Source organism: Ostrinia nubilalis, chromosome 28 (assembly GCF_963855985.1).
Source record: "Ostrinia nubilalis chromosome 28, ilOstNubi1.1, whole genome shotgun sequence".
Classification (NCBI taxonomy): domain Eukaryota; kingdom Metazoa; phylum Arthropoda; class Insecta; order Lepidoptera; family Crambidae; genus Ostrinia; species Ostrinia nubilalis.
In genome coordinates this window covers 1,307,807-1,364,540 of record NC_087115.1, presented here as the reverse complement: position 1 = coordinate 1,364,540, position 56,734 = coordinate 1,307,807, and the positions used below count along the sequence as shown (strand labels likewise).

Below are 56,734 nucleotides of genomic sequence, written 5' to 3'. Positions count from 1 at the left end.
ATTTTATATTAAAAGGAGCCAATATTTTTTCATTTAGGTTTGAATTCAGTAAATTAACAACTTACACAATAAACACTTCATGTATCATCTGTCTGAGTCATATTGTTTTTAATCTTATCCACAGTCGTATCGTAAGCTTCTGATTGTGAATTCATTGAATGTTTTACGTATAGGTACCTACTTATTCGTACTACTATAGATCGTTTCATCCACGAAGACGCGCCCCACCATTCTTCCGCGAATGTTTGAGTGTTATCGGTACACGCTAAATGATCCATGGGTGCCCACGCACTCTACAATAATGCCGCTCGGATTGCTCGGATCAAATTCCCCGCACCCGCGATTCCCTTTTACTTACTGCTTGCTCCAGAAGTAGGGGTGTCTTTACCCGACTGCGCCAGAAGGAGGGTTATGTTTTTTAAAAGCTTAGTTAACTATTGCAAAAACTTTCATGACCTTATTACTTTTTATACAGGCAAATCAGTGATTTGGCTGGAAGGAGGAACGAACGAACGAAACTGGTCCTCGTATGACATTTATTTTGTTGGTAGCGGCCTGCATCCAGCACCTTCCTGCTACCTTTATGAGGTCCACCTTGTATTGTAATGCTGCTTTTACACTATGCGGAAATTAGCCGAGTCAAGTCAACAAAACAGAGGAGTGGGGATGAAAAATGAATGAATTTCATCCCCACTCCTCTGTTTTTTTGACTTGGCTAATTTCCGCGCAGTGTAAACGCAGCATAAGATTGGTTGATAGGATAGATGAAATTAATCGAAAGTACGAAAGTAGGTTTTAATTTATTCTCTAGGTAAAAGAAAAACAGAAGTAGGTACCTACCGAGTAAAAATATGGTTGAAAATATAATAATATTAATAAATTAAATATCAAGATGCTAAATATGTTTTATTCTTGTTTGTTCAACACAACTGTGCCGTTTTGAATTGCGTTTCAGCTAATGACTGACGTCACTCGGTAATGTTGATTTAATACATTTGCCATTAGCACTGTAGGCTATTAACATTTTGGACTAAGAAGAAAGAGGTACGCCTAGGGTTTCCAGGTGTCCGGCTTTAGCCGGACATGTTTGGATTTTTACGGTCTTGTCCGGCCAAATATTGTCTTGTCCGGCTTGTGCGGCTGTTGTTAGGCTTTTTATGTGACTGCCGCGCCAGGTGAAAGTCGAGTATACTATAGAATAATATCAAGCGCACGCATCAATATGTTGGGCAACCGATGATGATAAGTAGTACTCACTAGTGAGCTATGATACTTGATACTAATTGCATGTCCAATCGGTGACATGTCCGGCTTTTAGGGTAAAATGTCCGACCAAATGAAGCACAAAGTCCGGCTTTTGTGTCTTTTGACCTGGCAACCTCGAATCGCACCCACTTTGAGGCGCACTTACGCCCGTATTCACAAACATTACTGAGGTGTCACAGTGCGCGTGTACGCACAGGGTCACACATGAACCAATCACAGAGCTCTATTCAACGCTGTGCGTTCGATTCGCTGCTTCACTTAAGCAAGCATCGTTTGTGAATACGGGTGATAAACTACTCCCCGAACGTCCACTGCTGCACATAGGCCTCCCCCAATGATTTCTACAATGACCGGTTGGTAGCCTGCATCCAGCGCCTTCCTGCTGCCTTTATGAGGTCGTCGGTTCACCTTGTACTACTGTACAACCAGCCTTTTCTCGCAGCTTTTAATTAAAACTGTAAACGCAGCCTTAGTTAAATAAAATCGACTAATTGTATTTCACTATAAACGATTAAATGCGTAAATTGGCTATCACACAATGGAGGTATTTTAACTATATATAAATCTACGTCAACGCTGTGCAAACATAATTTCACAATATTTATCAGTTAGTCCGTAAGTATGACGATAACGAAATTTATTCTAGGTGATTCCACGAGCGAAAACAAGACAGAAGGACGACGTTCGCCTAACCTTGAAACCTTCGTTCGTTTCAGACAAATGACTTCACTGCTATGGGACTATCGCCTCTCGTTCCCACCGCTGCTGGCCTGTAACTTCGAAAGCTTAAGGAATAAATTGTGGATAATAAAATAAAACGCTTTTCTTCAATTACTTAGGTACATCTTTTTGAAAAAAAAAACTACGTTTTATTTAAATTAAACTGATGGTTTAAAAATTTAACCAAAATTCCAAAAATTCAGATAATCCGGATTTGTTCGTTCGTTCGTTTCAGCCAAATGACGTCCACTGCTGGACAAAGGCCTCCCCCAAGGTTTTCCACAATGAACGGTCCTGCGCTGCCCGCATCCAGGCTCTTCCCGCGAATCCGGATTTGTACGTAACGCAAATCCTGAAAACCGGATTTAAGAAAAATCCGGATTTTGCAATCTCTAGTAGGTAACTCCTGTGCAGTCAGGATCTACAGCTTGACCGCCAATAACCCAACCAGTGAAGGTCAAGTTTGTCCCGGGGGAAAGTTAATCTATCATTGGACCCGCAACGAAATTAATCAGAAGAACATAGGAGGAGTTCGAAGTTAAGGTTCGACTTCACTCCAGTGTAAAGCGGATGACAGATGATAACAAACAACGGTTTAAGTAACCTGATCTGACTCCACTGCTGGACAAAGGCCTCCCCCAAAGATTTCCACAAAGAACGGTCCTGCGCTGCTGGGGCAGTAAGATTCTGGAATGGAGATAAGAGGCATCCAAGCGCAGCGTGTCGTCTACCCACTAGGTGGACAGATGACCTAAAACAATCTGGAAATAGGAAGGCCTATGTTTTAATTTTTATTAGCAGTTCAGCACTCCTTGTTTTATTCGCCTACTACTTGTAGAATTCACCATTATTTTAGCCAGAATACTCGTACGAACACCCCTGGACAAAGGCCTCCCCCAAGGACTTTCACAACCCTCAAGGATGCCCGCGTCCCACGACCTTCAACAGATCGTCAGTCCCCCTCGGCACAGTAGATACTGTGCCCTCGGTATTAATTTGTAACGTACAAATTAATATTAGTCCCGTTAACCCCTCGTAGTAAGCTAAATATGCTTATGTTACGAGTGGGTTCACAAATGCTCAGCGGCGGGGTTCGAACCCGAAACTTTTCTTCCCCAACAACTATTAATTAATGGGTGAATATCCCAAACACGTTTTTTACGCGGCGGAGCTGAGAATCGATGGGAGAAATGTAACTAGAGCGATGAATTTTTTTCTGTATATACTGTGCCCTCGGTATTAATTTGTAACGTACAAATTACTATTAGTCCCGTTAACCCGTCGTGGTAAGCTAAATATGCGTGTGTTACGAGTGGGTTCACAATGCTCAGCGGCGGGATTCGAACCCGAAACTTTTCTTCCCCAGTTTAGTGAGCTTATCAGCACTGGCCCATTTATTGTCCTGAAGCAGTGGTAGGGTTAATACTGGGACGTGTAAGTGTTTTTAAAGCCTATTTGCAGAAATAAATGAGTTTTATGAGTTTGTAGTTTGTAGTAACGTCGCGTTAAGAACCGTGTCTTACTATTTGTAGTTATTAATCCGCTCTTCATAAAATTCTATTAATTAACTTTGTGTATTCTAGAACAGTAGAAATTAATTGGCAACAAGACACCTGTACAAACATTAGTTTAGTGCCCAGTATAGCTACTTGCTAGCTACTAAACTAATGATACGAGTACAATACTTCGTTCGTTTCAGCCGAAAGTCGTCCACTGCTGGACAAAGGCCTCCCCCAAGGATTTTTCTCCATGGGGAGCTTTTGCCTTGATCGCCACGCAGGCCACGCTTGGCAGGCGGGTTGGCGATCGAAGTTTTTTGTAAGGTTTTCGTACGCAGACGCTGCAGGTCCGGTGCTGCAGGGATTTTGTCGCCTCTTACGACGTCGCTTGCCTCTCTAACTGACGTAACTGACATTTTGCAAAATTTTCAGGCGATTAAACAGATCGATTCGTCTTGCGAAATTGATTAAGATGATGTAGATAACTCAGTTTCGAAGAAAATGTCAGATACGTCAGTTAGAGAGGCAAGCGACGACGACACGCCTCCCGTTGGCGATGGGGTAGAGAATTCTTTATGGCCGTCCCCACACGGCACAATACTTATTTGTTACTTCTTGTAGTTTTTTTGTTTCATCATCATTTCAGCCACAGAACGTCCACTGCTAGACATAGGCCTCACCAATGATTTACACATCGCCCAGTTGGTAGCGGCCTGCATCCAAATAACAACGAATACTATCTAAAGTCCAGTCAAGTTACTATAGGTTTAGAGCTTTACTGAGTCAGTGCCTGAGGTATGGGAGGGTGTTATTGTGACGTCAAACGTCAGCGAGATTTTAAATGTATGCTTGTATAGACCGACGACATCATAAAGGTAGCAGGAAGGCGCTGGACGCAGGCCGCTACCTACCGGGCAACATGGAAAGCATTGGGGGAGGTCTATGTTCAGCAGTAGACGTCCTATGGTTGAGATGATGATGATGATGATGATCTAAAGTCCAGCAACGACGGGGTTCGAACTCGCGTTCCTCGGATCTCGAGTCGGCCAGTCCGACAACTTCGCCGTTGGGCTATTGTGGTTTGGTGTCAGACTTAATTAATCCGTGAAGTCTAGAATAACCTTACTTTCGTCACCTGTCATCCGCTTTGCACTGGAGGGAAGTCTAATTTTAACTAATTTCCTTGCGCCTTGGCCTTCACTGGTTGGGTTTTGATTGGCGGTCAAGCTGTAGATCCTGGCTACACAGGAGTTGCAGCGGTGGGAACGAGGCGAGAATAGTCGAGTGTGCTTATACCTACGAGTATGTCCTTGGTTGGAAATCGAATCTATACTAATATTATAAATGCGAAAGTAACTATGTCTGTCTGTCTTGCTTTCACGCCTAAACCACTAAAACGAAATAATGAAATTTGGCATAGAGATAGTTTGAGTCCCGGGAAAGGACATAGGATAGTTTTTATCCCGGTTTTTGAAACAGGGACGCGCGCGATAAAGTTTTTCTGTTACAGGCAAAATCCCACGCGGGCGAAGCCGCGGGCGGAAAGCTAGTCTTTTGTAAATGGACCATGGCGTAAGCGTAAGTACGACTGACTTGCAAATTTTAAAAGGAAGACTTTTTTAAAAGTTGCAACACCAAAAGCAGTGATTCCCCGTTACTTTACAATCTAAAAGTAGCTAAAAATAAGATAACGTTTCGCAGTAACGTGGAATTTTCTAGATACTTACACAATACTTACTGTGTAGGTAGGTTACCTTCTCGTATTGCCTACTGCTTATTATTAGAAATGATGATGATACTAGCTTTTGCCCACGGCTTCGCCCGCGAGAAATTAAGCTTGTCATAGATCGTTTTAAATTATAGCTTATAATAACTATGTTATTCTGAGTTATAAATAATACTGTAAAGTTTCATCAAAATCCGTTTAGTAGTTTTTACATGAAAGAGTAACATCCATACATCATTAAAACTTTCGCATGTATAATATAAGTAGGATGTAGCCCCCAACTTATTTGTCTATAAAATTCTTCACGAATTTCAATTCAACACGAAAAGTGTTTTATTTAGTCAGCTGGCAAATTGAATTGAATTTTATTAGCAATTTTGAATAACATCGTCATAGTTTATGCTCATCATCATTTAGGAGCGTGATCATTTTTGTGATAAGTGGTTAGACCCTGCTTTAGACCCAGAGATCCCGGATTCGATTCCCAGGTACAGTGATGCGGCAAAATGTTTGCGATGCGGCGCCGCACCGCACCGTGTGGCATCTCCCTTACGTAAAGTACGGCCAACTAACAAAAGGTCGATTCGACTGTCGAATTGACAATTATAGCCTCTTCCCATCTTGTGTATTTGTCGTAATGTCTCGTTCTCCCGCCAAAATATGTCAAAGCTAGGCGGGTTCGTCAACATTCGGACATCCATTTTAGTATACATAGTTGTTGCAATTCACGAGGGCGAATCTCTTACTTGTCGGTTCTTATTTTATTATTCCGATATATTTAAGTCTCTATGAAAAAGGGGTAGGCCTGTTGCTATACACCGGGCACACTGTGAGGCAGAAATGTTATTTAATTTAAATCTACATTATACAATAACTCAAATTATAACAAAAACAAAATTCGATAAAACATCTATTTTTATGGTTTGACAGATATTTTTAGACAAAGTGTACAAAAATATGTAATCTAACTATTAAAAAGTTATGCACCCCTGCTATTCCAAATGACCATAACATTGGGTTTGTTTACATTTGGTATCGTTCTCGTTGGCCGTACTTTAGGTCTGTCGCCACCAAAAATGTTAACAACAATATGGTATTTTAGGTGTATTTTTCCGAGAAATAAAAATCATTCAAAACTTTAAAATAAGTATTTATTTTTATTTGTGTAATAAATGCTTTGGTACAATATCTATACGTACTCCCTAGGAATATAGATTCAACATTAATTAACCCCTTAGCAGACGTAGTAAGATAAAATTATATTATCTAGCGCTTAACTAAGTTAATGCGTGAGGTATGGGAGCGGCAAGGGAAGGTATTTGTGACGTCAAACTTCAGAATTTAGGGCCCCGATTGCGCTAAATATTTTCAACTACAATAAAATAAAATTAAAAATTCATTAAATTCATTTATTTTTGCAAATAGGCTTTTAAAAAGCACTTTTACACGTCCCTATATTAACCCTACCACTGCTTCGGGACAATAAATAGGCCAGTGCTGAGAAGAAGCAGCGCATGAAACTCAGTCACTATTGTCAGCCTCCTTTTCAAGGGTTTACAGTCTTTAAAATATACAAATTATAGTCATAAGTATTGCTGCGAGCTAGGTAGTTAAACATTCCAAACAGTGACTGCGTGACAAATGCGACTAGACGACGAACGAAAATCACAAATCCGTATCGCGGTGTCGCTTTGACAGCTAGTTCAAACGAAAACAAAACGCAACTGCTTCTTTGTGTAAAAGCTGAAAGAAAGCTACTTTTTTTCAAACGCCAAACAAACATTTGCTGTTTTAGTGAAAAAATAAGTAAGTTTTCGGACGTTTATTGGAAAGTGATTAAATCCGTTGTTTTGTCTTTGAACTGAACTTTACCGCGATACCGAATTTGCACCTCAGCTGAAATGAAAACGGAGCGCAACTGGAGAAGCGCCAATAATTGAAGACGTTAAAAATTAGCGCAATCGGGGCCCAGTAGGCCTAAGATGCGCGCCGTGATAACTTTTATCGACGTCAAAATGTATGGACAAAATCGATTAAATGGCGTGATAACCGCTTATCGCGGCGCGCATCTTAGAGTAGGCGCACACCGTTGATTTTTCGTCGGCCGATAGTTTAGTCGGGCAGTTGATCAGTATGGGCATGTATGTGAGTGCGCACACTACGCCGATTCGATTTGGCCGATTCTTGATACAAATTAAAACCGGGCACAACTATCGGCCAACTAAAAATCAACGGTGTGCGCCTACTCTTAGGCCTACTGATATGCTTCTGACTTGTATGGTCAGTCACGTCATATGTCACCGTTCTCATACCTCAGGCACTCAGTTAATGTGCTAGACTTTTAAGTAAAGGACTTAGAACATGTTTCAATGGAAGCTGGCATCCACATGTCGCCATTTTGATTTTTTCTTAGTTTCCGCGCACAATTAAAGTAGTATACAGGGTGTCGCTATAAATAAAAAATATTGATTCCACTACATAATATGAAGGTCGGACTGGCCGACTCGAGATCCGAGGAACGCGGGTTCGAATCCCACCGCCGCTCGGCTATTGTGGTGAGCCCACTCGTAACACAAGCTTATTTAGCTTAACACGAGGGGCTAATGGGACTATTAGTAATTTGGGCAATACAAATTGCTAATAATCTTTTGAAAAAAAATTAAAAAACATATGAGGACGTAATTTTTTTTGAGAAATTGGACATCGATTTTGTAGGAAAGCTGTCGCATATTGGTTTTGTAGGAAAATTGTTGCAGTAGATTTAGTTTTTTCTTTGTTTGATCACTCGACTGGGCCACCCTGTGAACCACTATTCGAATGAACTTCTCAGTACCAGCCCATATGTTGTCCCGAAGTGGTGGTAGGGCAAGCTATATTATTTTATATTTGGGACGTGTATAAGCGCCCTGGAAAAGAGCCTAAGTACTGAATAAAAGTTTATTGTGCGCGGAAGTTAAAAAAACAAAATGGCGGCATATTGATATGCCAAAAGGGTTCACCCTTTTTTGGTCTAAATGCAAAATAAGTTGCGAATAAGGTGGGTTGATTTTAATTTAATACCTAATAAAGGGTTAATAAAACGCATTTTTTAATTAAACGCAATGGTATAAGTAGTAAAGCCTGGTCCGTGAGCACGTAGAATCCCGTCCATTGACCCCAAGCTGCCCATCCTTGTCGCTCGCGCGTAATTATATTGCTGTCACGCTCGCACACTCACTGCGGGCGCGCGTCGCACAGTCGCGGTCATTGGACAAAATTCTACGTGCTCACGGACCAGGCTTTAGTAGTCTACACTACAGTATTAGACTATACAGGGTGTCCAAAAAAGTAGTATCAAGCCGAAACCCAGAGGTAAAGCATCACTAGGGCTATCCGAATCACCCCCATGTGTTTTCTGCGATTTTTGATAGTTTTCGAGTTATGATTGTTTTAAATTTCTGTTCTTAAGCACTTTTTTGGTCACTGGCGCGAATAGTCAAGTTACATGCCTGATTGTTTTATTATTACTAGATGAAAACTAGGCCTAGCTGATTCAGAAGTATTTACATCCATAACACGAATGTTTACTAAAATTCTGTATGTTGTAAAAAAAAACATAACTCGAAAACTATCAAAAGTACTCAATACTCAACAATAATACGTTTATTGCTTCCATAATAGTAATATAGGTGTTACAATGTCAAAGTCACGGTGATTTGAGTAGCCCTAGTGATGCTCTACCTCTGGGACTACCTACTTTTTGGGACACCCTGTATATTTTTGACAAAATCAGATCTATTAGAACTAGATATAGCGCATAACGAGTCGGTTCCTGCGATAATGGAGCGTTGGAGGTTTTTTTTTGTACTTTTTGTAGCGTTTAAAGTCAGAGTGCTTTAGACTCTAACGGCCGAATACTGAAACGCCATTTAAATATTTGACGGCTTCTCAAATAGTTAAGCAGCTCCTAAACTTACATTTCGCATACTCAAAACAATATCTGAGCAGTTCTCAATTTGTAAGCACCTCTCAAATTAAGTTGCACTTAAACGCCACTCAAATGAATTTTCGCATACTGAAACGCCATTCAACGCTAAGCATTACTCAAACAACTGTCAAATCGTCTTAAGCAGCTGTTAAATTTGAGTGCTTGCCCGGTATCTTAAATCTTATTCTTATACCTGAATCGACCTAAATAGTGGTAAATAATGTGTGTCATCGTTATCATTTCTTTCGAGCCTTGAGGAAATACCTAGATCTAATCGCAGGAACGCAATAAGGCTGAACGCTATTGAAAAATATTATTATAATGACATGCAATTCCGAGCGAGGTTCCGCGTCTCTAAAGAAACGGTGTTGTTTCTGGATTCATAATTTGGAAACTCTTTGAAACCCCTCACCAAACGCCATACAACCAGTGGACCAAATACTTATTATAACCCTACTGTTCTACGCAACGGGAAGTTATGAACGTGTACTAGGTGATATCTTCCACATCTAACAACCAACTGTGCATCGTATAGTGCACGAAGTAACAACCAAAATAGCTGCTATGAAACCGCAATACATAAGTAAACATGCCTATTTCTGAGGAATAAGGGGACATCGCATAAGTAGCAGCATTTCCAAGAGTTGTTGATTTGTCAATTTGATGCTCTGTCAACAATGATAAATGTCAATTGTGGTTACGTTTCGGTCCACGATAGCCACTTAATAGATTTCAACAATAAAAAGTATCACCTTTAAAATTATTTTTTTAATTAAATAAAAATTAAAAAAATAATTATTTTATATGACAAACATTAATTTTTTTATATGACAAAACGAGATTTATATATAATAGAAACTAAAAATAAACTGTTCTATGTTAAGTTGATTGAGTATATTTCCTTAAAAGACAATACATAAACAAACGATGCTGCGTGTAATGGATAAAAAACGCAAAGTTATCATTTGTGTAAATGAAAACATACTTTTTTTGGTAAATGTTGCCATTATGTAAACATTTGAGAGCTGCTTAGCTGATCACGGCTTCAAATCCGTTGAGTGGCGTTTGAGAATACCATTTAAAATTGAAGGATACTTAAATTTAGGAGCCCGTCAGCTGAGTGAAAGATTTGAGTAGCGTTTCAGTATTCGGCCGTAAATCTAACTAACCGCCTCTGTGGTCTAGTGGTAAGACCACCTGCTTCAGACGCAGAGGTCCCGGGTTCGATTCCCGAGGGGGCAGATTTTCTGTTCGGTTTGGTTGGTGGTAGGGCTTGTTCTAAGTCCGCCTGGCTAGCTACCACCATCTTACTCAAGTCTATCGCCATAACAACAATGTTAACAGCATTGTTGTGTTCCGGCAGTTAGAGGTAAGATAGCCAGTTCCTCCGTGGTTGAGGATTCCGGGTGAAGCTCGCTTCCACCTTCGGCCTGATCGTCACTTACCATCAGGTGAGATACAGGCCAAGAGCTTCCTCGTTGTGGATAAAAAAGACTAGTACGCTCTGTCACGTCTTATATCACCCCTCCCATAACTCAGGCACTGAGTTATGCGCTAAACCTAAAGTCGTCACTCCGTCGTCTGGAGGTCGTGGGTTCAATTCCCAGAGGGACACATTTGCGTTACCACTACACGTCTACAATACAAATGATAAAATAGAACGACAGTGTAATTTTCAGCAACAATAAACTATAAACACACCAATGATTGCATCATCAAAAACGGTCCAGCCGTTTTCACAAAGTATACAAAAAAATTTGACACATTACCGCGATATGGCGCTCACAATTTATTGAAATCAGCAAAGCCTATTTTACCGCACGCTGATAAAGTTCCTGATAGGCTATCAGGGACTTATCTGTCAGATAAGTGGCAGATAGGCTATCAGGAACTAATCTGACAGATAAACTATAACCTTTAGTTCTAGTCTTAAAAATATCTGACAGTTAAGGTAATTATTTTTTTAAGATAGCGTTACCGGCAGATAGAGCTATCAGACACTTTATCAGCGGGAGGTAAAACAGGCTCTAAATCTTATGTATAATCAATCTAAATAATAAATTTTTACGCACTGTACAAAGATCTAATTCCTTTTAAAGTAAACGCTAACTATTAAACAGAATGAGTTTATTTTTATAATCGACAGCACATGAAACTATAAAAAAGAAATAGGGCAGTTTCACTTCTTGCTAGTAAAGTCTCTGATAGCTTATTCGGAACTTATCAGAGAGAAAGAGAGAGAACTTGTTAGATAAGCTACAGCTCTCTGATAGTTATCTATAGTACGGTCGCCGAGCACGTAGAATTTTGTCCAATGACCCCAAGCTACATCTTTATCGCTCGCGCGTAACTATGTTGCTGTCGCGCTCGCACACTCACTGCGGGCGCCCGTCGCACAGTCGCGACAGCAATATAATTACGCGCGAGCGATAAGGATGGGTAGCTTGGGGTCATTGGACAAAATTCTACGTGCTCACAGACCGGGCTTTAGTAAGTCCCTGATAGCCTATTCGGAACTTCAGCGCTCACCAGTTGGCGCTATTTTCTTAGCAAGTGACAGTAAGACTACAGTGGCGCCAACTAATAAGCGCTAAAACGTTCTTTTTTACTTTCCAATTAAGTTTTTTGTCCTTGTCTATAGAAGTGCAAATTACATATAACAGAAAGAGAGATCCGACTTAACGTAGAGAGATTAAATATCATTGATACTTATTTTAAAACAGTCTAGTTATACATTTGGCTGGTTTGTACGATTTGTATGAAGTTTGTCACTGATTATTTAAATAAGGGTTCCGTTTGTTGCCATTTGGCTACGGAACCCTAAAAATAAAAACCGATTCCGTTCTGGTGCATCACGACACAACACGACAGACTATATAGACAGATTATAATGCCAGCTAATTAAACCGAAAAAGGGGCGTTACCATATCAACTATATCAACTCAAGCAGGTCAGTATTCTTTGTATGAAACTCCATACTGCAACGCACACTTATCCGCACCGTAACGTAAACGCCTCGCCTCGCGGTTGACAGAGTTGATAAGTTTCTTAAAACTAATTGAATGAAGGCGACCGCATTTGCACTTAACAATTGGCGCCACACAAGTAAGGACCTGTCACTCGCCAGTGACTAACGCCCGATTCCCATATTCAATCCTTGTCCAAATCCGGACTACAACTGTCAAATTGAATTCAGTTTTAGATTATATTTCCAAAATTTTCGATGCATTTACACTTTAATATTGTTTAAATAGTCTTATAAACAATATAAAAATGTAAAAACATCAAAAACCGCAGTTATTTTGGCCAAAAACATATTAAAATTTGACAGTTGACAATCCAAATCCGTATAATTTGGATTAGGATTGAATATAGAAATCCAGCATAAGACAATGGCGCCAACTGGTAAGTACTAAGCGGTAGGACTGTCGCATTTGCACTCTTTCAGTTGGCGCCACTATCAAGTAAGGACCTCCCACTCGAAAATGGCGCCAAATGGTGACCGCAAATACAGCTACCCCCGTTTTAAAAATACGGCTTTTAAAAATGTCATTACTTTTTCAGAGTGTAGCAATTTTAAGCAAAACATGTCACAGATCCAAAACACCTGATGTTAGACGCAAATAAAGATATGTATTTGATTATAATTATAATCAAATTTATAAGTGACAACTTATACTTAAAAGAATCGGTGGTTTACGCAGAGAGAATCATACGTCAAATTAAGATTCCGCTTATACAAAATAAAGCTATTATACTTAGATTAATAAAACCTAGATGGATAGAGCCTCACCGCGATGCAGGTTTATAGGCGCGGAGGCCATGTTGGAAACCATAATATAGTTGAACGATGGTAGCGCCCCTCTGTCATTGAGTTTGGTGGGACAGTTCAGCGTGGGTCATCTATACCAGTGTTTTTCAACACCTTTTTCATGACACGACCCCCTTAGTTTGAAAAAAATTTTGGCGACCCCCCGACCGTTCGCTTTTTTTTTCATGCGTTTTATAATGTTGCAAAGATGTTTGTAGGGACCGAATACTTTAATCCATACAACATTTGTATAATTAGATTTCGGATTAATCTGTCTTTATAAGATTTTTTTTTTACTGAAGTACTTTTTACGACTTCTCGCGACCCCCCAGGGGGTCGCGACCCACAGGTTGAAAAACACTGATCTATACCATAGTAAGGTAGGTTAGGTTTGGTAATGATTGCCGCCACGACACGACACGACACGCCACTACAGTCATTACCCGCCATTTGTTGGGTAATGACTGTAGTGGCGTGTCGATAGATGTCGCCACAGCGTTCTCCTGTCAATGACATAATATATCTAGGAAACTTCAGTGTTGTCCAACATGGTAAAAATCGGAACTAATAACCCAGTGTTCATTGTAGCGCCCTCCTGTCAATGTCATATCTGGGACACTTCAGTGTGACATTGGATGACATCATTTTTGCCTCACTTTAGATGAAGGGCTTTTATGAAGACTATCCATCTAAAGCCCGGTCTGTGAGCACGTAGAATTTTGTCCAATGACCCCAAGCTACCCATCCTTATCGCTCGCGCGTAATTATATTGCTGTCGCGACTGTGCGACGGGCGCCCGCAGTGAGTGTGCGAGCGCGACAGCAACATAATTACACGCGAGGGAGAAGGATGGGTAGCTTGGGGTCATTGAACAAAATTCTACGTGCTCACAGAGCAGACTATAGGTGTTATTAATTTAAGCTATTTATTAATAAATCTATAAAACCATACATTCAGACACAAGGTTTAATTTCACAATTATTAATAGACGGACGCGAAAATATTCAGAAATTACGTGTACTTAAAAGAAAAAATATTAAAAAAATAATAAAAAAGATCTACAAAATTGACACCTAAATTAATTTATAATAAGAACGTGCATTGATTGATTCTTACGTTTCAAACTATAATATTGCTACAGTTATAACGGTATTATACCGGTGTTTTTTAATCAAAAAGTCAGATTAAAAAATTCTACATTTACGGACACACATTTGGTACTTTTTATGAATTTAAAATGATATTTTAAAAATAATACACTCGCGTACCATTTTAAAGGTGACATTATAAACTTCAAATTGATACCATAGATACATGCAATACATAGTCGTTCAGTTCTTAAGACCGCTCGGAACACAAAGGGGTAAAATTCCATACTTTTGCCCGTAAGTATAGTTTGGATAGCAGAACAACGTCTTTTTCTATATTATTAAATGTAATAGAAGCGGGTAATTTAATGCCAAAAATGTTAGGAAGACTTCATTTTATAAGATACTAGCTTTCCGCCCGCGGCTTCGCCCGTGTGGACAATGTGGCTTTCCAATGGTGAAAGAATTTTTAAAAACGGTCCAGTAGTTTTTGAGCCTATTCATTACAACCAAACAAACAAACAAAGTTTTCCTCTTTATAATATTAGAGTAGAAAAATTGAAACAAAACTTTAATCTGACTTTCTGATAACGTAAATTGAAAACACATCCTAAATTCAAATGCAATAAAGTCTAAAATTGTTTACATGTCATAGGGAACTATAGAAGACTATAGATATTAGATAGAAGGTACTTCTAACAAAAATAATCATACTATGATAGTAATATACATACAAACTTACTAACGAATATTGCATTCTCTATATTATTTTTATTTAAATACGATTCTAATATTTACCGATTACATATTTTTTTCGGCGACCGGTAAAATATCGGTATTTACCGGTCGTCGAAAATTAAATACCGTTATTTACCGGCAGTCTAAGAGATCTACACTCCCCACCACTTCATAAATTAATGAAATAAATGAAATTTACAACGAAATCTAAGATAAGCAAGGAATACGTGCAATTTGTTTCAAAATACAAAAAAAACGGTATTACAAAAGTTAAATAAAACTAATTATTAATAATTGTATGGTTAATAAAGAAATAAAAGACGGATTTCATTTGAGGTTCCTAAAAATTACAAAAAACTGACTAAAAATAGAATAATTAAATAGTTATCTAAGCTCTGTCGAAACAAACATTTACCGGTACATTTTATTTACTTTGGAACGCAATAAAACATAATATCAATAACGTTAACTAAATTCAGTAAAATAATACCGTTATTTAGCCAAACCGGTTACGTACCGGTATCAAGATTTCAACTAAACTCAGTAAAATAATACCGTTATTTAGCCAAACCGGTTTCGTACCGGTATCACGATTTCAACTAAAATCAGTTAAATAATACCGTTATTTAGCCAAACCGGTTTCGTACCGGTATCCAGATATACCGGTATCCTTCACGCGGTCACGTTCTTTGGTATATTACGGCGTTAGCTTGCCTTACTTCTTCTGTTCTTCCGTCTTCTGTTTACCTGTTCTTCTCTTTAGTTGCTAGACGTTTCTTTTCTAGCGGTGAACGAGACGATCGATCGTATGCCTTTGACAGATGTCTGGAACAATATTTTATTTGTTACTGACAAATGTTATGAATTAAAATGAACTACAACGAACTGTCACCACCTGAACTGGCGACACCGTCAATACCGGATCGCTGGTTCCGATTTTTGCCATGTTGGAAATTTTAAAGTCGAACGATGGTGGCGCCCCCCTGTCAATGTGTTTGGTGGGACAGTTCAGTGTAGTACATCTTTAGACGTGTTGACACAACCAATTGACGTACTTTTTAAAACTGTCAAAACGAGACTGCCACACTGTAGTTTGATTTTAAAAATAGGTGGACATACGATCGAAAGTCATAATTTCACCGAAACAAAAATTGTTTTGGATAGCATTTTGAATGCTGATCAACATTTGTCATTATGCATTTTTCGATAAAACGAGCCTTTCATGCTTAAAAAAAATATGACAAGAAAATTTGTATGGAGAAAAATCTTTTTTTTTTTTTTTCTGGCTACTGTTGCAAACTGTAGCGGTCAAACCTTATGTAGTCGTAAGTACCTATGGTGCCTAACATTACTACATAAATACTTTTTGCGGGCACGCGCGGCGAAGCGAGTAATGGACATGCAAAATTTTAAATATTTTTATTTATTCATTATTGATTTTAATGCACTTAAAGTAATTATTAATAGATAAATATACTTAGTCTAACTTACTACAGCCCCCTATTACCTCATTTCACGCTAAAAACTTTTAAACTAGAACCTAAGTTTGTAGGTACTAGGTAGTCTAAGTTGTTTTTATTGTCATTATAATATTCACTACTGGTCTACTGGTTATCGTGTAAGATAAATTAGGTAGATATCAACCCTTTACCTAGGTATATACCTACTTCTTGGCACTTATAATACCGACATACATGATTAAAAAAAGTCTTCAAGCAAGAACCCTTGACTTCAATGGTTATGAAAGATTTTTTAACTTTCTAGAGTAGTCCTGAATAGATCCTTAAATCATTTTGACTGTCATAATCGATTACAGTAGGTAGTGGGTTCAGTACTCACGTCAGTCAACCCATATAGTAATCAATACATTTTTATGGCTCTCCATTCAGTTAGTCAAATAATTCCATCATAAATGGAAATATCCGTAACCCTCTTCTACACATTATTCATCATCCATCATCATTTCAACCATAGAACGTCCACTGCTGAACATAGGCCTCCCCCAATGATTTCCACAATGGCCGCTTGGTGGTGCCCTGCATCCAGCGCCTTCCTGCTACCTTTATGAGGTCATCGGTCCACCTTGTGGGTGGACGTCCTACGCTGCGCTTTCCGGTACCGGGCCTCCACTCCAGAACCTTGCTGCCCCATCGGCCATTAGTTCTGTGTATTATGTGCCCTGTCCATTGTCACTTTAGCTTGCTAATCCGTTGGGCTATGTCAACGACTTTGGTTCGTTTACGGATCTGCTCCTCATTTCTGATTCGATCTTGTAAAGAAATACCGACCATAGCCCTCTCTCCATAGCACGTTGTGCAATTTTGAGCTTATTTATAAGGCCTATGTTGAGAGGCCACGTTTCCGAGTCGTATTGCCACACATTATTGCAGATCCATTATGTACACCTCTACCTATAGTTTTATATGCCAGCTAACGTACACAAAAACTGCTGATACATGGTGCAGATAATGTGTAGCAGTACACCAAAATGTACTGCAAACCTGCCTATTGGATTCTTTCGGAAAAAGTAAGTATGTGAGTAACTTTGATTATTTTGAACACTCTGATCAAGATAAGTGAATAGGCTAAAATATCTTTTTTTGATTGTTTTTCGAACGAAGATAATAATTGAAGACATGAATGGAAGAAGGTGATAAATGTCGGATTTCAGATTTTTTTCAGTTAGATGATTGGGTAAAGGTATGCTTTATGTTTGAGGCTACTTATAAAGGTGTTATGTACGTTATCTTTTAGGACGAAGGGAAAGAAACTTACACCTCTTTAAAGGAGCCAAAAAAAAAAAGAATATTTTTGCGAAAGTATAAGACTATTCAACAGAAGAACTGGAAATTACAGTTCTATCAAAATTGAAACTATCCCGCTACCTACTGTAATCGATTATGACAGTCAAAATGATTTAAGGATCTATTCAGGACTACTCTAGAAAGTTAAAAAATCTTTCATAACCATTGAAGTCAAGGGTTCTTGCTTGAAGACTTTTTTTAATCATGTATGTCGGTATTATAAGTGCCAAGAAGTAGGTATATACCTAGGTAAAGGGTTGATATCTACCTAATCTATCTTACACGATAACCAGTAGACCAGTTGTGAATATTATAATGACAATAAAAACAACTTAAGACTACCTAGTACAAACTTAGGTTCTAGTTTGAAAGGTTTTAGCGTGAAATGAGGTAATAGGGGGCTGTAGTAAGTTAGACTAAGTATATTTATCTATTAATAATTACTTTAAGTGCATTAAAATCAATAATGAATAAATAAAAATATTTAAAATTTTGCATGTCCATTACTCGCTTCGCCGCGCGTGCCCGCAAAAAGTATTTATGTAGTAATGTTAGGCATCATAGGTACTTACGACTACATAAGGTTTGACCGCTACAGTTTGCAACAGTAGCCAGAAAAAAAATAAAAAAGATTTTTCTCCATACAAATTTTCTTGTCATATTTTTTTTAAGCATGAAAGGCTCGTTTTATCGAAAAATGCATAATGACAAATGTTGATCAGCATTCAAAATGCTATCCAAAACAATTTTTGTTTCGGTGAAATTATGACTTTCGATCGTATGTCCACCTATTTTTAAAATCAAACTACTGTGTGCCATAGATTTTGTATGGCAATACTAGCAAGTGACACCACTATTCTGTCAAGTCAATTAAACTACTTTTAAATTTCAATGCAACCAAAAATCTCAATTTACAGGTAATTTAAAATTAAGTTTTTAAGACCAGGATGAAGTGTCTTTTTAAAAAAGTTGTGATTTTTAATCATTGGGGAATGGTGACAAATAGTCTATTCCAACTTAGCTAGCGTCATGTTTCTTGCGCTGCTTCTTCTCTGCATTGGCCTATTTTATTGTCCTGACGCAGTGGTAGAGTTAAAGTAAGACTGGGACGTGATACTTGCAGAAAATAAATAACTAATTTCTTTACCCAACTGCGTCAGAAGGAGGGTTATGCTTTTAGCTGTCATAGGCTGAAGTCATTTATCATCATTATCAAGTCATTTAGTCTCGACTGCTGGAGCCAGACTTTAAAATGCACAAAAGGCAAGCGGAGGATTTGGCTTACATTCCCAATAGTTTTCTGTACTTATCATTTTAATGCTTTTTTTTGTAGTCGGTTGTTTTAATTGATCATTAAATTTCTTTTATTAATCATGCGCTTTCAATATTTAATAGCAGCGCAGGACCAAAAGTTGTGGTAACCCTTAGCGAAGGCCTTTATCCAGCAGTGGACGTCATTTGGCCGAAACGAACGTACGTAGAGTCAGCGTCCAATAGTTCGTGACACCCAAAGTAGCCAAAAGTTCGCAACACGTCTTTGTTACAATTGGAATAAGGTTGTGTTGTCGACTTTTTGGCCACTTTGAGAGTCAGGAACGAGGAAAGGAATGAAACTTACCTTTTTCTTGGAGCCGTTGAGGTACTCCTTGTACATTTCCGAGCGAAGGTATCGCGAGTAGCTGTCGGACTTCATCAGGTGCCATACGTGTGCCTAGAACAAGGAAATGGTAATATAGTTCCAAAATACTGAACTGTCCTATGCATGACATTGACAGTGGGGCGCCACCGTCAATACCGGATCGCTGGTTCCGATGTTTGCCATGTTGGAAACCATATAGTTGAACGATGGTAGCGCCCCCCTGTCATTGAGTTTGGTGGGACAGTTCAGCGTGGGTCATCTATACTAATATTATAAATGCGAAAGTAACTCTGTCTGTCTCTCTTTCACGCCTAAACCACTGAACCGATTTTGATGAAATTCGGCATAGAGATAGTTAGAGTCCCGGGAAAGGACATAATGATAGTTTTTATCCCGGTTTTTGACACAGGGACGTCACTATTTTGTTGCAATTTCTTACAAAACTTGCGCGCAAAAGGCAAATCTAGTATGCTTTCTAATGCTCGTAACTCAGTTCAGACTGACTAGAGGTATACATGTCATAGTAAGTTTGGTTTAATACACTATTTTGTAATAAAAAATAAGGTTTGGTCGATGGCCGCGCGAAAAAAAAAGACGCCAATTTCCGGCATCGTCTTTTGTAACGCAAGGTACCAATTTAAAAAAAAAAAACCGGCCAAGTGCGAGTCGGACTCGCGCACCGAGGGTTCCGTACCATTGATTTATGAAATTAAAATTATTATTTTTTATTTAAGTTATTAGTATGAAAGATTACGCGGTAATAAGCAGTTTACGATTTACGAGGTACTAAAAAAAAACTACTTACTAGATCTCGTTCAAAACAATTTTCGTTTGTAGTTTTTATAGTAATGTACATCATTTATGTTTTTTTTAGATTTTTCATTTTCTTATTTTAGAAGTTAGAGGGGGGGGACCAACTTTTTTCCACTTTGGAAGCATCTGTCACGCAAACTATTCGGTTTAGAAAAAAAATGTTTTAGAAACCTCGATATCATTTTTGAAGACCTATCCATAGATATGTTTTTTTAATACTGATAATGGTACCCCAGTGTACAGTGTATCGACTCCTATGCTTTGGACCACTATTTACGCCACACCCTGTATATTTACCTGCGCTTGGTCGAAGCAGTATCTATCCGCGGTCCCAGATTCGACTTTGGTGCGGGTCAGCTCTCTGTAAACCAAAAACATGTTTCAGTTTATTGTAAAGTTTCTGTTATTGTTGTTGTAAAGGCGTATTCTGTCAAAAGGGGGCACTCTGGCAAGAGAAGGATGCATTCTGCCAAGGGAAGGGGGCATTCCGACAAAGGAGGGGGACATTCAGGCACGACAAGGGGACATTGACAAGGAATGGGGACATTCTGACAAGGTTAAGGCCATTCTAGCAGAGCAACGGGCCATTTTGACAAGGGAAAGGGACATTGACAAGGAAAGGGGACATTTTGGCAAGGGAATGGGTCATTCTGGCAAGTGAAAGCGACATTCTGTCAAAGTAAAGGGATATTCTGGCAACGTAAGGGGGCATTCTGGCAAAGTAAGGGGGCATTCTGGCAAAGTAAGGGGGCATTCTGGCAAAGTAAGGGGACATTCTGGCAAATCAAGGGGACATTCTGGCAAAGTAAGGGGGCATTCTGGCAAAGTAAGGGGGCATTCTGGCAAAGTAAGGGGACATTCAGGCACGACAAGGGGACACTGACAAGGATAGGGGACATTCTAGCAAGGTTGACATTTGGAAAGGTTAAGAAACATTCTGGCAAGAGAATGGGTCATTCTGGCAAGTGAAAGCAACATTCTGGCAAAGTAAAGGGATATTCTGACAAAGTAAAGGGATATTCTGGCAACGTAATTTTGGGAGGCATAGGAAGGAGGAATTGTGGCAAGGGAATGAGTCATTCTGGCAAGTGAAAGCAACATTATGTCAATTTAAGAGGACATTCTGGCAAGGGAAGAGGACATTCTGGCAAAGTAAGGGGGCATTCTGGCACCTGCTAGCGGCGTCGATGTTGACGGGCGACGGCGCGTCTGATGCCAGGAACTCCTTCCATATCTCGCGAGCGCGCGCCGCGACGCGACGGATGGGAAGCGCTTTCAACTCCTGCACGGCCAGCCAGAATCTGAAACGGATAATAAGGGGTTAACTATAAGATTATGGGCCGATTTTTTAATCGTCAGATAATTTTTAGACTAGGCGCAGACCATAGACTTTTAGTTGGCCGATAGTTGTGCCCGATTTTAATTTGTATGAAGGATCGGCCAAATCGAATCGGCGTAGTTCTGAGTGATTGATTTGTGTACCTATAATGACTTCAATTTTTTAATTAATTTATTATTGTTATTAATATGTAGATTCTAATTTTGTAAAATTTGCATGCCTACCCTGGACAAAACATGTTGGACTTGACATTTTCTATCGACCATTTTGTTACCATGTTTCTGAGCAAATAAATGATTTATTTATTTATTTATTTATTAGTGTGCGCACTCCCATACATACCCATACTGATCAACTGCCCGACTAAACTATCGGCCGACGAAAAATCAACAGTGTGCGCCTACTCTTAACTGAAGAATAAACTTGTCATTTTGACATATTTAACATACTGAAAGCCCTAAGTGAGAAGCCAAACGGTGCAAACATTTGGAAAACATTTTGCATCGCAATCGCATCACTATACACATGTGGTATGCGATCTCTAGTCTCTCTCTGCCGCTTACCTCGGTCTTTAAGTCTCAGCAGGCCTGTTCATCTCCGCGAGTTTACATCAAAAACAAAACACGCACGATGGCCCACCTACAGGATACTATTCGACAAGGCCTCACATACGAGCGAACATTGACTCACGCACGCGTATTCTTGTGTATGATGGAAGAAAATAAAGAAAATGGTGTACTAAATACTGTGCAGTATTTAACTGCCTAAATAATAATAAAAACACAGAATGTACTTTTTTAAGTTGCCTCAAGACACTGAGAGGTAAATAAGTAGTTAATATTATTCATGATAATTCATGCAAAATCATGTATTTCTTCCGCCATTTTCCGCAGTTTGGCACCTCACGTCACATCATTTTACCGAAGTCAGCCCTATAGCTACGACGCAGTGCCGATCACTGACGTTTGTCAACAAAATGGTGCTTGACTCTTGAGACAAGCTAAATTACACCATATTGTTAATGACATTGAGCATACATTTTTTTAAATACCTTCGCGAAGTAAAACTTCTGTACGTAGTACTTATTATTATTCTGTGGTCTCAGTCTCAATTTTAATCTCTCTCTAGTCCATTTGCCTCGGTCGCTTGTCTCAGCCATTTGTCTCTGTCACGGCGCGAACCATAAAATAATAAGTGCTCCTTGAACTACGGGACTATTCCCACCTCTCGTTCCCACCTGCAACTCCTGTGTAGCCAGGATCTGCAGCTTGACCGCCATAACCCAACCAATGAAGGTCAAGTTTGTCCCGGGGGAAAGTTAAACTGTCATTGGACCCGCAACAAAATTAATCAGAAGAACATAGGACTAATAGGTACTTACTTAAGGTTCTCCCCGCTAAACTCCTTGGACAGGAACTTGGCGAAGTGCTCTCTTCCAGCCGGGTCTTGCAACAGCTCTCGCAGGCTGAAAGCCCAGCGGCGCACGCGACGGGAGACTAACGCCCGTATTCACAAACATTACTATGAGGACTCACAGGGACGCACAGGGTCACATTGAACCAATCGCACAGCTCTGTTCAACGCTGTGCCTTCGATTTGCTGCTTCACTTAAGCAAGCATCGTTTGTGTATACGCGCGTAAGACGGAAGATCGACAACTAAAGACTGTGACCGTTACTAGACTTAGGTCTCTGTTTTCTTTCTATGTCTCCTCTCTCTCTCTCTCTCTCTCTCTCTCTGTTTCCTATCTCTGTCTCTGTCTCGCTCGCATACTGATACTTGTACAATGCCTAGTCTGGTAAGACCCCACATTAGTATCAAAAGCGCGGCAGCGGCGTTTTTATAATGTGAAGGCAGGTATCCGCTGTCATAGTACGAAAATATCGGCAGCGCGTCTGTAGCGCGTCTGTCGCACGTTAGTCTTGCGTTTGTCGCACGTCAGTCGCGCGTTTGTCGCACGTCTGTCGCGCGTTTGTCGCACGTCTGTCGCGCGTTTTTCGCACGTCTGTCACGCGTTTTTCGCACGTTTGCGCCGCTGCTTAAGTCGCCCGTATGGGAGTGTCTTTGTGGCTTATCTCAGTCGCTAGTCTCGTTAGCTTATCACTGTCTCTTGTCTCTGTTGCCTAAATACTCTTTATAAGAAAAATATCTTTTGATGGATTTGATGAGTGCTACTGACAACGCCACTCTTGTGGCGGAGTTTTGAGCTGACACTGGTTTGTTGTCGACACAAAAAGAAGTAGTAAAATATCCTAAAACGTACCGGCTTGATAACTTGATAATTCTTGTTTCTTGTGATTGTAGACTTGTTTCTTCACTTGTCGCTTGGTCTTGTTTAGTATTTCCGCAGACTCTGTATGGTCTTATGCGCCTTCTCAACTCTACCGGTGAGACCCGCTTCTGGGAGGCCGGCGAGCCGATTCGCAACCACACAAAATCACACGAAAATTACTAAAAATAGCTCGAAGGACCATTAATGTATGGACCAGTCAAGGGCTCATACACGAGTACTTACTTAAGGTTCTCCCCGCTAAACTCCTTGGACAGGAACTTGGCGAAGTGCTCCCTTCCAGCCGGGTCTTGCAACAGCTCTCGCAGGCTGAAAGCCCAGCGGCGCACACGGCGAAGCGGCAGCGGGTCTTTGCTGAAGGAAAACGAACTTTATGTAAAGGGTATAGAATTTATGTGGGAGTGTGAAACGGAACGCAAGGGAGTGAGCGAGACGGTACGAATGAGGGAGGAAGTAAGAACGACGGGATTTCAAACAGAAGACGATTGGTATTAAGACGGATAAGACTTTCCTATTCTTTGTGGTTTTTATCCTGGAGAAAATACAAATAAAGCTGAAGAAATACAACCTGAATTTCAATTCCTACATTTATTTGTACGCAAAAGGAGCAATCCTCAACCACAGAGAATCTGGCTATATTATCTCTAAGGGCGCTTTCAATTTAGACGCTTAGGAATAAGAATAAGAATGTCTTTATTCAGCACAATTTAAGGTATACAAAGCAAGAGTAAACATAAAAAATAAATAAAAACATATGCTGAATAGGCGCCCGCTCAGCAAAAATCGCGACATGACACAAACGTCATGCCGAGAAGCTGGTTTTCAGCGGGAACCAGGACGGTTCCCGCAGAAGTACATCTGCTTGTTCTGGCTATTGGACAACTTGTAAATTATCTACCTACATAAAATTTGTTAATTTCTCATGTAAGTGACTGTAATGTTTTTAATGAGAAATAAATGTTCTTTAAACCTAACCAATGCGTGATGAGGGTTGCGCGCCCTTCTGGTCGAGACCTGTGGCCGAGACGGTTTAATCAGACAGTGTCAGACAGGTTTAAAGGCGAGTTACAATCTGATGTCACAGTGAGCTAGGTCAGTCTACTGGCCAGAAGGGCGCGCAATAGGGGGCGTGTTTAGTCGGTAAATTAGGAATAAAAAATATGAAATAAATCCAAATCGTTTTTCTATGACGCCCGACCGCTGCTCCGTTGAATGGACGTACGAGTGATATTGTCTGTGTTGACGGTAGTCAGCAAAAATGTTCACCGTTTGTTTTTTGTTTCTGTATTAGTTAAGGTATACAAGTGTAAATGTTAATGTATGTTTTAAATTCAATAAATTTATTTGTATTTGTATAAGGGCTGATTTTTCAATCGTCAGATAATTTTTAACTGAAGAATAACCTTGTCGTTTTGACATATTTCCCTTACTAAAACTGTCAATGTCCCAAACTTATTCTTCAGTTAATAGTTATCCGACGATTGAAAAATCAGCCCTAAATCAAACAATAATAAATGGGGGCGCCTGTCGGAAAAATAGCGCCAACCGGCAATAGCAAAAAAAATTTGAAAATAATAAATTTTAAAAAAATCGGCTTCGTGCGTGTTTGCAAGACCGCACACTAACTATTGCTAATAGTCAATTTTATTCCGACGCAGTTGTCATACAATTTACTGTGTGCGGTCCTGCAAACGCACGACAAACGCCCGACACGAATCGTCTAAATGAGGGATTTCGCGATTTAAAAATCCACCAGTAGGCCTAAGATGCGCGCCGCGATAAGCGGTTATCACGCCATTTTATCGATTTTCCCCATACATTTTGACGTCGATAAAAGTTATCACGGCGCGCATCTTAGGCCTACAGATGGCAATACGTAGACGGGAGGTCCAAATGCTGCGTGATTGGTGGATTTTGATATATCTGTCAATGTCATGTCAAAAATAACCAATCACGCAGCATTTGGACCTCCCGTCTACGTATTGCCATCTGGCGGATTTTTAAATCGCGAAAACCCTCATTGAAAGCTCCCTAACTGCCAGAACACAACAACGCTGTTAACACTGTTGTTATGTCGACAGATTTAGGTAAGATTTACCTAAACGAGCAGAAAATTTAACCCTCACTGCAAAACGAGTTCTCTGGGTCTAAAGCGAGTGTTCATACGACTAGACCATAGTATTGAGGCACGAATGTTCGTTTCGATATTTTCTTGACTTTTAACTACAGTTTTGATTGATACAATCGATTTACGATATATCGAAACAAGATACGATGATGACTCACCACTGTTTCTCCTGGTCCCATAGCTCGGTGGTGTCAGACACCCACGGGTTGGGCCACTCGGGCGGTGTCAGGAACGCGTCGTATTCGGCATACTGCTCGCAGTAGGATATAAACCTGTAGGAAATATTAATTAGGTCATTAATGAAGCAAGCACTTAAAATTTATAGGGGATACGCGAGGGAGAAACTTTACCTTTAAGAAGACCTGTCCCGTTATTATCTGTTACCTACCAGTTCTTTAGATCATTCATACATTCACACATTCGACATAATTACATCTTAGTGACCTCTATGAGGAAAATTGTAAAATAGTAATAAAACAAGTGATGTCAGAGGATTGTACTGCATCAATGGTGGTATAGCGTTTTAAAAAGTCCCGAAGTCAAAAATTGTGTTCCACGGATTTCCATCTATAATGCTTTATTGACTGGACTAAATGGAAGTTAAGATGCAAATAGACCATAATATGCCATAGCAGACATTTATAGAATTTACAAGTGATTAACTTTTTAAAAAAATAAAACCGACTTCAAATGCGTGAACACAAAAAAAAAACTAAAAATTAAAAATATTGCGTATAATAAAGTTCATCCCCAATTTTCCACCCTTGGGGGTGAAATATTTTCTTCAAATTCGCATGAAACCACCCTTTTGATAATACCTATTCAACAAAAAAATAATCGTTCAAATTGATTTATAATCGGCGGAGATATTGCGTATAAAAAAGTTCATCCCCAATTTTCCACCCTTGGGGGTTGTTTTTTCTATTATTAAATTTAAATGGGACCACCCTTGAGGTATTATCTATACGCCGAAAAAAGATTTGTTCAAATCGGTTCATAATTGGCGGAGTTATCGCGTAACAAACATAGAAAAAAAAAAAAAACATACGGGTCGAATTGAGAACCTCCTCCTTTTTTGAAGTCGGTTGAAAAGTACTTTTCGAGTATACAGGGTGGAATTTTGTAATGCCACCTGGAAGGAAAGTACTCTTAATATTGTAGATAGAAAAAAAATCTCAAAGAAAACATTCCTTTATTTTTGAAAAGAAATAGAACTTTGCATTGGCAAAGGGGGATATAGGCCAGGAGACATTCTGGCAAAGGGAAACTGGCATTTTCATCCTCTTATCTCTGCCACCTTGCTGACGCCTACGTTCCGTCTCTCTATGCGCGCTTTGAGCACGGCGATCTGCCTGCGCGCCGCTTCTATCTACTGGTGCAGGACCATCTTTGCAAGAGTAGGCCATTCTGGCTTGGGGGGGGACATTCTGGCAATGGCAAGGGGAGACTCTGGCAAGAAGAGGGCGTTCTGGCAAGGGGAGAAAGACATTCTAGCAAGGGGAGGGAGACATTTTGGCAAAGGGGAGGGGACATTCTGGCAAAGGGGAGGGGACATTCTGGCAAGGGGAGGGGACATTCTGGCAAAGGGGAGGGGACATTCTGGCAAGGGGAGGGGACATTCTGGCAAGGGGAGGGGACATTCTGGCAAGGGGAGGGAGACATTCTGGCAAGGAGAGGCAAGGGGGAATTCTGGCAAATCCGATCTCAGTTCATTCGTCCACTTACATCTCTGCCACCTTGCTAACGCGCCTTCAGCACGGCGATCTGCCTGCGTTCTATCTACTGGTGCAGGGCCATCCTAGCGAGAGTATGTCATTCTGGCTTGGGGGGGACATTCTGGCAATGGCAAGGGGAGACTCTGGCAAGAAGAGGGCGTTCTGGCAAGGGGAGAAAGACATTCTGGCAAGGGGAGGGGACATTCTGGCAAAGGGGAGGGGACATTCTGGCAAGGGGAGGGGACATTCTGGCAAGAAGAGAAAGATATTCTGGCAAGGAGGGAGCATTCTGGCAAGGGGAAATTGTCCTCGGGGACATTCTGGCAATGACAAGGGGGTAATTCTGGCACTTACATCTCAGCAACCTTGCTGACGCGCACGTTCCGTCTCTCTATGCGCGCTTTCAGCACGACGATCTGCCTGCGCGCTGCTTCTATCTACTTCTTCTTCTTCTCACTGGCGTAGGGCCATTCTAGCGAAGGTGGGCCATTCTAGCGAAGGTAGGCTATTCTGGGTAAGGCCCGAGAGGGGGGGGACTAGCAATGACAAGAGGATATTCTGGCAAGGGGGTAATTCTGGCAAGAGGATGCATTTTTGCCTGGGGGGGCATTCAGGCAAGGGCAGGGAGACATTCTGGCAAGAAGAGAAAGACATTCTGGCAAGGAGGGAGCATTCTGGCAAGGGGAAATTGTCCTCGGGGACATTCTGGCAATGACAAGGGGGTAATTCTGGCACTTACATCTCAGCCACCTTGCTAACGCGTACGTTTCGTCTCTCGATGCGCGCTTTGAGCACGGCGATCTGCCTGCGCGCCGCTTCGATCTGCTGCTCGATGCTTCCCTTCTGCTTCGCTTCCGCTTCGGGCGCTGCGGATGCGTCTGGCTGGGACGTCTCTCCTGTAGGAATTACAGTAAGAAGTTTTTAGGGTTTTTGTATTTATAATTTATACCAAACTTAGGGTGGATTCGACCAAACAAGAATAAATATTAATCTCAGAATAAACCGTCAGTTATTTAACACTAGCTGTGCCCGCGACTTCGTACGCGTGAAAACCCGTTTTCGCAACATTTTTCATTGTTGCTCTGCTCCTATTGATCGTAGCGTGATGTTGTATAGCCTATAGCCTTGATGTGTGTTATGTGTGTGAAAGAGAGTGTGTGTGTTTTTCAAACGCGCTCACTAGTGAGCTCGTTTGATGTAAACTCACACTCAGCCCACAGACACTGACTAAGGTAAACCTGTAACGCACATATTAATTAATACACAAAAAAGAAAACTTCTTGTACAAGATAGAAGAATTAATTAGTTAATTAGAGTATTTTCTTACCATTTTCTTTGACTGTATTATTTTCGTTCTTCTTCTGTATCTGTTCTTCGCTTTCTTGAGCATTGGTTATTGTCACGATTGGATTGTTCTGGAAAGAAACAAATTTATATTACGTATATTATAAGGAGACTGAGAGATAGAGAGAGTGATGAAGAGAAAGACAGAGCTAATTTCAAGAGTTCGTAACTCCTACCTTAAGTTTGAAAATTATATAATTATAAAAGCGCTTGCCAGCGCTTGTCAGCGCTGCTCCGTTCGTTCACAAAGGAAGCAAGTTGAATGGCATTTTATATGGCAGCGTCCAGCGCTGACCAGCGCGTGTTGAATCTTGTCGGCGCCGTTCAGTGCTTATCGGCGCGCGTACATATATTTTCCTGCGCGGGTTACCAGCGCTGACAAGCGCCGATAAGCGCTTATAAGTTTCCAGCTTTCTTTCTGTTTACGGAATAAGGCTAAGTTGCTGTATTCAAACTGGGCTCTTACCTCTTAAAACTATAGTCTGGTCCGTGAGCACGTAGAATTTTGTCCAATGACCCCAAGCTACCCATCCTTATTGCTCGCGCGTAATTATGTTGCTGTCGCGCTCGCACACTCACTGCGGGCGCCCGTCGCACAGTCGCGACAGCAATATAATTACGCGCGAGCGATAAGGATGGGTTGCTAGGGGTCATTGGACAAAATTCTACGTGCTCACGGACCGGGGTTTACGTTGCAAAATGAGCTCTTTTAAGGCTACATTGCAGTATGAGCTCCTAGCTTAAGGCTAGGAGCACTATCAGCTCCTAGCTTATGGCTACAATGCACTATGAGCTCCTAGCTTAAGGCTAGGATGCACTATGAGCTCCTAGCTTAAGGCTACAATGCACTATGAGCTCCTAGCTTAAGGCTACAATGCACTATGAGCTCCTAGCTTAAGGCTACAATGCACTATGAGCTCCTAGCTTAAGGCTACAATGCACTTTAAGCTCCTAGCTTAAGGCTAGGATACACTATGAGCTCCTAGCTTAAGACTATGACGCACTAAGAGCTCCTAGCTTAAGGCTACAATGCACTATGAGCTCCTAGCTTAAGGCTACAATGCACTATGAGCTCCTAGCTTAAGACTATGACGCACTAAGAGCTCCTAGCTTAAGGCTACAATGCACTATGAGCTCCTAGCTTAAAGCTAGGATGCACTATGAGCTCCTAGCTTAAGGCTACAATGCACTATGAGCTCCGAGCTTAAGGCTACAATGCACTATGAGCTCCTAGCTTAAGGCTACAATGCACTATGAGCTCCTAGCTTAAGGCTACCTTGCTAAATGAGCTCCTGAGTTAAGGATATGATTAGGATATGATTAGGCGAGTTCCTAGCGTAAGGCTACATTTTACGTTTAGCTCCTAGGTCAAGTCTATCTTACAATATGAACTCCAACCATAATACTACGTTCCATAAGTTACCTTAAGGTTATGTTGCAGGATGAGTTCTTGAGCCTGCCGCAGCCGCTTAGCTTTCAGAGCGTTGATGCGGGACAGTTTTCGCGGATCCAGCTCAGTTGTATTAACGCAGCCGGGCTGGAAATAACAATCGGAACTTTAATTCCTTATTTCGACAACTACCGAGTTTAACAAACATTAACATTGGTATAGTGTGCATAGTGCATTGAACGTAGTCGCTAGCGAATAAGATTTTAATTCTTCAAAATATCCGCTAGGGACGCTGTATAATCTGTCTTCATGACACTTTTTTACGCAGTCGCTAACGATGACGTTTGGTGTGAACTCGCACTAAACAGGGGGCCTAGTGCGAGTTTACATCAAATGACATTAAATGTATGACGGATTTTACAGCGCCCCTAGCGGAAACGTCCAAGAACTAAAATTTTCATACAATTTTTTAACGCGCCCACAAAAGTGTCATGACAAAGGGTTGTTGTCACAAGAGAAAATAATTTTGTTATTATTTTCATAAATAAACGGTAAAAAATATCTTTCGTCAACAGCTAGTGGCTACCGCCTAAAATTTGGGCCTAGATGGCGCAGTTTAAAAATGTCCAAGGATACATTTATAACAGAACGTTCTGCCGGGCTAAGATGAGCGCCGTGATAAAATGTTATCGATGATTTTAGACGACAAATGTATGGGCTTATCGCGTGAAATCGATAAAACGGCGTGATAAACGCTTATCGCGGCGCGCATCCTAGGCCTACAGAACGCTGTGTGGCGGATACCCTACCTACAGAATTAATTAAAAGATAACTTTAAAAAAAAAAAACCGACTTCAAATGCGTGAATACAAAAAAAAACTAAAAATTAAAAAAAAGTTCTACCCTTGGGGGTGAAATATTTTCTTCAAATTCGCATGAAACCACTCTTTTGATAATACCTATTCAACAAAAAAATAATCGTTCAAATTGGTTCATAATCGGCGGAGATATTGCGTATAAAAAAGTTCATCCCCAATTTTCCACCCTTGGGGGTGAATTATTTTCTTCAAATTCGCATGAAACCACCCTTTTGATAATACCTATTCAACAAAAAAATAATCGTTCAAATTGATTTATAATCGGCGGAGATATTGCGTATAAAAAAGTTCATCCCCAATTTTCCACCCTTGGGGGTTGTTTTTTCTATTATTAAATTTAAATGGGACCACCCTTGAGGTATTACCTATACGCCGAAAAAAGATTTGTTCAAATCGGTTCATAATTGGCGGAGTTATCGCGTAACAAACATAGAAAAAAAAAACTTACGGGTCGAATTGAGAACCTCCTCCTTTTTTGAAGTCGGTTGAAAAAGAACGATGATTTATACAAAAGGTGAATTAGTGAGGGACAGAGAAAAAGAATCATACCATAGGTCGGTGCACGTCCCAGAAGGCTCTCTCCTGGCTGTCCAGTACTTTTCTCTCCAGTTTATCCCGCTTCTTGTCGACCTGGAACAAGTATTATTTACTTTAAAGAGTACACCTTAGACATTGACATTATTAATTTATAATTTGTTGGCGCTTTTTTTCGTGTTTATACAAAATATTCGTATGAACAGGTACACTGTACCCTACGTCGTACCTTGCTCTGCGCCACTTGCGACTGAACATCTTCTGTAAGCGCGCTAGTGACTGTGCCTCGTAGTGTAGTTTATTATAGTGCTGTGGAGTGTAGTGTAATGTAGTGTAGCGTAGTGTACACACTTTAGGTGGCAGGCGCCTCGTATTCATTGAGCTCCGAGCGAGCTTAATAATTGTACACAGATAGTACCTGTGGCCTTCTCATATACCTTTGTTCGTGTCTAAACAAGAGTTTCGCCTGCATTAGTACACTGTAACACAGGGTACACAGTGTGTACTGGTAAAGGTGACTGACGCCCGTATTCACAAACATTACTATGAGGTCTCACAGTGCGCGTGGACATACAGAATGACACACGAACCAATCACAGAGCTCTATTCAATGCTGTGCGTTTGATTTTCTGCTTCACTTAAGCAAGCATCGTTTGTGAATACGGGCGTGAGTTTCTTCCGCCACTTCTCAGCACCAGCCCATATGTTGTCCCGAAGTGGTGGTAGGGCAAGCTACATTTGGGACGTGTATAAATGCCCTGGAAAGGGTATATGTACCGAATAAACTATTTGATTTGTACCCTAAGTCGTAAAACCCAAGCAAACTTGGCGGCGCACTGTGGCAGACGAGGCGAAGAAGATCGGCAAGACTTGGAGCGAGATCAAACACATAGCTCAAGACCGAACGCGATGGAGGACTGTTGTGGACGCCCTCTGCCCCGTCTAGGGGACATAGGACCTTAATGTACGTTTTCACCATTAATCCCTAATTTTTAAGTGATCCCTATGGTAACAAATAACATGAATTTTGTTTTCAAAGGGGTCACTTAAAAATTAGGGATTGATGGTGAAAACGGGCATAAGTCAAGTAAGTCTAGGTCGTACCTTGCTCTGCGCCTCGGCCTGCATGAATATAAACTCCCACTTGCGACTGAACATCTTCTGAAGGCGCGCTAAAGACTCTGCTTCGTAGTCGGCCAGTTCTAAGCGCGCTTTGTTCTGCATCGTACGCTTGCACAGATACACAGCTGGAAAGGTAAAAAATATTAGATTAGTAGTGTCATAAGTACATTACTATGAGGTGTCACAGAGCGCGTGGGCGCACAGGGTCACACACGAACCAATCACAGAGCTCTATTCAACGCTGTGAGTTCGATTTGCTGCTTCAATTAAGCAAGCATCGTTTGTGAATACGGATGTTAGTATTTTTAAAATTTTCTATATGTGTAAGGGAGGCCTGATTTTTTTTTCGGAGGCTAGGGAAATAAAGGTAGATCAAGGTACCTATAAGTTATATTGGTTGATTTTCATTTAAAGGTCTATTGTAACTAAATAATATTCTTTGAAATAAATAATTTGATTATTGAGGTTAAGATTAGAACGATCTTGATTATTGTATACAGGGTGTTAGGTAAATGGGTATATGAGCCGACACTAGCCCATGTTAACATGGGCATATAAATGGTATGGTGAAGTCAGAAAATTGATATTTTCATTTTAATTATTTTAATTTTCATACAAATCGGATTTTATAGAATTTATTTTGTGCTAGTGTCGGCTCATATACCCTAACCTAACCTAACACCCTGTAGATCTCGCACAGCTACACATTCAAATTGAAATTGAAAGTTTGTTCTATGTATTTTCATGTGGCAGCAAAAACGTTTTGTATTTTAATATTGAATCCTCTGACTACATTGCCTTTGCTAAATACAATAAGATTATTAATTCATTTATTTATTACAAAGTTTCATGCCGACTACTAAAAATAAAAGTTATTGTGTTATACTCACCATAATCAGTGTTCTCTGGTTCCCATTGGTTTGACGGCCAAAAGTACGGTGTTTGGAATCTGAAAAGAATGAAAAAGATAAGTGAATTAAGCGAATCATTCTGGAAAAAAGTAGATTTCTTATGCCTGTTTTCACCATCAATCCCTAATTTTTAAGTGACCCCTTTGAAATCAAAATTCCTGTTAAATGTTACCATAGGGGTCACTTAAAAGTTAGGGATTGATGGTGAAAACGAGCATTAGAGGTTTATAGAGGACCTAGGTAGTCGCGTATGACACACGTCACTATTGGTCGTATTACGTTTACGTAGCGTCGCATCACGTATCACCGTAGCTTTTTGTGGCGTACTGTCGCATACTGTAGCGTACTGTCCCGTACTGTAGCTTACTCTCGTGTACACTAGCTAGCCTACTCTCGCGTACCGTCGCGTACTGTAGCGTGCCGTCACGTACTGTAGTACTTTACTTAAGCAAGCATCGTTTGTAAATACGGGCATAGGTCTGCGTAGGGATATTCGATATACATCGATGTATCGAAAACATCGATGTTTACAATGCGATACATCGAATGGATCCGATGTTTTGAAAAGCTATTGAAATACTCGATGTATCGATGTTTTTAAGTTTTCAGTGTTAAAACATCGAATCGATGATAACTGTTGTAATACAGATAACAAAATGTCTGACAGTGCTGCCACCTAGTGTATGTATGTGTAATGTGTACTAACTACGGGTTTGTCAAATAAATAATTGTCTGTGCTGAACAACCAATGCGTTTTATTAGGTTATGGGCCCAGTCCCGACTTTTTTTTGTAAAAATTACCAGTTTAATTCACATTGAGTTGCACAAGAATGGCTGTGAACTTGTTAGTAAACGTTCCCAAGTTACGCGGACGAGAAAATTATGACGAATGGGCTTTTGCCGCCGAAAATTACCTCCTCCTAGAAGGCTTGGAAAACAGCATCAAGCAGGAAGATTGTGATGGCGTCAACGCTTCAAATGATGCGAAGACAAAGGCAAAATTGATTATGACCATCGATCCGTCATTATATGTCCATATAAAAGGCGTAAACTCAACCAAGGCATTATGGGACAAACTCAAGAATATGTTTGACGACTCCGGTTTTACTCGCAGAATAAGTTTACTCAGAAACCTGATCTCAATAAGACTCGAAAACTGTGATAACATGACTGCATACGTTACTCAGATAATAGAAACATCTCAAAAACTTAGCGGAACCGGGTTCAACATAAATGATGAGTGGGTGGGCTCATTGCTTTTGGCCGGTTTACCAGAGAAATATGCGCCGATGATAATGGCCATTGAACACTCCGGAATTAATATAACAGCAGATGCAATCAAAACAAAATTATTGGATTTAGAAGTCAGTACCGGAAGTGAAAATTGCATAGAAACAGCATTTGCCGCCAAACACGTGCAGCGTAACAAATATGGCGTCTCTCATTCGTACAACAACAAAAGTAATAATTCAGCAATGAGAAATACGCAAGCTGAGTCAAGTAATTCAAGTGTGAAATCGACCAATGGAAAGACAATAACTTGCTATAATTGTAAAAATGTTGGCCACTTCAAGAATAAATGCCCATACAAGAACAAAGCATTCCAGAAAAATAAACAAATGAATGCATTTAGTGCCGTATTTTTGAATGGCTCATTTAGTAAGCAAGATTGGTACATTGACTCCGGGGCAAGTTTTCATATGACATGCAACAAAGACTGGTTGAGAAATGTGTCTGAAAATCCACAAGTTACAAGTATTATGGTTGCCAACAACAACAAAGTTGAGGTTATGTGTTGTGGTGAAGTACAAGTTACAACTTCTGTACAAGGCAAAGAGTGTGATGTGATCATAAAGGATGTGCTGTATGTACCCAGCTTGGCCACCAACCTGATATCTGTGAGCCAAATGATCAACAATGGAAGCAAACCATCTTTCAAGTCTGATGAATGCCGTGTATACAACCAAAACAATATGTTGATAGCTACAGCATCACTGGAGAATGGCATTTACAAGTTGAACTTGAGTGAAAATACCAGTTCTTGTCCAGCAGTAGCAGCAGTGGTTGACAACAGAACTTGGCATAGACGGATGGCACATATCAACAGCAGAGCTCTCAATTTGATGAAAAATGGAGCAGTTGAAGGCATAAATTTTCCTGATGAAAGCAACATAAACATGACAAGCTGTAAAGTGTGTTGTGAAGGGAAGGCCACCAGGTTACCTTTCACACATGTTGGCACAAGAAGCTCTGATGTTCTGGAAGTGATACATGCTGACATTTGCGGCCCAATGGAGACAAAGTCAATTGGAGGCTCCCGCTACTTTCTGACTTTAGTAGATGATTATAGCCGCATGTTGTTCATCTATTTTTTGAAGAGTAAAGATGAAGCACTGAATTGTTTTAAGGAATTTAAGAGTATGGTAGAAAACCAAAAGAATAAAACAATTCAAGTATTTAGAACAGACAATGGTAAGGAATTCTGCAACAGTGCCTTTGATAGTTTTTTGAAGAGTTGTGGAATAATACACCAGAGAACCAACCCCTATACTCCGGAACAAAATGGTTTAGCTGAAAGACTAAATCGTACCATCATAGAAAAAGCAAGATGCTTACTGTTTGACGCAAATCTAACAAAGAGGTTCTGGGCAGAGGCTTCGCACACAGCTGTATACCTGAGAAACCGTTCTATTTGTGCAGGTTTGAACAGCAAGACCCCTTATGAAATGTGGACAGGGCAGAAACCAAACCTTGAACATGTTCGCATCTTTGGTAGCAAGGTTATGGTCCACACTCCCAAGGAAAAGAGGTTAAAATGGGACAGAAAAGCTACAGAATACATATTGATTGGTTACCAAGATAATGTCAAGGGTTACAGAGTATATAATCCTAGCAATGGCACGATAACAACAAGTAGAAATGTCATAATAATGGAAAACAAAGATGATGATCACTGCAGCAATAGTCAAATGTTGGTAGAAAACAGTGAAGAGATATTGCAAAATGTAGTTTCAGAGGGGAATTGTGAACAGAATACCTCAGATGAAGAAATGGATAAATCTCTAGAATACCATGATGTTGAAACTACTGTACCAACTGCAGAGGAACCTGAACCTGAAATACAGCCACCACCACCTGTAACACAGGAAGAATCTGGACGTGGAAAGAGAATAAGAAGACCACCTAAGAAGTATGGTTTTCTAAACATGACAGTTGCTAATGAAAATGAAATGGATGAAGGTTTTTTGACATTTACTGAAGCTATGAGTGGATCTGAACAGGAAAGTTGGAAGAAAGCTATCGCAGAAGAATTAAGATCATTTGAAGAAAACAGTGCATGGGAGTTAGTTAGTGTACCTGAAAATGGAACTCTAGTAAAATGCAAGTGGGTGTTTAAAAAGAAAAGTGATGTGGACAATAAAGTGCGTTACAGAGCTCGATTAGTGGCGAAAGGGTATTCGCAAGTGCCTGGTGTAGATTATGAAGAGACATTCTCTCCCGTTGTGAGACACTCGACATTGAGACTCTTGTTTGCCTTGTCAGTGAAATTAGGACTTAATGTAAGTCACTTAGATGTTACCACTGCATTTTTGAATGGTGAGTTGAAGGAAAACATTTTTATGGAATTACCTGAAGGTTTTAATAATGCTAAAGATTGTAATTGTGATAATAAAGTTTTGTTGTTGAAAAAGGCAATTTATGGCCTCAAGCAATCTTCTCGTGCATGGTACCAAAAAGTTGACACTTGTTTGAATGACCTGGGTTTTAAAAGATCTGAGCTAGAGCCTTGCCTTTATACAAAAATGAGTAATGATGTAAAGTTAATTATTGCCTTATATGTCGATGACTTTTTTGTGTTCTCAAATAATAGCACTGAAACTAGTAAATTAGTAGAAATATTGAGTCAAAAATTTAAGTTGAAAGATCTGGGTGAAATTAAAAATTGTTTGGGAATGCGTGTAACTGTTGATAAAGAACTGAATGTTATTAAATTAGACCAAGAGCAGTATATTGAGAAATTGTTAACAAAGTTTAATATGTCAAATTGTAAAATGTCTGATACTCCTATAGAAGTTAAAATTAATTTGGAAAAAGCTGAAGTTTGTGATAAACAATTACCATATCAAAGATTAATTGGCAGTTTGATGTACCTTGCTGTGTTAACTAGGCCTGACATTGGATATGCTGTAAGTTTCTTAAGCCAATATAATAATTGTTATGATAATTGTCACTGGACACATGCAAAAAGGATCTTGAAATATCTAAAGAAAACTAAAAGTTATTGTATACAATATGTAAATGATAAATCAGAATTGCATGGTTTTGTTGATGCCGACTGGGCAAGCAATTCTTTAGATAGAAAATCTTTTACTGGATATTGTTTTTTAATGTGTGGTTCTGTTATCTCTTGGCAAACTAAAAAACAGAGTACTGTGGCCCTGTCGAGCACCGAGGCAGAGTACATGGCAATTTCAGAAGCTTCCAGGGAAGCAATTTACTTGAGAAATTTGTTTATAGAAATTACTGGTGTGTCATGTACACTAAACTTGTTTAATGACAGTCAAAGTGCTCAAAAGTTGCTCAAAAATCAAATGTTATATAAAAGGTCCAAGCACATAGATGTGCGCCATCATTTTGTCAAAGATCTAATCACCAGCAATATAATTAAAGTTAATTATTTAGACTCGGGTAAAATGCCAGCTGATGTCTTAACAAAAAGTTTGCCATCTGTAAAACATTATTTTCTGTTAGAAAAATTAGGTTTATGTTTATTGTGATTTATTAAAATGAAACATTTTGTTATAGAGGGGATGTTGTAATACAGATAACAAAATGTCTGACAGTGCTGCCACCTAGTGTATGTATGTGTAATGTGTACTAACTACGGGTTTGTCAAATAAATAATTGTCTGTGCTGAACAACCAATGCGTTTTATTAATAACCAATTAAAATTTCATAAAACTCAAGTCTGACCACTAAAATTTTACTTATACGGACAACCCAACTTGTATTTTAAAAATGTTGGCAACACTGCGTACGAGTGCAGTGAGTAGTGTCTCTAGTGACAATAAAAAAAAACTGTTATGTCAATGTCGCGTCACGCGTGTCGGTTGGCGAGTTTGTTTGTGTCAATCAACAAAGAAATAGGCTGAAAGGCAAACGTTTAAATAAACTGTTGTTTTTGCAGTCTTCCAAAAGAACACTGGAAATACTTAGTAGGATATAACAAACTTATAAAAATAAATGCGGATGTTTTTTTTTGTTCTTACTTTAATATACAGTGTGAGTCACGTTAAAGTGTACATATGAAAATATGTGAAACTAGACCTATTTTTATCGACAAAAAAAAGGTCAAAAAAATTTTGGATTTTTTTTAATTTTTTAAAGAATTTTTTTTTCTTACAATTACTTCTCGTAAAGAAAACGTAATAACTTTTAAAGTAAGAGGTATATCCTGATAAAATAAAAACAGTAATAATGCTAAATAACAGGCGATACTAAAAAAAAACATAAAATACCCAGAAAATGCCAACAAATAATAAAAAATTATACTTTTTGAAAAAAATCTGCTTTTAAATTCGTGTTTTTTTGGTTATTTGATAAATTTCTCCAAAAAATGCCCCTATAACAGGTATTTTTTATTACTTTGTATTATTCTCTATTGTATTACTTTTGTAAAACCAAAAATTGCATGTCTCTATCCCTATCACAACATTTGCTATGATTGTTTAAACAAAGGCCTGCCACCACATTATTCTCCACTACAGGTGGAGACAATTTTAATTTTAACTAAAATGCTTATTTTACTTCGAAATCTTTTGTTTTTATTTGAAATGTAACTCGTCTTTATCAAAATTACAAATCGAGCCAGTTTCAGTTTCGTTGTTAACGAAGCGTTGAATGGCCCGCCCGGAGAGGCTTAGTTCAAACGATCATTGCAAACATTGTGATAGGGATAGAGACATGCGATTTTTGGTTTTACAAAGGTAATACGATAAAAAATAATACAAAGTAATAAAAACCACCTGTTATGGGGGCATTATTTGGAGATCAAATAACCAAATAAAGTATATTTTTTTATTATTTGTTGGCATTTTCTAGGTATTTTATGTATTTTTTTAGTATCGCTTATTATTTAGCATTATTACTATTTTCATTTGATAAGGATATACTTCTTAGTTTAAAAGTTATTACGTTTTCTTTACGAGAAGTAATTGGAAGAAAAAAAATTCTAAAAAAAATAAAAAATAAATCTCAAAAATTTTTGACCTCTTTTTTGTCGATAAAAATAGGTCTAGTTTCACCTATTTTCATATGTGCACTTTAACGTGACTCACACTGTATAATGAAGATTTTTCTCATGTATGGCTTTTACTGTTTTTTAATAATACAATGCTTAAATTAGTGGATTATAAAAAATCTTAAAAAAGTACTCGATTTATACAAAACATCGATGTTTTCTTCCAATACATCGAAAGAAATCGATGTACAGTTTTAAAATATCGAATCGAAAAAAACATCGATGTTTTTTCAAAGTGGACACCCCTAGGTCTGCGCCGGTGAAAACCACTAGTGACCTACATTGTCGCGTACGACACACGTCACTATTGGTCGCATCACGTACTCTCGAGTACCCTCGCGTACTCTCGAGTACCATAGCGTACCCTCGCGCACTCTCACGTACCCTCGCGTACCTTAGCGTACTCTCGCGTACCCTCGTGTACTCTCGCGTACCCTCTTGTACTATCATGTACCCTCGCGTACTCTCGTGTACCATCACGTACTATCACGTACCCTTGCGTACTATCACGTACTCTCGAGTACTATCACGTACTCTCGTGTACTATCACGTACTCTCGTGTACCCTCGCGTACTTTTGTGTACTCTCGCGTACCATCACGTACTCTCGTGTACCCTCACATACTCTCGCGTACCTGTAGTGCGTGCTATCGTTCTTCACGGTCAGGTTGTGGTCGTCGATCGGGAACAGGTATCCGTGGGCAGCCAACAGGTGTGCCAGGTGCAACGCTTCCCAGGTATCTTGTAAGCGCAGTGAGCGGGACAGCCGGGAGACTAAAATGCCCGTTTTAACCTTCAAACCCTATTCTTTAAGTGACCCCTTTGAAAACAAAATTCATGTACCATAGGGGTAACTTAAAAATTAGGGATTGATGGTGAAAACGGGCATAGGTCTGCGCTGGTGAACACCACTAGTGACCTACATTGTCGCGTACGACACACGTCACTATTGGTCGCATCACGTATCGTTAGCGTTGCGTACTGTAGCGTACCCTCGCGTACTCTCGTGTACTCTCACGTACTCTCACGTACCATCACGTTCTCTCGTGTACCCTCACATACTCTCGCGTACCTGTAGTGCGTGCTATCGTTCTTCACGGTCAGGTTGTGGTCGTCGATCGGGAACAGGTATCCGTGGGCTGCCAACAGGTGTGCCAGGTGCAACGCTTCCCAGGTATCTTGTAAGCGCAGTGAGCGGGACAGCCACGCGACCAGGTCCGCGCCGGTGAACACCTGGAGAACAATGGTATAATAGGTTATTAAAACTGTATCAATGTAAATGTTACATCAAAACTCATAATCGGCCAAAACCACTTTTGACTGGACAATCAATGGACTGGATCAGTCAAGTGATATTGACCAAGGGCATACCACTTTTGACTGATTTTTGGAATCAAAAGTGGTTTTGACTGATTATGAGTTTTGACTGCAACATAAACACCATCCTTTGCCTTAATGAGGGTTTTCGCGTATGAAAAATCCGCCAGATGGCAATACGTAGACGCAAGGTCCAAATGCTGCATGATTGGTTATTTTTGACATGACATTGACAGATATGTCAAAATCCACCAATCACGCAGTCAGACCCCACATCCACGTCCCGCCATCTAGCGGATCTTTCATACGCGAAAACCCTCATTCCACTCTTTTAATAAATACTTCCAATAAAAACGCCTCTTAGGCCGAGTTGCACCTCCTAATTTTAACGGTAATTAATTAATTATTCTGTCTAATGGCTTCAATGGTGCGTATTTGAAGCACACTAGTTTTGCCCCAATGTCTGTGACGATATCCGGTGCTTTTTGTATGGAGTTTGACAGATTTCTGACGTTTGTTAAAGTCGAAATAGGTGGTGCAACCCAGCCTTAGAGTAGGCGCACACCGTTGATTTTTAGTTGGCCGATAGTTGTGCCCGATTTTAAATTGTATGAAGAATCGGCCAATTCGAATCGGTGTAGTGTGCGCACTCCCATACATGCCCATACTGATCAACAGCCCGACTAAACTATCGGCCGACGAAAAATCAACGGTGTGCGCCTACTCTTATAGTAGAGAGACGAGGTGAGTTAGAACAGAGGAGAGTTGTGTGTATTTTCATTAAAAAAAACTCATTTATTTTTGCAAATAGGTTTTTAAAAAGCACTTTTACACATCCCAATATTAACCCTACCACTGCTTCGGGACAATAAATGGGTCAGTGCTGAGAAGAAGCAGCGCAAGAAACTCAGTCAATATTTCGAACTGCAAAATGCTGGCTATAGGTCCTGGCTACACAGGAGTTGCAGCGGTGGGAACGAGGTGGGAATAGTCCCGTTACTGCTTTCATTCAAATATGGATTCGTGCAATGTTACATACCGATGGAATCTTGGACATGAAACTCTTGACAGTCTTCACGGGAACCCCCGTGTTCTCATCCTGCATCTTCTCGATGATGGCTTCCATCTGAAACGACATTATTTGTAACAATGAGTAACATTTCCTGGGTATAGTCTGGTCTCCGAGCACGTAGAATTTTGTCCAATGACCCGAATCTACCCATCCTTATCGCTCGCGCGTAATGAGGGCTATCGTTTTAGCGCTCACCAGTTAGCGCCACTGTAGAGTAAGGTCCTGTAACTTGCTAGTAGCTAAGACAGTGGCACCAACTGGTGAGCGCGAAAGTGGTAGGAGGACTATCGCATTTGCACTCATCAAGATGGCGCCACTGTAGAGTAAGGTCCTGTCAATCGCCAGGGGTGCCAACTGTTAAGTATAAAAACGATAGCCCTCATTATATTGCTGTCGCGACTGTGTGACGGGCGCCCGCAGTGAGTGTGCGAGCGCAACAGCAACATAATTACGCGCGAGCGATAAGGATGGGTAGCTTGGGGTCATTGGACAAAATTCTACGTGCTCGGAGACCAGGCTTTAGAAAAGCAAGAGTTTGAATTAAGATCATAGCAGACTTATCAACTCGGAAAGGGATCAACACCGTATCGCCTTTCGCGAGCTGTCATCGCCTCTTGCGCGCTGTCAGACGCGAGGCGTTTACGTTACGGTGCGGATAATGGAGGAGTATGGAGTTTCATACAAAGAATACTGAACCCGAGTTGATACGGTTACGATCCCTTTCCGGGTTGATAAGTAAGCTACGTCCTTTAGTCCATCAGATAAGTTAGGGGGCGTCCATAAATTACGTGAGACAATTTTGGCCATTTTTCAACCCCCCCGCCCCCCTTGGTGAGATTTGGTGAGATTTTGCCTGACCCCCTCCCCCACCCCCCTAATCTCACGTGATATTTAATAAAATGCCTATTTTGCAATGTTTATGCTTCGAGTCTACTAGATTAGATTATATGAAAAAATCAGTAACCCAGTGTCGTGCCACGCGCAGTGCAGGGTTCCGTAGCTTCCCGTCGTTTAGTAAGACAAGCAATTGCTTCAACCTAGGACCAGTTTTTTGATTCATAGTTAAAATAACTAATTGTTAAAGGACAATGTTCGTTCTCCATACATTGTTCGCCTAAAGAACCAACAATTTTGACATATTACTACCCGAAAGCGAAATAATACGATTCTGTGTGTAAGAACAATGATTCCTGATGGACACTTGCCATAAAATTAATGATTAAGAATATTAAATCACAGCGATTTTATAATATGTCGTTTATGACAACATGGCGTCTAATGTATTGTGTGAATGTATGATCACCGATTCGCGAAAAATGTTTTGTACTGTCGTCACGCCGAGTCGCAGCCAAATAGTATAAAATAATAGAACAAGTTTTAGAAATACAACTCGGCATTCCACTTTTACAATATGCCCACATATTGCACGTAAATAAACATCATGAATCGTAGGTTGTTTCCACCCTTGTCATCTGACACATGAAATAAACTCCTATTGTATTATAGATATCGAAGCCGAATCGTATATAATAATAGAATGGGTTTTGGAGATCACTCGGGGTTCCACTTTTATAAAATACCTACATATTACATAAAAATACCACGAATCATGAGTTTTCTTTTCACCATTTACATCTGACACGAGATAACAAACTCCTATCTCCATGACTACCATCGTAGTCTATGCCAAAGACTACAATATTTTAAGCAAGAAGTTTCAAACCTTAGCGGCTACGGTAACCCCTGGGCCACATACATCATGATAACATTCGGTCGACACCGGAACGAAGTCTTGCGATTATGCAAAAAAGCATCGTATTCTAGTGCGGCTATATCACGTTCAACCGGGGTTTTAATTCGACTAAAGTCCTGACTAAAGACTGGAAGAAAATACGCCGCATTGTATGAGCACTTCGTGTTCGTTAAAGCGGCTTCAGATCTAGAGCCCACATAGTTTTCTTTCCAATAATATCCGCAAGTAGCGCTGCATGATCTTTACAACAAAAACGGCAATAGTTATTAAGGTGCCAAAATTATATGATTACTTTGGCACGGTATTATACACGTTCGAAGATTTGTCATTTTCATTCATTTCTTCATCATCATCATCATTTCAGCCACAGGACGTCCACTACTGAACATAGGCCTCCCCCAATGACTTCCACATCGCACGGTTGGTAGCGGCCTGCATCCAGCGCCTTCCCGCTACCTTTATCAGGTCGTCGGTCCACCTTGTGGTGGGTTGACATTGCAGAATATGACTTTTGATAGGTTCATCATAGAATTCGGCGGGGATATCCTCACGGAGGAAGTTCGTAAAAGGGCGGAACAAGATCTTATAATAATGCAAGGCCGAAGCTGTTACGCGCGTGCTCCTACGTGTAATCCGGCGAGTATGCAATAAATAGTAATGTCTGGTAAATAGTGGTAATACGTATCGTTCGTTCGTTCGTTTCAGCCGAAAAGACATCCACTGCTGGACAAAGGCCTCCCCCAAGGATTTCCACGAAGACCGATCCTGCACCGCTCGCATACAGGCACCTCCCGCGACCTTCACCAGATCGTCGGTCCACCTAGTGGGAGGCCTGCCCACGCTACGTCTTTCGGCTCGTGGTCGCCACTCAAGAACTTTCCTGCCCCAGCGGCCATCAGCTCTACGAGCTATGTGCCCCGCCCCGTCTATGTCTGTATGCGCTACGATTACAGGGTATCATTTTGCATAGTCGCAAGACTTCACTCTGCTGCTGTCAAATCAATGTCGCATAATGTTATCGCAATGTGTGTGGCCCTTGGCCAAATCACAGAAGCCTATGCGAAGAAAGAGCACTTGAATGACAATAAAAATCAGGGTTACCATTTTATAAGATTTCCTCACTATTGAGGGTAACAAAGTAACATTAATAATCTAGCCATTAATTACATTTATTACCTATACGAGAAAGTAAAGCAACATGCGGTTTTATTTTAATTTGTAAAATATTAAACCCCTCATATTTGTAACAGTTTGTTCCAAGTTTAGTTTTACTGTTTTGTTAACAGTATTGCTGTTTCAGCTGTCACTGTGAAGCTTTGGGAAAATAAATAAATAGAAAAAATATTAACATAAATATTTATTTAAGTTTTTATGTTCATTATCATAATATGCCAATTTAAGTTACACTGTGTGACAGTCTTTGACACTAAACAAACTCTTCAGCTTAATAATACCTACCTACAGGGCGTTTTTATAGTTACTCTTGCTGATGAAACAAGAAGGGTTGATTCTACTACTGAAATACAACTACTTTTCTTACAGGACCAATATCAAATTCTCAAAAAAATTCACATCCTCGTGATGGTGATAATTTCTATGGAGAGGTTTTTTTTATATTCGGTCTCTTGGGATAAGTTATTCCATTTGAGCAGTAGAATTAATCCTTTTTATTCGATCACATATAAAAACAACACAAGTGTTTAGGAAAACTTCTTCTTTGGTATGGTATCACTACGGAGTTATAATGTCGGCAACTCTGTATCACTGACTTGTAACTTTCAAACAGCATGAATAATAAGGGCACCACATTGGTTTTCTTTCTGAAAAAAGGCTTTCAGTTTTAGTACTAACCCTTTAGCACTATTTCATTGAAATAAAAATACAATAAACGCACAGAAGACTGAAATTGAGTCAACTGACGTGACATTTATAATTTGTTGACATTATGACAGTTTGACAAGACTAGGGATTGAAAAAGTTTTAATTGAAAAAGTAAAATGACAATTTATTAAAACGATTCACATGGATATAATCGATTAAAAATATTTATAAAATGTTCTGATACTTGCCTGTAGCGATTATCCAATCCTGGTTTCTACTGAAAAACTACCTCGTGGCAAGATTTTAATAAAATAATAAAATCTTTATCTTCTCTTTCACAATCTATAAAAGTTCATTTGGTCTATTATTATACATGTGCTATGAATGAGGGTTTTCGCGATTGAAAAATCCGCGAGATGGCAATACGTAGACGCGAGGTCCAAATGCTGCATGATTGGTGGATATCTGTCAATGTCATGTCAAAAATAACCAATCATGCAGCATTTGGACCTCACGTCTACGTATTGCCATCTGGCGGATTTTTCAATCGCGAAAACCCTCATTGGCATAGATTATGAGAGACTGGCAACTATACTAGGTTGATATCAGGTGATCCGTCTGCTCATTTGCCTCCTGTCACATAAAAAAAAATATATATGTTTCTCACACTTCACGCCAGCACATTTAGCCAGACTTAAAATCATTGATAGTAATTTATGCGATTGTGGCTCTGAAGTAGGTGATATTAATCACATCCTGTTTTCCTGTCCGAAGTATGATCGCTCCTTTTTTATGTCCTCATTGTTAACCCTCCGTGTCCCTTTTCCCACTTGTATTAATACCCTTTTATGCACAAACGATCAAGATATTTATAAATGTATCTCCTTATTCCTATCTAAAAATGATATAAAGGTTTAGTCTTTGTACCTCATATATGTTTTATATTATATTCCTTTTTAATTTCCGAAATTCCGATATTTCCTACATTTCGTTTCCCTACCTTTGTCGTGGCAAATGCACAAGCCGTGCGAGCCAAAAAAAAAAAAAAAAAAAAAAAAAAAAAAAAAAAAAAAAAAAAAAAAAAAAAAAAACTGGCATTGGATTCAACATCGGATTCTGACACTTTTACAGTTATGATACCATGAATATCAGTTTATGGTCCTAATTATTTTTATTTTATTTACGACCTTCGACCAGTTGGACACTTTAGATATCTTCTTGTAATAGTGTCAAACTGTCAATATCTTTTTAGCTTTTAACGCAAATCTAGTCTTCAAAGCAGTTTAATCGATTTATTTTATTTTCAAAATCGATATTTTATTGTCTATGATGGCCGCAGGAACATCACTATACATGGACTCCCAGCAATAAAGTACGGTAATGCCTCGTACAGATTTTATCGGCAAAAATTATGGAACTTGATAGGTTTTAGACCATGCCACGCACCAAAACGTCCGGAAGTTGTAATAGTATTATAGAATAAACGTTAAAAGACTTATTTATTTAATTTTTCAATGCTTAAGTGTCCATTAGAATGAAAGGGTGCTTAATGTATTAAAAAAAATAGAAAATAATTATGATGGGTTAATGTTTTTGGGCGGTTTTTTAGGCGGTTTCTGACAATGTCCTTTTGCTACTAATGGTTAAATATTAATAAAATGTAAACTATTAGTTAAAAAATGTGCTAAAAGTCAAGTTAAACATTGTTATAAAAACATTTTTTTCTGTTATTTAACCACTTGTCATTTGACATCTGTCAAATTTGACTATTGGTTACTTTAACTACGAATACATAATATTTTCATACGTATGTATTGTCATTTTTTAGGATTCCGTAGTCCTGACAAGGAACCCTTATAGTTTCGATATGTCTGTCTGTCTGTCTGTCCGAGGTTTCGCTTGGAAACTATTGGCACAGGGGAGCTGTAATTTTGTAAAGGTATGTATATTAATCACGCCGACAAAACGGTAAAAAAAAATTTTGAAAACAAAAAATTTTTTTCTAGGGTAGCTTTCGCATGTAAAGTGGGGATGAATTTTTTCAAGGAAAACTAAGGTAATGTATCTTAACCGTTATGGTTAAGATACATTACTTAGTTTAAGAGTAATAGTCATTTGACTCATGTATTATACAATTTCTTAACCAGTAAAAAATCCTTAGAAGAAAATATGAAAAGTGACTTTAGGTGAAGTAATGGCTTGCTTCTGAAATATATTGTGGTAACGACAGACAACTACGGAACCCTACACTGCGCGTGGCACGACACGCACTAGGCTAATTTTTTACGCAATAGCGATGCCGATGATGTTTTTTTAATTTCGAATTTTCTTAATTTCGACATTTATTCTGCATCTTTAGCATTCACAAATGCAGATGGAGGCATTTTTAGTTTAATTTGATTAGACGGTTTAGAATTTGTCATTATCATCATAAAAAAAAATCATTTTTTTTACTTCAATAACCCAGTTTTCTGGCAATTTTACTCTATTTCTTGCGGGAATAATTACGTGATATTTTCCGAGACCCCCCCTCTCCCCCACGTGAGATTTAGTGAGGTTTTCGTTGACCCCCTCCCCCCCCCTAAAAGTCTCACGTAATTTATGGACGCCACCTTATATCAAAAAATACTCGACATGCGTTTCCACTTTTTTTAACTAACAAAAATTGAAGCGCCGAAGTTCAAAAGAAGAGACCCGTGACGTCAAGGCGTGGTTAAAAGTTTAGCACTTTGTGACGTCATACGGAACTTCATTTGGGAGACGTTTTGGGTGAAGGAACTATGGAAGACAGCACACCAAACTGAACACTATAAATTAACACCAAGGTCTGTAGGTCTAAATTACCTTCTTGTAAATGAGGTAGTTGGGCGATTCTTCCGGCGAAGGTATGGTGGACATAAGAGCCTGCACGTTTGGCGGTAGGTTCGAGAGGGCGCCATCTTTTGTGTCCTTTTTATCTTTGTCTTTCTCTTCTTTTACATACTTGGAGTTGTCCCTGAAAAAAAAACATAATAAATAAGGAAAGGAAAGAGGAGAAAAGAAAGAAAAATAAAGAAAAAAGAAATGAAATAAAAGAAAGAACAGAAGAAAGAAAGAAAAAACGGAAAAGAAAGAAAAAATAAAAAAGGAAAATAAAGAAAAGAAGAAAAATAAAGAAAAAACCATAGCACAATTTAGGCGGTCTTATCTATAGACAGCGATTTCTTCCAGACACCTCAGAAAGAGGATAAAGATTCATGTTGGACATACGATAGCCGATTAAAAATCTGTAGTCTGCTAATATTAGTAGCTTGCTTCAAAAATTATTAGTAATTAATCATAAAATACTACCTTTGTAGCCTTTGGAACTTTATTTTAAACATTATTTAATCTGCATCACTCAAATTATTGTGGCAACAATTAACACTAGTTCTAGTTGTAATAGTTCGATGAAGCACCTGATGTCATGCCCTGAGTGCCCAAGCAACTGCACTCAGGAGGATTTGATGAGTGCTACTGACAACGCCACTCTTGTGGCGGAGTTTTGGGCTGACACTGTGTAGGTTTGTTGTCGACTCGAAAAGAAGAAGAAGTTGTAATATAATTATTTTTTAATCTTCACTACATAATAAACCAACAGCGTCTGTCTGTCTGATACTCAAACACTACTGAACGGATTTCCATGTCGTTTTCACAAAAGATAGAGACCCATGAGGAAGGTTTAACACATTGATGGACAGTAACGTCTACAAGCATTCAGGTAGTAAAGAATGATACTACAGAACGCCTATAGAAGTCATAGTTTTTACTCTTTTAAATTGACACTACTTCCCATAGGCAATGTATTAATAAGTAGTCATTTGTCAAGTAATTCTTAACTTGTACTGTTCACCAAAGTGTTAAAAAAGAAGGTTAATTTGTCTTTGTATGAACAACCGATTCTGCGGGCGACGGGCAAATAAGCAAGAGCTAGTTAATTTTACATACATCTGTTAAAACCACAACTCTATTGACAATTACAGATTTTACCTCATATTATCTGAAAATAGCAACAGGAAAAACAACTATAATTCTATTTCTGTAATAAATCTGACTTAGTAAGTAAATAAGTATCTTATGTAATTAAAACATAGTCTGCTAAGCCTATACATATGTACTTATATTTTTTCTAAGAATGGCTAAACATATTCAATAGAAACATACAATCAAATCTTTCCTCTTTATAATAATTAGTGCAAATTATTAAACAGATCCAATCAAGAAGCAAAACTGATTCACAGAATTTATTGTCATTGCCAAATATGATAATTTTATGATAGGACTTCCTCTTCAACAAAATTGGATATCAAATACCATAGGACAGATAACAATACACCCACTGAAGATACAATGTTAAAATATAATTAAATGTTGAATTAAAAGTGCCGACAATAAAAAAGGAGCTGAGCAAATACTGTGCCAAACATAAGGCTCAGGCTGCAATGCAAAACCAACCAACTCGTTATTACAGCCATATTTGGTAGCAGGTGGAAGATTAAAATATTTTTAGTTTTGTTGAGCCAAAGTTGCCCTTTATATTACAGCTAATAGCACTTTTACAGAATATAGTGCAAGCAAATACACGGTTTACACATCCAAGAATTACTTTAACCCACTGCCACTGGTTCGGGACAATAAATGGGCCAATGCTGAGAAGAAGCAGTGCTTAAAAATATTGATGTCCTAGCTGCCCTGGCAACTTCACACTCATCAGAAATAATATAGGATTCTAGTGGTGAAAGAATCTTTCATACCTTTCCAGTAGTTTCGAAACCTGTTCAATACAAACAAACAAACAACAAATCTTTTCTCTTTATGTATTAGATTTAAAATAAAACAATTTTAATAAATACCTGGATGGTCCTTGCTGACAGGCCTTCTGAGCAGCCTTTTCTGAAGAGTTCATCGTAACCATTTTAACATAGGATCCACCCGCGATGCTCGAAAACCAAAGTTCACAGTCCAATCAAAAATTGACCGCCATATAAGATCCTCTTAAGATCACCACTAAATAAACACACTAAAACTACATTACAGCTTTATGTGCACCACTTATAACTCATTAAAAGCCACAGTACCACCGCGGAATATAAATATTTACGATATAAATAGGTCTGCGATAACCATGTCTAGCAGTCGATCTACGTACGCATTTTACACACAAATATACAGTTATTTAACACAGTAAACACGTATTGGACACAGTCAAGAGATTCACTTTGGAATTAAATCACTTTTTATGAATGAAACATTGTTTTTATCATAACATTTCAAAGTTAATTGTGAGAAAACGTAGTCGCGTAGAAATATGTATTTTTCTCGCCGTTTTTGGCAAATAACGTCACAGAATCCACATTAATGCAACGGAATTAAAGAACTGCTATTTTTTATTGTGTTTTACTCATAACTTTAGCACAGTATTACGATAATCGCCCCATTTTAGAGATATTTTATTTTTTGTATCAAAGCGAATAGATCCAAATGTCAAATCTTCGTTCGCCATATAACTTTTTTTTACAAGAATGTATGTAGACAGAGATAGAGATATACAAAACATGCTAGCTAAAGCGAGAGAAGAAATATCTCCAACTATAACTCTACCAAGAAAGGAAGTCACATTTCCTTTAACTCTAGTATGCAATATATAACCTACTTTGTTTAGCTATGTCAATTCAGAAAGAGGGCGCATGTGTTGTGAAGTTTATTGAACGCTTGTTTGGAGCTATTTTTAGATTAACTTTTTTAAATACTTGATAAAATAAATAGATTACATTTTATTAATTTAGGCTTTTCTTTTTACAAAAAGGAACAATTTGTATCCAGTTTAAAAATTATTTTAATTAATTACATATATCCGGAATTTTATGAATTAGTTTTGAACAGCACTACTAGATGGCGTTGCTAGGTAAAAGTTTAATTTATTTTGTTAAAAATATAACGCTGATTTTTTTTTATTGTTTAAATCCTCTACATAATGAGAAATAAATTAACTTGCATTATCAAACGTTTCTGTCTATCCTTCCGAACTAAAAAACCGTTCACTTTTAACATTGATGTCAAAATTTGCATAAGAATCTATTAATTTGCATTTAAAAATGTAGCGTCAATCCTTGCTAAAACATTGTCTCTTTAAATAATATGTTGTGATAAATTAAACTCCATAGGTTGCCAGGAAGAGATCGCTCTAAAGTCTAAAGTGATAAGACCGCCTAAATTTTATTATTGTTTATTTCTTTCTTTCTTGTTTTGTGTAGGTATGTGGTGTGGCGACGCCACTACAAACTAGTGACCAACAGATGGCGCTGTCACTACTTCACTATGGCACACTCCGCCGCTCATACAAACCTGCATCGCGGTGACGGAGTTTTAGATCCTGCCAAGTATATATAGACAAACCAAGATGGTGTAAATTGAACCTTGGTCCCCGAGCATAACACCCGCTCGGAAGGAAGCACTAACATCTAGCTTCCTTATTGTGGTTGAGCATCATATCCCACATTGGTGACCCCGACGTGATGTGAGACGCAACCTCCATCACCACCATCTTCGGCATCAGCCTCCGCCATCCTCACCATCTCCGCCACTCCGTCCTCAGCTCCAGTCTTCAACAAGCCAGCATCCAGCCTTCAGGGACCATCGCAGATCGCAACCGACCTTCCTGGTTCCTCGGCAGCAAGCAACCGTCACTTCACTGGTCACGGGTACAGCTCTGGCCCAGCTCCACGCCCGACCATCGAAGACGCCTCCGCTCACTATCCCGACTCACCGTGGATAGAGCACCGCAACCGCTCGTCTCGACTCACCGCAGACTTGAGCACACTGGCACTTGTAAGCTCATCACGCACAGACTGCTGAGCTCATCCTGACGTCATCCACCTCCGGTTCTTCCGGGGGGAGTGGTGTGGCGACGCCACTACAAACTAGTGACCAACAGATGGCGCTGTCACTACTTCACTATGGCACACTCCGCCGCTCATACAAACCTGCATCGCGGTGACGGAGTTTTAGATCCTGCCAAGTATATATAGACAAACCAAGATGGTGTAAATTGGACCTTGGTCCCCGAGCATAACACCCGCTCGGAAGGAAGCACTAACATCTAGCTTCCTTATTGTGGTTGAGCATCATATCCCACAGTGGTATACCTACCAAACAGGACCGCAGAATTAAAGCTGCGATAAGTAAAACGCCCTCCTTTTTCAGTCGTCTGAAAGAAAAATCATTTTGGCGCCAAATTAAAAAGTGCATTTGACTTTCGACCTTCGCGGCACAATAATGCACGCGGATGAATAGAATGTGTTCCTTGTGCCGTGTTAAAAAGCTATAAGGTCGTTTGCTTTCGAATCCGAGGCCGGCCGCATGCCACCCTCCCTTCGATTAGGCGGCAGACACACTGGGGATAAGTATAACCCTTTCAGCACGAGAGAAAAATTTGACGATTTCTAAAAAATCGCGTTAGTTTCTGGGGTCTTTAGGATCTTAGTAAATAGAAAAAAATAGCGAAAAAAATCAGGGGTGACTTTAACCCCCCTAAACCCCCCCACACGATCGTATCAATCCGTCATGAACCTATGAATAGCTATTTCATTACAATTACAATTTAAACTAATTAAAAAAGACATTTTAGATATAACGAGCTTTATTATTCTTTATAAAGACATGATATCGTAATTAGATACTAATTTCTGCAAAAAAATTCAAAAATAGCTCATTGCCCTAACCTAGAACTCTGTCAAAACCTGAATGTTGGGGGTAGTAGCATCTTAAAATTGAACATGAGCCTTCGTTTTTAATAATAACTTATTTTTTTTGAATCTCAGATATCGAGGCTATTATTCAATAACACATGGGGTTAGATATTTTCATAAAAGGGATCATTTTGGTTCATCTATTGGTACTAGAATCCTGGTATCCTCTCGATATTTTCACTGGTGGCTGTATTTTCTACAGCGGATTTGTACTATTTGGTGGTTATGTGTCTCGGAGACATTCTTGAGTTTATTCTAGAGTAAATCTGATGTTCAGGCCTTTAAAAGATTCGAAAGGTTTCCATTACTTACATTACCAAAAATTCAAACATCGTCCCGACATGCACGCTCGTGCTGTAGAACTTTAGGAGTACCTGGTACTCGGCTTCATCTTACTTTTTATAAAATTAAAGCGAATTATATTTTTTAAGGATATAATTTAAATTAATACGCACAAAATTCATTGAAATCCACAAAAGAAGTAATTTAAATAAATTAATACTTTTCACGCCTCCCGTAGTCAGGTACACGTCCATCTTTGTCACTCAACACAGCACCGACTGAACGCCATTGAAAGTTTTTGTATGAAAAATAGCAAATATATCGAACCGTACGATCGATCGGAAGCGTCTTGGCGCCGTAAAATTGAATTACCAATTCACTAGATTTTTTCAAAGTCGAACGCACGTTCGTATTATTCTGTGCTGAAAGGGATAATCACAGATAATATAATACTAGTATATGTTATAATGTACTCTGTGACTGGGCGATAACTTAAAATAGGCTGGGTTGCCTCCAACTGTGGTTGCATCACTTTAATTTTAGTAAACGTCAAAAGTCTGTCAAACTACATACAAAAAAACACCGGTTATCATTATAGGTACGGTTAAAGTTAGGTGGTTCAACTAAGCCTTAGTTAACAGTTGACACCAAAACCAATGGAGAGTGACAGGACCTTACTCTACAGTGACGCCATCCTGGCATTCCTGGTGAGTGCAAATGAGATCGGTCTTAAGTCCTCAGATTCTTGGTCTTAGACCTAGGTCTCACCACTTCAGCGCTCACTAGTTGGCGACACTATAGCGAGTGACAGCCTGACAGAACCTCCCTTGAACAGAATGGTCACAAAATGGTAAAGGCAAATACGATAGCCCTCCTTCTGACTAAAGCTTGAGCTCAGACAGATGCCAGTGATTGGAAGCCCCCTTTTCACTCCCTTAAAGACAGATTTCTAGTAATTTTGGGATAAAAACTATCATAGTTTAACTATGCTGTGCTTTTCCGGGTCATACTTAACTCCGTGTGACCAAAAATGTGTTTTATTCTGTTAATTTTAATTTGATATTGAATTCACTAATGAGTACACCGCCTTATTGCGTTCTTATCACCGTATCGAAAGTGCATTTGTATGGAATGCTGAATTGAGTGTTATATTGCTGAGTTTCTACGCCATTATCACTTCGCGCCATTAACACTTTATTATCTACTAGTTAGGTGGTTCAACTAAGCCTTAGTTAACAGTTGACACCAGGACCTTACTCTACAGTGGCGCCATCCTGGTATTCCTGGTGAGTGCAAATGAGATCGGTCTTAAGTCCTCAGATTCTTGGTCTTAGACCTAGGTCTCACCACTTCAGCGCTCACTAGTTGGCGACACTATAGCGAGTGTCAGCCTGACAGAACCTCCCTTGAACAGAATGGTCACAAAAATGGTAAAGGCAAATACAATACTTAGCCCTCCTTCTGACTAAAGTTTGAGCTCAGACAGATGCCAGTGATTATGGAAGCCCCCTTTTCACTTCCTTAAAGGCAGATTTCTAGGAATTTTGGGATAAAAACTATGCTGTCCTTTTCCGGGTCATACTTAACTCCGTAAGGCCAAAAATGTGTTTTATTCTGTTAATTTTAATTTGAAATTGAATTCACTAATGAGTACACCGCCTTAGTTGCGTTCTTATCACCGTATCGAAAGTGCATTTGTATGGAATGCTAAATTGAGTGTTATATTGCTGAGTTTCTACGCCATTATCACTTCGCGGTGTTTTATATCGTCATAAAGTTTTATCCACGAACCTATCATAGAGTTTATGTAATCTGCCATCTTTTGACTGCGCACCTATTAGCACAAGCATGACGTCTTCTTTATGTGGAAGGAAGACTACCTATGTTTACATAGAGGGGGATTTTGTTATCAGTATCAATCAGTATCCATTTTTTTTAATAAGCTCTATTAGAACAATTTATTAATACAACTTTATCTTAATTATTTTTAATCGCGGTATTTTTCGCGAAAAGAAATATTGAAAATCTAATTTGCTATCTTATTTTTTAATGGTTAAGGCTTATGTTTGCGTACCATTATGTATTTTAAGCTTTGTAGTTCTGTGTGTACGTATTTTCAACCGACTTCAAAAAAGGAGGAGGTTCTCAATTCGACCCGTATGTTTTTTTTTTTTTTTTTTTTTTTTTTCTTTGTTTTTTACGCGATAACTCCGCCAATTATGAACCGATTTGAACAAATCTTTTTTCGGCGGTAATACCTCAAGGGTGGTCCCATTTAAATTTAATAATAAAAAAAACAACCCCCAAGGGTGGAAAATTGGGGATGAACTTTTTTATACGCAATATCTCCGCCGATTATAAACCAATTTGAACGCTTATTTTTTTGTTGAATAGGTATTATCAAAAGGGTGGTTTCATGCGAATTTGAAGAAAATATTTCACCCCTAAGGGTGGAAAATTGGGGATGAACTTTTTTATACGCAATATCTCCGCCGATTATGAACCAATTTTTTTTGGTCTCAGTGTACTGCCTACCTTCAGTGGTAACATCAAGGTAATAATTAGTTAACTAAAAAGCAAGAAATAAGTAAAATTTTATAAAAAAAATAAAACCGACTCCAAAAAACCTACACTAAAACGTAGAAAAATAATTACTAATTACCTACTTATTTATTAGGACGAATTATTAATATTTATGTAGG

General features: G+C 39.3%; 1 protein-coding gene across 1 annotated transcript; it reads right to left on the bottom strand.

Annotated features, from left to right (window-relative positions):
• Positions 1–14,328: 14,328 nt before the first annotated feature.
• Positions 14,329–51,498, bottom strand: LOC135085180 (regulator of G-protein signaling 7-like). The gene is made up of 17 exons (XM_063979933.1): positions 50,856–51,498; positions 48,829–48,979; positions 42,378–42,464; positions 41,074–41,254; positions 40,657–40,795; positions 33,701–33,759; positions 32,793–32,935; positions 31,704–31,784; positions 30,310–30,423; positions 28,870–28,957; positions 28,282–28,438; positions 25,986–26,099; positions 23,925–24,053; positions 21,244–21,372; positions 20,369–20,432; positions 19,238–19,330; positions 14,329–15,640 (listed from the first exon to the last, which is right to left on the bottom strand). Exons 1-17 carry the CDS (start codon positions 50,915–50,917, stop codon positions 15,575–15,577), a joined length of 1,857 nt encoding a protein of 618 aa, XP_063836003.1. The 5' UTR covers positions 50,918–51,498; the 3' UTR covers positions 14,329–15,574.
• Positions 51,499–56,734: the final 5,236 nt, after the last annotated feature.

Bases quoted from the DNA above. Each gene is read 5' to 3' on its own strand.
- LOC135085180 (XM_063979933.1), bottom strand. From the start codon at position 50,917: ATGGTTACGATGAACTCTTCAGAAAAGGCTGCTCAGAAGGCCTGTCAG. The intron at 21,373-23,924 runs GTAAGTACTCGT...TATCCGTTTCAG, and splicing joins TTTAGCGGGGAGAACCTTAA to ATTCTGGCTGGCCGTGCAGG. The intron at 15,641-19,237 runs GTAAGTTTCATT...ATATTGTTCCAG, and splicing joins TCAACGGCTCCAAGAAAAAG to ACATCTGTCAAAGGCATACG.